General features: G+C 36.0%; 5 protein-coding genes across 5 annotated transcripts in view; 2 read left to right on the top strand and 3 right to left on the bottom strand.

Annotated features, from left to right (window-relative positions):
- Nucleotides 1-17,606: 17,606 nt before the first annotated feature.
- On the bottom strand, nucleotides 17,607-36,014 carry LOC125666761 (plasma alpha-L-fucosidase-like). The gene is made up of 8 exons (XM_048900042.2): nucleotides 35,607-36,014; nucleotides 33,251-33,357; nucleotides 32,126-32,253; nucleotides 30,934-31,067; nucleotides 28,375-28,472; nucleotides 24,162-24,294; nucleotides 22,624-22,794; nucleotides 17,607-21,796 (listed from the first exon to the last, which is right to left on the bottom strand). Exons 1-8 carry the CDS (start codon nucleotides 35,954-35,956, stop codon nucleotides 21,550-21,552), a joined length of 1,368 nt encoding a protein of 455 aa, XP_048755999.2. The 5' UTR covers nucleotides 35,957-36,014; the 3' UTR covers nucleotides 17,607-21,549.
- A 204-nt stretch (nucleotides 36,015-36,218) lies between these two features.
- On the top strand, nucleotides 36,219-45,065 carry LOC125666772 (uncharacterized). The gene is made up of 5 exons (XM_048900056.2): nucleotides 36,219-36,541; nucleotides 37,558-37,666; nucleotides 39,160-39,279; nucleotides 42,744-42,822; nucleotides 44,643-45,065. The coding sequence occupies exons 1-5, from the start codon at nucleotides 36,447-36,449 to the stop codon at nucleotides 44,732-44,734; spliced, it is 495 nt and encodes a 164-aa protein (XP_048756013.2). The 5' UTR covers nucleotides 36,219-36,446; the 3' UTR covers nucleotides 44,735-45,065.
- Nucleotides 45,066-51,854: 6,789 nt separating this feature from the next.
- Nucleotides 51,855-53,729, top strand: LOC125666766 (uncharacterized). The gene is made up of 2 exons (XM_048900048.2): nucleotides 51,855-52,059; nucleotides 52,676-53,729. The coding sequence occupies exon 2, from the start codon at nucleotides 52,809-52,811 to the stop codon at nucleotides 53,691-53,693; it is 885 nt and encodes a 294-aa protein (XP_048756005.2). The 5' UTR covers nucleotides 51,855-52,059; nucleotides 52,676-52,808; the 3' UTR covers nucleotides 53,694-53,729.
- A 1,649-nt stretch (nucleotides 53,730-55,378) lies between these two features.
- On the bottom strand, nucleotides 55,379-66,508 carry LOC125666363 (uncharacterized). The gene is made up of 5 exons (XM_048899533.1): nucleotides 66,501-66,508; nucleotides 59,727-59,829; nucleotides 59,504-59,617; nucleotides 59,254-59,332; nucleotides 55,379-55,519 (listed from the first exon to the last, which is right to left on the bottom strand). Exons 1-5 carry the CDS (start codon nucleotides 66,506-66,508, stop codon nucleotides 55,434-55,436), a joined length of 390 nt encoding a protein of 129 aa, XP_048755490.1. The 3' UTR covers nucleotides 55,379-55,433.
- Nucleotides 66,509-69,721: 3,213 nt separating this feature from the next.
- LOC125666773 (uncharacterized) overlaps nucleotides 69,722-72,089 on the bottom strand; it is a 4,349-nt gene continuing 1,981 nt past the window's right edge. Inside the window, exons 3-5 of the mRNA XM_048900057.2 lie at nucleotides 71,408-71,524; nucleotides 71,083-71,161; nucleotides 69,722-69,859 (exon numbers count right to left, since the gene is read on the bottom strand). Of these exons, the coding sequence (XP_048756014.1) occupies nucleotides 69,768-69,859; nucleotides 71,083-71,161; nucleotides 71,408-71,524 (288 nt within the window). The 3' untranslated portion in view covers nucleotides 69,722-69,767. The remainder of the gene's footprint in view (nucleotides 69,860-71,082; nucleotides 71,162-71,407; nucleotides 71,525-72,089) is intronic.

Genomic DNA, 72,089 nt, shown 5'->3' with positions numbered 1-72,089 from the left:
CATTGAGCAGGGAGGAATCTTTATCGTGGCACACTTGCTGTGACACGGGACCTCGGTTTTTACGGTCTCATCCGAAGGACCGCCTCATTTAGTCACCTCCTACGACAAGCAAAGGGGTACTGAGGACCTATTCTAACACGGATCCCCACGGGATTCAATTACAAGAAAATGATTGGTTCAATGCATTATTTCACATGTACGCGAATTATGTATTGTCGATGCACGTATTTTAGTGTCGTCCACTAATGATAAAAAAAGGAAAATTGATTTTTATTTCTTGGCACACTGATTTTGACTGCGGATAACTCCGTTTACCTGATCAGGATATGGGGCTCACGGCGGGTGTGACCGGTCAACAGGGGATGCTTACTCCTCCTAGGCACCTGATCCCACCTCTGGTGTGTCCAGGGGTCCGTGTTTTCCCAACTATCTATTTTGTATTGCTTATAGGAGTTATGAGATTGATCACTGTTCGTTATCTTCACCTTGCATTAATAAATGACACACCTATATCCTCTAACCTATTTTTTCAATGAAGAACGATAAAGAGCCAATAGTTTACCCTGCATGTATGTTAATTATGTTAATGAAAATTAGAAAAGTTGCGAGGCTACTGAGCAAGTATAAAATTACAGCAAAATTAGAGCTTATATGAAAGTTAAACAAAACCCGGTCATTGGGTAATGCAGATTTTTCCTGAATTGGGTCTGATGAGGTATCTTATAAGACAGTTCGTAGGTGGAGAAAGAAATTTTTGACTGGCACAGAGTACGTCAAAGATGCTGCAAAATCTGGCCGACCTGTGACTGTAACAGGCAATGTAAATGTCTCAAAAGTCAGGGAAATAATTGAAAGTGATGGCAGATACACGATTCGCGATATTGCCAAAGCTGCTGGCATATCGCTATCGCGGGTGCATTTCATTTTGAAGCGTATTTTGAAAGTACGAAAGATTTCTGCCATATGGACACCGCATATATTGACAGATGACCACGTGAGCATCCCCTGTGACATGATTTACAGCCTCGTAGAAGTCACGCGAGCAACAGGATTTACACCCTCCTTGGGTTTGCGTTTTCCCGTCTCTCTGAGTTGCAGAAGGTCATAGAGTATGTACATGTTTTCATATTTATTGATTGCGAGGTATATGATGATGTATTTCAAACTCAAATTAGATCTTCACTATGACAGCTTGTGACCAAAATTTGTATGTATTGTCATGGGAAATGATGACTGAATTTCTATATACATGTACATATGTATTTTTGCATACCAAGAATCACATTCCGAGACACCACATCCTAAGAATCACATCCCGAAACATCACATCACGACTCAGCACATCACGAGACATCACATCATGAGACACCACATCACGAGACACCACACCTTGAGACATCACATCATGAGACATCACATCTTGAGACATCACATCACGAGACATCACACCTTGAGACATCACATCACGAGACATCACACCTTTAGACATCACATCACGAGACATCACACCTTGAGACATCACATCAAGAGACATCACACCTTTAGACATCACATCACGAGACATCACATCATGAGACACCACATCACGAGACATCACATCATGAGACATCACATCACGAGACATTACACCTTGAGACATCACATCACGAGACACCACACCTTGAGACATCACATCATGAGACATCACTGACATCATGAGACATCACACCTTGAAACATCACATCACGAGACATCACACCTTTAGACATCACATCACGAGACATCACATCATGAGACACCACATCACGAGACATCACATCATGAGACATCACATCACGAGACATCACACCTTGAGACATCACATCACGAGACATCACACCTTGAGACATCACATCACGAGACATCACACCTTTAGACATCACATCACGAGACATCACATCATGAGACACCACATCATGATACATCACATGAGACACCACATCAGAAGACACCACACCTTGAGACATCACATCACGAGACATCAAACCTTGAGACATCACATCACGAGACATCACACCTTGAGACATCACATCACGAGACATCACATCATGAGACACCGCATCATGATACATCACATCATGAGACACCACATCATAAGACATCACATCCCGAGACATCACATCACGACACAACACATCACGAGACATCACATTGCGAGACACCACATCATAAGACATCACATTCCGAGACATCACATCACGACACAGCACATCACGAGACACCACACCTTGAGACATCACATCATGAGACACCACACCTTGAGACACCACATCATAAGACATCACATCCCGAGACATCACATCATGAGACACCACATCATGAGACATCACATCACGAGACACCACACCTTGAGACATCACATCATGAGACATCACACCTTGAGACAGCACATCATAAGACATCACATCCCAAGACATCACATCATGAGACATCACATCATGAGACAATTCACACCTTGAGACAGCACATCAATAGACACCACATCATGAGACATCACATCATGAGACATCACACCTTGAGACATCACATTGCGAGACACCACATCATAAGACATCACATCCCGAGACACACGACACAGCACATCACGAGACTACATCATAAGACATCACATCACGAGACATCACATCATGATACACCACATCCTGAGACATCACATCACGAGACATCACACCTTGAGACATCACATCATAAGACATCACATCCCGAGACATCACATCACGACACAACACATCATGAGACATCACATCACGAGACATCACATCACGAGACAAATATCACATCACGACACAGCACATCACAAGACATCACATCACGAGACATCACATCATGAGACATCACATCATGAGACATCACATCACGAGACATCACATCACGAGACATCACACCTTGAGACATCACATCACGAGACATCACATCATGAGATATCACATTACGAGACATCACATTATGATACATCACATCATGAGACACCACATCACGACACAGCACATCATGAGACAATACACCTTGAGACATCACACCTTGAGACATCCCATCACGAGACATCACACCTTGAGACATCACATCACGAGACACCACACCACGAGACACCACATCTTAAGACATCACATCCCGAGACATCACACCTTTAGACATCACATCACGAGACATCACATCATGAGACACCACATCATGATACATCACATCATGAGACATCACATCACGAGACATCACACCTTGATACATCACATTGCGAGACATCACATCATGAGACAGCAAATCACGAGACATCACATTATGAGACATCACATCACGACACAGCACATCACGAGACATCACATCACGAGATATCACATCACGAGACATCACATCACGAGACATCACATCATGAGACATCACATCACGAGACATCACACCTTGATACATCACATTGCGAGACATCACATCATGAGACAGCAAATCACGAGACATCACATTATGAGACATCACATCACGACACAGTACATCACGAGACACCACATCATGAGACAGCACATCATGAGACATCACACCTTGAGACATCACATCACGAGACACCACATCATGAGAAACCACATCACGAGACACCACATCATGAGACATCACACCTTAAGACATCACATCATGAGACACTACATCACGAGACACCACATCATGAGATATCACATCATGAGACATCACATCATAAGACATCACATCATGAGACACCACATCATGAGACACCACATCACGAGACATCACATCACGAGACATCACATCATAAGACATAACATCACGAGACACCACATCATGAGACACCACATCACGAGACACCACATCATGAGACATCACATCACAAGACATCACACCTTGAGACATCACATTGTGAGACATCACATCACGAGACATCACATGTCTGCCCATGTCCTTAACGTATCTGTGCTTCACACATTGGGCAAGAGGCTCCTGGGGGTATCACTCACATGGGCAACATGAAAGGTGAAGATAATGAACAGTGATCAATATCATAACTTCTGTAAGCAATACGAAATAGAGAGTTGAGCAAACACGAACCCCCTGGATATACCAGAGATGGGAGCAGGTGCCTAGGAGGAGTAAGCATCGACGTAACTCCCAATCCCCGTCCATTGTGCCCCTTTCATAAGCCCAGGGGTCATTAATGATGAGTAAAAATTAAATCTACACTAAAATTAGTATTTTCATAATCAATGTTCAATTACAATAAGGTACTCAAATAAAAAAAGTCAGATGTATTATGGCAACATGTAAGAAAAAGTTGTTAGGGAACATCTTATTGCTAGTTGCAACTATGCATCTGTTTGTCTACTAGGTTTTTAGGAGTAGCGATGGGGATGTTAAAATTTGCATTTGCCCCTCTGCATCAAAATATTGGTTTAGTAATATCAGAGAATTAATGAATGCTACAGAAATAACAATTATAGAAAAATATTTTGATAGCGTCAAGTACAAAATGAATTGTGTCCCGTGGAGATCCGGGTTAGAATACGTCCTCAGTACCACTTGCTTGTCGTAAGAGGCGACTAATTGGATCAGACCTAAAACACCGACGATCCGTGTCACATCAGATATGACACAATAAAGTTCCTTCCCTGCTAAGGGGCCATAAACGCCCAGCATAGGCCTAAATTTTGCAGCCCTTCACTGGAAATGGTGACGTGTCCATATGAGTGAAAGATTCGCGAGAGGGATGTTAAACAATTAATGATTGTATTGATTGATTGTATCTTGCTTAACGTCCCTCTCGAGAATTTTTCACTCATATAGAGATGTCACCGATACTGGTGAAGGGCTTCAAATTTAGGCCCATGTTCGGCGCTTACGGCCATTGAGCAGTGGGGGTTCTTAGCATGCCACACCTACTGTGACACATGACATCCGTTTTTAAGGTCAGCCCTGAGTAATCGTGACATTCACATCTGAAGTCGAGCGTTTGGCAGTGGAACTGCCACTACCTGTTTTAACGACTTAGGTCTGTCGCGCCCGGGATTCGAACCCTGACCTTTCGCATGCGGGGCGAACGCTCTACCCCTAGACCATCGCGGAATGAAGCTAATTTTGACCAATGTTATACGATATAATGTAACTTGTTGCAGCTTACTCTTTATAATGCGTGAAGCTTCATTCACTTTAGGTACTGCATTTCCATATGGATGCAATGATAATGTATATGATGTGGGAAATTTTACTAGTCCACAAAGAACTAACGTGAATGGGATGGGACTCTTTTCCAATATTCAAAGACGGAAACACAGTCATGGACATCGTTCACATAAAATACCAATATATGGTATAAATGATGTCACGTTTGATTCACTTTTACCTTACGTCAACAGACAATTGGGACTGCATCATATTTGCACAAAAGTTTGCTCTGTTCCATTAAGAGTTTTCCATAGGGTATTTGAAGAAGACACAGCTAGTCTATATTTGGATTTTTCAACACCTGAATTTAGACTGAACTCTAGAAGGTCATAGATTATGGATGTTGCCAATCACAAGCTCTTTAAACCACCACGGGTCATGGATGATGTACCTTTCAAATCATACCATCAGTTCCTTAAGCTGAAATTTACAAACATGCCGTCAACATAAACAACACTCAAAATTACCTAACACCTATCCTTCTATGTTAAGTAAACCAGAAGTGATAAAAGAATTAGATAGGTTACAAAGCTTGTAACAACAGTGTCTTTGTTTGTAAGGCTCATTATTAAAACTACCGACGCGGTGGTCTAGAGGTTAGAGTAATCTTCCCGCATGCGGAAGGCCGGGGTTCGAATCCCGGACGCGACAGACCTAAATCTTTAAAACAGATGGTGACAGATGGTACAGGGATTTCAACAGTCTCGATTGAAGTCAGCATTTCGCAAATTCTATGGTCGTTATAACGATCTAGTTCGACAATACAACCTCGCATTGGGTCAAATGCTGTCTGACGTGTTTCATACCGATTGTTAAGCCGTTCTTGGCACACTGATTTTGACTGAGGATAACCCCGTTTACCTGATCAGGATATAGGGCTCACGGCGGGTGTGACCGGTCAACAGGGGATGCTTACTCCTCCTAGGCACCTGATCCCACCTCTGGTGTGTCCAGGGGTCCGTGTTTGCCCAACTATCTATTTTGTATTGCTTGTAGGAGTTATGAGATTGATCACTGTTCGTTATCTTCACCTTACATCACCAAACGCTCGACTTCAGGCGTGGATATCACGGGTCCTCAGAGATGAACTTAAAAACGGATGTCCCGTGTCATAGTAAGTGTGGTACGCTAAAGACCCCTCACTGTTCAGTGGCCGTAGGCACCGAGCAAAGGCCTAAATTTGAAGCCCTCCACCGGTTCATATGAGTGAAAAAGTCTCGAGAAAGACGTTAATCAAGATACAATCAATCATTATTACAACTGTATTTTAAACGAACTTGCCATTAATTCCACTGTTGGTAATCGTACTTATACTCCAACTGCCCTTTCAAATAATGAAATTCTTCAAAACCACGCTTCAGTTTTAGACACATGTAATATTCCTGTCAATGGGTCGGATGATTGTGAGTTACCGTACCTATACAGGGCCTTTATTCACAAAACATATTACGACTAAGCTGAAAAAATAATTCTGTCTGATAATCAAATACTTGCCACAACGTCATAAATGTGTATTCAAGTTCTATAAACCATGGATGTACTTTACATATGAAGAAAATCTACAAGAAATGAAAAATAAGAAAATTACTATGATCATAAATTTTGATCTTAGTCGTAAAATATTTTGTGAATAAGGGCCCTGGACTTCTAAACTTCATAAAAACCCTTGCAAACAAAGATACATTGCTGGATGCAGTACATGTTTTACCGAGCCCCTATCTTTGCTTCTCACGAAAATATTAACAGCTGTGAAGGAAAAAATTCAAACATACTGTGTCACTGCATATGACAGAAGTGGTGTAAATCAAATATGGATTCTAAAGATATTCTAAAGAACTTTAGTAAACTTGAAATCGCTAAACTTTTTTCAAATCAACAACATCAAAACGTATGACTTTTCAAGACTTTACACGACCATTCCTCACGATAAATTGAAGACTAGATTTTTTTTTACATCATAGACACTTCCATCCTCAACAAAAATGGAACAAGGAAATATTCATATCTAGTGATCAGTCAATATTATCGTGGTCTTTGGTGATCAGGTCTTCCAACAGTCTCTTGGAATTCCGATGGGCACGAATCGTGTTCCTTTGTTAGCTGTCCTGTTTTTATATTCCTATGAAGCAGAATTTATTCAAGCAATTCTACGTGAGAAGAGAGAATCTCTTGCTGTGGCCTTCAATTCGACATTTAGATATATCGACGACGTATTATTTAACAATAATAATTTTTATTCAATTGTCGATTCGATATATCCCAATGAACTCGAAATAAAAGACACCACAGAGTCGTCCACTTCTGCTTCATACTTGACATTTTATTGAAAGTAGATACTGACGACAAACTTTTACAACTCAATTTTATGACAAACGGGATGATTTCAATACGCAAGAGCTTGTTCTGCATATGGTCAGTTTTTAAATTGAAGCAGGCTACTGATAAACAAGTTGAAGGTTTCAACAGTCGCGTTTACATTCTGCATGCATTTCACAAATTTTATGGTCGTTATAGCTATCTAGTTTGGCGATACAACTTATCATTGAGTCAAATGCTCTCTGACGTGTTTCATACCGATTGTTAGGCCGTTTTTAGCACACTGATTTTGACTACGGATAACTACGTTTACCTGATCAAGATATAGGGCTCACGGCGGATGTGACCGCTCAACAGGGGATGCTTACTCCTCCTAGATTCCACCTCTGGTATACATGCCCAACTCTCTATTTTGTATTGCTTATAGGAGTTATGAGATTGATTACTGTTCGTTATCTTCACCTTTCCTTATAATTTCAATGTAAAAAGACAAACCTACACTGAACAAGTCTTAGAAATAGAAATCACTTGTACAGTGTAAGCATTCACTTAGCGACAGTCTGACGAAGCGTCGACCGAGAAAATCTGGGGTATGCACTTTGTTAATCAAATTTGAAAACGCAGGGTGGTGTTTTCAACGAATCTTGATAATAGAAGATATGTATAGGCTACACATGTAGGCCCAATACAAAAACTACGTCATGACCAGAAAATGCTACATGGTTTGCGGTATTTTGACTTTATAATTATAAAGTTTTAAACTTAATCTATAATTTACCATGGCATACAGCATCGTCGTCAATTAAATCCGATAAAGTAAATTGTAAACAATTCACAGAATGCGATCCACATGTCAATCAATGTGGCGTGACGTCATTTGGTACATTTTTTAGGAGATGACGCATTTTATGCTTTAATAGGCGGATCAAGCAATCACCCAATTGAAAATGTATTTCATTATAAAACAGTAAAATGTGCAAGTACTTGATATACTATCATTTCGCACATGATATCGTTGTATCAGAGTTAGTATTGAGTTTTTACTGTTAATGTTTTGTGTACTTACAAGTAAAAAATATATGCTCCTTGTTTGACATCGAGAAAAAAGTCAAACAAAGATATTTTATTGTGCACGTTTTATTTCGTTGATTTTCAATATTTCATGGAACGCCTACAACATAACGTTGCTGCGATGTAAAATAAAACCCAAAACAAAACAGTAGTGCCGTCTTGGATTGTCAAGGGGGCGTGTCCCAATACCAAGTTGCATTAATAACATATAAACTATTTTTTCAGTGTGCTCATGCAATCAAATTTCTTGTTACAAGTAAAATTAAATCATTATACAACCAACCAATCAAACTGAATTGTCCGTTTTTGAATCCATTTATTTTTATTATTCAGTTGAACAGATAATTACCAGAACTGAGATTTGTCTCAGTTCTAAGGATGTAAAGAAGAATAGGACCATAAATGAAAAAGTAAAATAGGACAGTAATTAAAATAGGGAAAACAGGACAATAATTGAAATAGGACAGATAGGACAATAATTAAAACAGGAAAAATAAGACCCTAAATGAAATACTTAAAATAGGACAGTAATTGAGGTAGGGAAGATAAGACAGCACATGAATAGGAAAAATAGGACACTGAAGTAGATAGGAAAAAAGGAAAACATATCAAATAGGAAAAATAGGAAAGTATATAATTGAAGCTGGAAACATACGACAGTAACTGAATTAGTAAAATAGGACAGTAATTGAAATTGGGAAATTAGGACAGTAAACAAAATAGGAAAAATAGAACAGTAAATAGAATAGGGAAAATGGGACAGTAATGAAATAGGAAAGATAGGACATTAATTGAAATAGGAAAAATAAGACAGTAAATCAAATAGTAAAAATAGGATGGTAATTGAAGTAGGAGAGTAAACGAAAGAGGAAAATAAGGATAGTAAATGAAATAGGAAAAATACGACAGTAAACGAAATAAAAAAGATATGACGGTAATTGAAATAGGAAAACTAGGACAATAAATGAAATAGTAAAAGTTGGATGGTAATTGAATTAGGAAAGATAGGAGAGTAAACGAAAGAGGAAAATAAGGATAGTAAATGAAATAGAAAAAATACGACTGTAAACGAAATAAGAAAAATAGGACAGTAATTGAAGTAGAAAAGATAGGACGGTAAACGAAATAAGGAAAATAGGATAGTAATTAAAGTAGGAAAGATAGGATAGTAAATGAAATAAGAGAAATTGGACAGTAAATGAAATAGGAAAATTAGGACTGGGAAAGATAGGACAGTAATTGAAGTAGGAAAAATAGGACAGGAAACGAAATCAAAAAAAGGAAAGTAATTGAAATAGGGAAAATGGGACAATAAATGAAGTAGGAAAATAAGGATAATAAATGAAATAGGAAAAATAGGCCAGAAAATGAAATAGGGGGAAAATGGAAGAGTAAATGAAATAGGCAAAATAGAACATAAAATGAAATAGGAAAGATAAGAGAGTAATTGAAGTAAGAAAGATAGGACAGTAAATGAATTAGGAAAAATAGGACAGAATTGAAATAAGAAATGTAGGAGAGTAATTGAAATAAATACGAAATAAAGAAAATAGGATATACATTGAAGTAGGAAAAATAGGACAGTATGGAAATAGGGAAAATAGAATAATAATTGAAGTAGGAAAGATAGGACAGTAAACAAAATAGGGAAAATAGGACAGTAATTGAAATAGGAAAAGTAAATGAAATAGTTGAATTAGGACAGTAATGAAAAAGGAAAAATAGGATAGTAATGAAATAGGAAAAATAGGACAGTAAAAGAAATGGGGAAAAAGACGGTAAATGAAATAGACAAAATAAGACATAAAATAAAATAGGAAATCTAGGAGAGAAATTGAAGTAGGAAAAAATAGGACAGTAAATGAATTAAGGAAAATAGAACAGTAATTGAAATTTAAAAAAAATAGGATGGTAATTAAAGTAGGAAAGGTAGGACAGTAAATGAAATATGACAGTAAATCAAATAGGAAAACTAGGACAACAATATAAATAGCAAAAATAGGATGGTAAATGAGATGGAAAAAAAAATAAAAGAATAAATGAAATTAAAGAAAGAGGAAGTAAATGAAATAGTACAAATTAATGAACTATTATGTTAAATGAAAGATCCCGTGGAGATCCGGGTTAGAATAGATCCTCAGTATCCCTTGCTTGTTGTAAGAGGCGACTAAATGGGGCTATAATATAGTGAAAGAATTAGTACAGTAGATAAGATAATACAGGCTTAAGAGTATATAGTTAGGAACAAGAGAGTGATATATTTGTACAATGAAAATTTTCTTGGATACTAGACTTAAAAACGTGTGTGAGAACAGTTGTTTTGAGTTCCAGAATTTAAGTCTCTGTGTTTTTGAAAATTTTCAATATATGGATGTATTGTTGTAGTAAGCTAAATAAAGTAGTATAGTTTATGAGATATTATATTACATCAATCGTGGTAAGCTACTGACAAACAAGTTGATGGTACAGGGATTTCAACAGTCTCGATTGAAGTCAGCATTTCGCAAATTCTATGGTCGTTATAACGATCTAGTTCGTCAATACAACCTCGCATTGGGTCAAATGCTGTCTGACGTGTTTCGTACCGATTGTTAAGCCGTTCTTGGCACATTGATTTGACTGCGGATAACTCCGTTTACCTGATCAGGATATAGGGTTCACGGCGGGTGTGACCGGTCAACAGGGGATGCTTACTCCTCCTAAGCACCTGATCCCACCTCTGGTATGTCCAGGGGTCCGTGTTTGTCCGTGTTTGCCCAACTATCTATTTTGTATTGCTTGTGGGAGTTATGAGATTGATCACTGTTCGTTATCTTCACCTTGCAATCAACCAGTACAGTAAATAAAATAGTTAGTATAGTTTATAAAATGTTACATTACATCAAATAGGACAGTAAATAAAATAGTATTGTTCATAAGATATTGCGTTACATCAAATAGTACAGTAAATGAAATAGTATAGTTCATAAAATTTTACGTTACATTTAATAGTACAGTAAATAAAATAATAGAGTTCATTACAATAGATAGTACAGTAAATGAAATAGTATAGTTCATTAGATATTGCGTTACAAAATATAGTAGAGCAGGTGAAAATGCAATAGTTTATAAAATCTTCAGTTACATCAAATAGTAGAGAAAGTAGTATAGCTCATAAAATCTTAAGTTACATCAAATAGTAGAGAAAGTAGTATAGCTCATAAAATCTTAAGTTACATCAAATAGTAGAGAAAGTAGTATAGCTCATAAAACCTTAAGTTACATGTACATCAAATAGTAGAGAAAGTGGTATAGCTCATAAAATCGTAAGTTACATCAAATAGTAGAGAAAGTAGTATAGCTCATAAAACCTTAAGTTACATCAAATAGTAGAGAAAGCAGTATAGCTCATAAAATCTTAAGTTACATCAAATAGTAGAGAAAGTAGTATAGCTCATAAAGCCTTAAGTTACATCAAATAGTAGAGAAAATAGAGTAAATAAGTAGCATAGCTCATAAAATATTATGCTATATGAAATATTACAGTAAATAAAGTGGTATAGTTCATGAAATATTACGTTACATCAAATAGTAAAATAAATAAAGTGGTATAATTCATTAAATATTACGTTACATTAAATTGTACAATAAATAAAGTGGAATAGTAGATTAGTATAGTTCATAGGATATTACGTTACATTGTTAAGCCGTTCGTGGCACACTGATTTTGACTGCGGATAACTCCGTTTATCTGATCAGGATTTGGGGCTCACGGCGGGTGTGACCGGTCAACAGGGGATGCTTACTCCTCCTAGGCACCTGATCCCACCTCTGGTGTGTCCAGAGGTCCGTGTTTGCCTAACTATCTATTTTGTATTGCTTGTAGGAGTTATGAGATTGATCACTGTTCGTTATCTTCACCTTGCATTAAATAGTACAGTAAATAATCAGTATAGTTCATAAAATATTTCGTTACATTATATAGTACAGGAGAGAAAATAGTATAGTTTATACAATGTTATGTTATATCAAATAGTACTGTACAGTAAATAAGATATTATAGATTATATGATATCACGTTACATTGAAAGATACAGTTAAAAAAAATATCATAGTTCATAGGATCTTGCGTTACATTAAATGGTTCAGTAAATGAAATAATATACATCATAAGATATTATGTTACATTGAATACTACACAAATAAATAGCATAGTTCATTAGATTTTGTGTTACATCAAATGGTACAGTAAATAGAATAGTATAGTTGATGACATAAAAAAATTAAGTTACATCAAATAGTGAAAGTAGTATAGTTCATAAAATATTACGTTACATCAAATAATACAATAAATAAAATATTATAGTTCAAAAGATATTATTAAGCTATATCAAATAGTAAAGTAAATAAAACATTAGAGTTCGTAAAATATTACTTTCCATCAAATACCAATGTAAATGAAATAGTATAGTTCATAAGATATTACGCTACATCAAATAGTATAGTAAATTAAATAGTACATGTAGTTAAAAGAATCAGTACATTATATCAATACTTTACTCTGTTTCATTGAGAGTTTTACACACGTTATTTGAAGAAGCTATGGCTAGTCTATACTTGGATTTTTCAACACCTGAATATAGACTGAACTCTTTGATTATGGATGTTGCCCATCACAGGCTCTTTAAACCAGCACGGACCATGGACGATATATTCCTTCCAAATCATGCTGCCAGTTCCTTAAGCTCCAATTTACAAACAAAGGAATAGATGCCGTCAACATAAGCAACATTCTTCGCCATAAAAGGGTTCAGTCGTGTATTCCAACTTATTTCAAGTTCAAGTCTACACCCTGTATTTCCTACAGCTATACTTCTACTATTGCATCCAAACCTTTTAATTATAAACAAACTTTGCAGTGCCTAGATATAGACCATCTTATATGTAGTCCACCAACGTGTTCTTGTTCTTCATCTTCTTTCAACTATAGTCCAGCTGGACATGTCATTACTGGTGATGTTGATATAGTTAAAAAAATGAGGACCTCAAATCACTTATTCTAAAAGGTCCTAAATACAGAGAACCTCGGTCTTTTAATTGGCGACAGAACTTCATCTCTATTATGAATTATGTCGAAGATTATGCCAGACGATGGGCTAAATGTGAAAAAGAAGAACTTGATACATTGTCAGAATGGGTTAAAAGCATAAGAGGAATATTAAAATCTCGCATTTGACATATGAAAACAAAGGTACGTACCATCTATCCTTCTGTGTTTAGTAAACCAGAAGTGATAAAAGAATTAGACAGGTTACATGAGGAATATGTTTTGGTTCCAGCTGACAAAGCTAGTAACAACATTGTCTTTGTTTGTAAGGCTCATTATTACAACTGTATTTTCAACGAACTTGGCATTAATTCCACTTTTGGTAATCGTACTTATACCCCAACTGCCCTTTCAAACGATGAAATTCTTCAAAACCATGCTTCAGTTTTAGACACATTTAATATCCCAGTCAATGGGTCCAATGAATATGAGTTACCGTACCTATACTGGATTCCTAAACTACATAAAACCCCTTACAAACAAAGATACATTGCTGGATTCAGTAATTGCTCTACCAAGCTCCTATCTTTGCTCCTCACGAAAATATTAACAGCTGTGAAGGAGAAATTTCAAACTTACTGTGCGACTACATATGCCAGAAGTGGTGTTAATCAAATGTGGATTCTAAAAAATTCTAAAGAACTTTTAGTAAACTTGAAATCGCAGAATTTTTCCCAAATCAATAACATTAAAACCTATGACTTTTCAACACTATACACGACCATTCCTCACGATAAATTAAAGACTAGACTTTTTGATATCATAGACAGTTGCTTCTTCCACAAAAATGGAAAACGGAAATATTCATATCTAGTGATCAGTCATTCAAAAACTTGCTTTGTTAAACACCACTCTGATTCCACGCACAAGTACTCTGAAGTTGAAATAAAAAATATGCTAGAGTTCCTCATTGACAATATCTTCGTGGTCTTTGGTGATCAGATCTTCCAACAGTCTGTTGGAATTCCCATGGGCACGAATTGTGCTCCTTTGTTAGCTGACCTGTTTCTATATTCATATGAAGCAGAATTTATTCAAAAACTTCTACGTGAGAAGAAAAAATCTCTCGCTGTGGCCTTCAATTTGACACTTCGATGACGTTTTGTCTATTAACAATGATAACTTTCATTCATATGTCGATTTGATATATCCTTGTGAGCTCGAAATAAAGGACACTACAGAGTCGTTCATTTCTGCTTCATACTGAAATATTTTATTGAAAGTAAACATTAACGGCAAACTAACAACTCAACTGTATGACAAACGGGATGATTTCAGCTTCTCCATCGTCAACTTCCCATATTTATGTAGCAATATTCCATTATCACCTGCATATGGTGTTTATATATCTCAACTGATTCGATATGCAAGAGCGTGTTCTGTGTATAGTCAGTTTTTAAATCGAGGTAAGCTACTGACAAACAAGTTGATGGTACAGGGGTTTCAACAGTCTCAATTGAGGTCAGCATTTCGCAAATTGTATGGTCGTTATAACGATCTAGTTTGTCAATACAACCTATCATTGGGTCAAATGCTGTCTGACGTGTTTCATACCGATGTTAAGCCGTTCTTGGCACACTGATTTTGACTGCGGATAACTCCGTTTACCTGATCAGGATATAGGGCTCACGGCTGGTGTCACCGGTCAACAGGGGATGTTTACTCTTCCTAGGCACTTGATCCCACCTCTGGTGTGTCCAGGGGTCCGTGTTTGCCCACCTATCTATTTTTTATTGCTTATAGGAGTTATGAGATTGATTACTGTTCGTTATCTTCACCTTGCATCGTGTAGATTCAAGTTGGGCCACAAGGGGGGATAAAAGTTTTGCATAGAAATATATAGGGAAAAATCTTCTTCTCTAGAACCACTGAGCCAGAAAAGCTGATTTTTACATGAAAGCTTTCTGACATAGTGCAGATTCAAGTTTGTTCAAATTATGGCCCCTGGGGGTAGGATGGAGCCACAAGGGGGGATCAAAGTTTTACATACAAATATATAGGAAAAATCTTTTAAAATCTTCTTCTCAAGAACCATTGGGCCAAAGAAGTTCACATTTACATGAAAGCTTTCTGACATAGTGTAGATTCAAGTTTTCAAAAACCATGGCCTCCAGGGGTAGGTTGGGGCCATAATAGGGACTACGGTTTTACATGCAAATATATATGGAAAGTCTTCTGATATGGGCCAAGGTGACTCAGGTAAGCGATGTGGCTCATGGGCCTCTTGTTTCATTGGGGGTATACATACTCTGTAAGCTATAGATTTGAAATTATTAAGGAAAATGTATGGATTTTTTCCCCATAAATAACTATAACAGATGTATATCTACTAATTTAAACAGAAAAAAAATGATATTTAAACCATGCTATAAGGAAAATGTATTATTATTATTTTTTTTTAACATTTTAGAGAATAACGAGAATTTTATAATTTTGCACATATTATTCTAAAACTTGATGCGCATCTGGTGTATCAAAATTGGTACCGTATAAGTTTTACATATTGAAAATGATATGTGTTGACATGTTTCCTGATAAATAAATGCAATTTAAAAAATTTTTTTTTTTTTTTTATTAAAAAACAACAAAAAACTCTTTCCAATGGTGGTCTCTTCCCAGGTACATTGTATCTGGGTTCTCTCTTCCACCAATAAAAACTGGGCGTCACCATATAACTGAAAAATTGTTGAGTGTGGCGAAAATCAATCTTTCCAATGGATTTCATAAAAATCTACATAAGGGTACATGACATGGTAATGTCTGTAATAAAAATTGATATGGAAACCCTTTACTGTTTAGCCTTTTTTCATTACTCTAAATGCTAAATTGATTCCAAACAAAAAATGCTACCTAAACCCCCAAAATCCAGGACTAAGGACCCACCTTAGACAAGACTGTAGAAGCTCCTGCACTATCAACTTTTTTGTCAGTAGCCTGCCTTGATTGAAAAACTGATCATACGTAGAACAAGCTCTTGCGTATCGAATCCATTGAGATATATAAACACTATATGTTGGTGATAATGGAATATTGCTCCATAAATATGGGAAGTTGACAATGGAGCTGAAATCATCCCATTTGTCATAAAGTTGAGGAAAGTTAGTTTGCTGTTAATATCTACTTTCAATAAAATATCTAAGTATGAAGCAGAAGTGGACAACTGTGGTGTCTTTAATTTCGAGTTCTTAAGGATATATTGAATCTACAGATGAATGAAAATTCTTGTTAATAGATAAAACGTCGTCGACATATCTAAGGGAAGAGATTTTTTCTTCTCACGTAGAAGTTCTCAAATAAATTCTGCTTCATAAAAATATAAAAACAGGTCAGATAACAAAGGAGCACAATTCGTGCCCATGGGAATTCTAACAGGCTAATTTTCAAATACAAGAAATGTTTTGTGAGGGTTTTTGATGCACAGATTTTACTTTGGGGTAACAATAGTATAGAGCAATTATAGACCATGGCCAACAGCAAAATTTCCTCTGCTGTACAGAAATTTATACTGAATTCTAATTGATGATAGTGAAATATTGTATGCAATATTTATATCAGATTTTTTTTGGGGGGGGGGGGGGGTGCTTTGTATTGCATATTTTTAGACAATTGTAAATTATTGTGAAAATCTCGTAAATTGCATTAACTTGTTTTCGAACCTTTTGTATAATTATACATGTATATACATGTACAATAAAAATACATATTTTACATACCTCAAAGATAGTGGGAACTGTCAAAATATAAGATTATCCAGAACCTTTCGCTGCTGCATGCAAAAAAAAAAAGGATTATTGTTGTTTTGATTTTGGGGTAATTATTTTGGTTTTTCTGGTGGATGCAAGTATTTTAATAATTCATTATCTATGTGACGGATAGATGTGGCAAGTGGGTGTAGATTCGCCTACACACAGAAAAATTCCATCTTCTAAAAATAACACAAATCATCAACACATTATGAGAATACATGAGTACATTTATTTTGTTGACCACTTTCAACCGTGAGGTGGTGTTCACCAGAACAATCAGACATGAAATCTGTCTATTGAAGTAAAACATTCGGCTGACATTACCATAAACAATATAAAAATACATATTGTGGTTGTAATTTTATACAGAATGCATATCATCAGTTCACATGGTCTCTGAAGTTTTGTATATCACATAAGATACAGTATAAATAAACATTTATATTATTAATCAAATAGTCTATATATCATTCACATTGCATTCCCGCCTCAGGCAATTGAACTCCTTATCTAATTAAATCATACAATTCAAAAATAAAAACTCTTTCTGCTCACTTTCTCACATTTTGAAAAAAATTCTGATCAACCATTGCAGGTGTATCTGGTGACTTCAGGTACACAGCTTCATAAGGTTGGGGCGGGGCGGGGCTACAGTAGAAGTTGACTTGTCTAAATCTTCTTGACAGCTAAAAAAATTTTTTTTTGTCCAATCATCAAAATTCTAAATCCTGAGAGGAAGGGGGTGGGGGTGTCATCAACTTATAGCCCCTAAAATTTTAAAAAATAATAATCAGGTCCTGGTATAAAATTTCCATTTTGTCTAATTCATGTCGAAGCATACTTTTAAGCTGCATTGGTCCATATTGCTTTCATATTTCAAAGAGATCATTTGTGTTTTGGTGTGTCTAAAAAACTATTTTTTGTGTACAGTTGTCATCAAAATTCTGTTATCTATCCCTCTATGCATTTAAATCTTTTTATATTACAAAAAAACCCTCGTAATTCTGTGAAATATCATTACCTAATCATTAATTATTATACAAAGCCCTATCAGGCAATCCAAAATCTGGACATTTATACCCCTTATTAACTTCAAAAAGCAAGAAACAAATGACAAATTTGTCAATACTTTATATTATACCAAAAATATGTTATATTTTACAAGACTGAAATTTTGAAAACTGGAGTAAATGCCTTTAGTTGAATACTTTATCAGATCAAGTCATCAGGTCATTATACCCCAGTCATTTTTTTTCTTCTGTCAAATGAAAAATATTTATGCAATTTATTAATTTTTCATTTCTATAATGCTTATACAAATTGTTAATATTGAAAATATTAAGCAAAAATAAGTTTAGTTAATGCACTCCATAATTTCATATTTTATACCCCTTCTGCCCCACCCTGATTCTAGTGCCTGGACTAAACACAAAGTAATCTTTCAAGGTTGAAATTTACACCTATTATGTTGATTGATTGATTTGAACATATTTTATTGTATAAGTGCATATACAAACGGTTTGAACACAAGTTCTTTCAACTTGCAGGGTTCTCACCTATTATGTAGAGAATTACTTTGCAATAAAACCAAAAACAAAGCAATGCTCCACTAAGTATTTATCATATTTCTGCAATAAACTGAACTGAAAAGCATTTCAAATTCATGCCATGAAACAGTTGACATTTCTATCAGAAAATTCATTGAGAGGGCAGTTTGTGGTTACAGACTATTTTCTCTCTCTATCTGAAATAACGCACACACACAAAAAAAAAAAAACCAACAACAAAAAAATACATATTTTGGAAATCTTGAAGTCTGATCTTACAGGTAACAAAAAATAAAACACAAATAACATTTAGTGTAAAAATAGAAATACATGCAAAAAGAAAATGTTAAATGGATTTCTTAGGGTTTTTAGGAGATTTTCATCCATGGACGGTCACTTTATATAATACAAAATTATTTGATAGCGAGAATGATACAATAACACGATTGCATGCTATGGTATATCTCGGTTACTGTGTACTCACGCATACATACTGTATAGCGAGGTTTTTTTTTTTTTCACAGGGTGAAAATTTCGCTTATCTTAGCAGTTAGATATAGCTTTCTGCTAAAACTTCACTTGCCAAATATGTACCTAAATGCGACATCAATATTTGCAAGATAAATAACTCTTCCTTGTCTGCCAAAATTTATTCCGCTAAAATTATTAGCATACCTTCGAGGAATAAAATCGCCAAATTTTAGATCCACAGGAAAAAAAAAAAAACCCACGCTATATGGTACTACATGTACATTTCTCACACCTGAAATGCATCACAATCTGCAGTGAAACATCTGTAATGGAATGTAACAAATGATGCAAAAAAAAAAAAATAATCTCAAGATAAAAAATAGTAAATAATAAAAATAAACAAATTAGAATAAACCTTAACATAAACTTCACACAATTATTTCCACACAGAAGGGGTTCACAACACAAGTGACCAATAGTTATACTCATGAATAAGTTGCCCCCCCCCCCCCCCCCACACAAAAAAAAAATATCAAAGAACTATAGCTTTCAACATCTATATGGATAACAACAGCAAACCAATGACATTGAAGGTCAGAGGTCAAATTCAAATCTTTATCACACAAAGTCACCCACATTTGATCTACCAAACACACTTACTTTTGACAGGGATGGCAAAACAAATTTGTTAGTACATAGTCCATGAGGCATGCACATTGACAAATAATAGCCTAACCATGAGTTTTCTGAGTGGGACTTTGGTGAAAATCACCAACACATATATGTATCAGGCAAGTGTAGGTGCAAGTTTTGAGATGAAAGACTTTACTAACAATGATAAAAAAAAAATCACTTGCAATCAAATTTTCACTAATGATAAAGATTTCACTGACAATAAAGTTTTCACTAATGATAAAGATTTCACTAATGATAGATTTCAAAACCAATAAAGATTTCACAAACTGAAAACGTTGACAATAAACTTGATGCATGAATCTGGAAGTCATTTAGAAGTCTTCATCTAACTATATTGCATCAATTGATTTTTGAACTGGAAAAACTCAGAAGTAATAAAACCAAAAACATAAACATAAAAAAAAAGAAATTGATCATGTATGTACATGTATCATCAAAGGATATATAATATCTGGCCACATTTTTATGTTTTTAAAATACTGTCAATAAAACTGTTGTATTCAATATGTATGTTGTTATTTAAGTACATGTTATGGAATGTTTACGTGGGGACAAATATCATAGAACACATTGCACATGTAAATTTGATTCATACAACAATTACTGATTAAGTACATGCAATATAGATATTTCTATAACAGAAAACATATCCTGATAAAATCTCCCAACAGTATATTTACAAATAATGTGATAATTACTAGGGCTGCAACAGGTACCCAAAATAATCGAAAAACACAGGTCGAGTTCGGTTCCATTTTTCTGTATTTCAGTTTGGGTCTGGTTTTTATGATAAAATCATTATTAGAAATCCATTTAAACAAAATGGCGTCAAAATCCAAAATGTGGCTGTATTTTGATCGATTGTTAAATTATGGCATTGTGGACAAAACAATGACAGTACATGTGTGCAAGATATGTCAGACACATTTAGAATACACCACAGAATAAACATCGCAAATGACAAACCATTGAAAGCATGGAATGGAAATGAGTATAGTGACAATACTGTTTCTAGTACCATGGATGTCAAGTCTAAACCAGAGTCCTCGCTCACGAGTAATTATTATAACAGAATACAAGAAAGATTTATGAGTTTAACTTGTATGCTAGAGTTTTAAAATAGCTATATAGACCCGAACCGAAATACCCGAAACTGAATTAAAGAATCCTAAATCGACCCAAAATGAAATTTTTTTGAACCATGGCAGCCCTAATAATTACCAATCAGTTAATGACTTGCACAATGGTTGGCAGTATCCACCCTGCATAGACTCCATTCCTCTATAAAATATTTGAGGCTTTTTCTTGCCCTTGCTAAAAACACCCAAGAAGTTGTGATTGCACTATACACTATATTGGAGCTGTACTGCTCAATTTCAAAGTGAGATTCCAAATCTGCTCCTAATCTCAATGTGTATTTAAGGACTCGTCTATTTCACTATTTTCGGAATGTGATTTTCAAACTCCAGGCCCACTGACAAGGCATTTTACGGATGTTGATGGCAGGGAATAAAACCCTAAGACCTTGTGATTCCTGGAAAAAATACATCACTGCATCTGATCCCAGTAGTTCAACCGAAGAAACTTGTATACCCTTCATTGATCCCAGGAGGATTTCATTAGTTATAGGCCAGTCCAAGATCATACAGTAAATCACAGACTTGTCTGCCTTCGATGCTGTGTACCTAGATATGAAAAAGTACATATAAAGCATAATATATGCTCTAAAAATAAACGTACAGTCAAACCTCATTATCTCAAAGTACATGCATGTATAAAACATAACATTACTTTATAAATAGATTTACATGTACTCAGAACACAACTCTGCTAGTGAAACAACATGTATGTATGGCTACGTTCCATTGAGGTAAACAGAACTTTGACCTCCATAAACAGGCCTTTGACCTAAATAAATGACCTTGACCTTTCGGAGCCCAAAAGAATTTACCATGACCTTTCAGTTCATTAAGTACGAAGTACATGTACATACATTGTACAGTTTAAAATATCATTACCGAGGCTAGTTGATGGTATAAAAAGTACAAAGGTGGATATTTTGATGTGTAGAACTAATTTAGAGAGGGGAATTTTCTGAGTAAAGACAAAAAATGACAAAGTTTTTGAAAATGTCAAACGTTGTATAAAATGTCAAACTGCATCAGGTATGTGGATAAAACGAATTGTGAAAGAAAGTGTTTATCGTAATCTTGGACTTTTAAAAGAGGAAAATGGTGAGTAAGCATTACTGTCCATCCTCACTATTAAAATATCGGTTCACTGCATAATCAGCATCACTATACTAAAGAATCTGATAACTGTTCTGTGCAGCACCATTATTGTGCGATTTGATACACATTGTATCAAGATCATAATATGTGGGTCTAAAATCTCCCCGGAGCTTAGGTTTCCTTGTTGTTATGACATACCCACTTACAATAAAGCTTATCATATCTTATACGCAAAAACAGTCGTCATCAATATGAAAACTTCCTCTCCTATCCAAACTTACCAAGCTCTTAGGCTGTATGTGTCGTTCTGGTGACTCCACGGTGTCGTTTTATAAATCGCCTCTCCGTTTACCTTTAACCACGCCCCAAGTTGACGGAATCGTTCTTCATAGATTGGGGAGAAGGTGCCCCAAGATGTAGGTCCAACATTAATCAAAATGTTCCCACCGAAACTAAATATAAAATATATCAAAGTTTCATTTGATTAGATTGTAAACTTTTTGAGTTATCATCCGGAAACCAATTGTTGACGCCCAACCGCCCGCCCGCCCGCATCACCAAACCAATAGCCGAGTTCAACTTCGTTGCAACTCGGCTAAAAAAAACCCAATAATTCAAGTTCCTCTATTACAGCTGTAGTTTACATTTCTCTATTACAGCTGTAGTTTACATTTCTCTATTACAGCTGTAGTTTACATTTCTACAAGTTCCTCTATTACAGCTGTAGTTTACATTTCTCTATTACAGCTGTAGTTTACAATTTCTCTACTACAGCTGTAGTTTACATTTCTCTATTACAGCTGTAGTTTACATTTCTCTATTACAGCTGTAGTTTACATTTCTACAAGTTTCTCTATTACAGCTGTTGTTTACATTTCTCTAATTCATAATTCTTACTCTGGTGCATTTCTAGAATTCCAGACTGTTAAATCAGGGGCGGATCCAGGAATTGCAGTTAGGAGTGAGGGGTGTAATTTCATGAGGCAGAGGGTCTAGGGGGCCATCTTCAGACCCCCAGTGGATCCAGCTACTGGATTTTACAGATTTTATAGGGCTTGAAATATGTCTCCTATGTAGTCATTTTTACTATTTGTTGTCATTTGTAGTAAGGTGAAATTAATCAAATGACGCAAATTTGAAGGGATTTTGGAAAAAATGTAAAGTTCTCCCAATAAAAGTACAGTGTAATTCAATAAATCAAAATATTTTGTCATTTTTTGAGTAGAAGATATTATTGCTTCTTTTATCATTTACATTTTTCTAAACAAGAGACCATGATTCACCTTAAGGAAGTTAGCTCCTGAGCTTTTGAGTGCAATTGCGTAGGATGCTACAACTATTTAAGTATTTATTGTTCAATACTAATCCCATTGGTGCAAACATACAGTGTATGACCCTCCCTATTATGCCAGTCAAACCTTGTCATCTTGAACTCGATGGGACCAAGAAAAAACTTCCAAGATATCATTATTTGAGGATTCGAGGGTAAAATACTTAAAAGAATTAGTGGTTGGGTCTTCCAAATTGACATATCCATGGTTTTTTAGACATCAGTGCTCAAGATCCAAAAGTTCAACTGTATAAAGAATGTTTATAATCCTATCATCATGGTTAATCCGCATCACTTAAATGCTTTCTAAACTAACCGTACCTGATGGTATAAATCACTTCCTCCAGGAGATCTTCTATTGAGTAAAAGTCTGCATCACTTAAATGCTTTCTAAACTAACCGTACCTGATGGTATAAATCACTTCCTCCAGGAGATCTTCTATAGAATAAAAGTTCGCCTCACTTAAATACTTTCTAAACTAACTGTACCTGATGGTATAAATCACTTCCTCCAGGAGATCTTCTATTGAGTAAAAGTCACTCAGATCCGCATTTCTTCTAAAGCCCCAGGAACCTTTGTCTATCGTCATGGCATTCACCCATTTATGTGGCATAACATGACCTAGAACCAAGCATAAATGTACAAACTATATAAACACCCTGAGAACAGGACTAAAAAATTCCCTTCATTCAGAACCCCTTCCCGTGGGGATCCGGGTTAGAATAGGTCCTCAGTATCCCCTTGCTTGTCGTAAGAGGCGACCACCGGTAAATGGGGCGGTCCTTCGGATGAGACAGCAAAAACCAAGGTCCCGTGTCACAGTAGGTGTGGCACGATAAAGATCCCTCGCTGCTCAATGGCCATAAGCGCCGAGCATAGGCCTAAATTTTGCAGCCCTTCACCGGCAGTGGTGACGTCTCCATATGAGTGAAATATTCTCGATAGGGACGTTAAACTATATTCAATCAATCAATCAATCCATAACCCCCCTAAAGATATTTGTCCAACAGAGAGGTGTTTTCCTTTGATATTTAACAGCTGATATATTAATTAATACAGTACTGATATACTGTACATTTCTAAATATACACGAGGAATCTATTATCACGTAATTTCGCAAGAAGCGCCATACGCAAAATAAAATCACATGCTTTTATTCTTATATTGCTGAAATGCATGTTAAAAGTTTTGATCAATAGAGCATTTGCAAATTCATGATCACTCGATTTGACGTCCACAAGGCATTTTGTGATATTAAATACTCGCATAAAATAAGGAATCTACAGTATTCGTTACCACACGTGATATAATTATATAAATGCTAATGACATCCATCTTCTTTCATTTACTGAACAAAGAAAATAAGGCTGTTATAACAGAAACTTACAATGCGATGCTATCCTAAAAAGGGCAATCATTCAATATTCAAATTATCAATTCAATTCTTTTTTCAATCTGATTAAAATCAGCTCCTCGACTCGCTCCTTTATTTTCTATTTTTTTGTCGCTACACGAGGTAGTGACAAAAAAAATAAATAAAGGAGTGGATTGAGGAGCTGAATTTATAATCAGATTGTTCTTTATTGGCACTATAAAAGCACATGTAAGTATTCTTATAGTCAGGTAATATAAAATACAGTCATAAAGTCATACATAAATTTGTATATACACATATTCATATCATAATTGTAACAATTAATCCTTTGTTTCTAAGATATGAAGAGTCTCTAATATATACCCATAAACAAATTTCTTTTGTAGACACAACATTGAGAGGATTCAGTACACAGGATAATCATATGATATTTTTGAATACTTTTTTCTTATATGTTTGTATAAAGGACAATCAAGTAAAAAATGTTTTTCATCTTCGACACTGGTCTTACAATGGTTACAGAATCTGTTTTCTCCAGGAATTACAGGATTACATTATCTACCTGTTTCTGTATATAACTGATGTGCACTTATTAGTTTTGTAAGATAAGAGACTTTCCCGTAAATTGGAATTTCTTGTTTTTTTTTATCCTCATAGTTAAATAACGCACTATAAAATGAAAGTTTTCCACATTAAGTGTTATGAATATTTTCTAACTCATCAAAGGTTTTATTTAGCATGAAGTTTCAACAATTTTGATATAGCAAAATGAAGTTTAGAACCAAATAGTTTATTTGTTGTATCACAGTTAATATTCAATAGTTGTTGTAATTGTTTTATAAAGCTTTGCCAACATTTTTTATTTTTATCAGCCAATTTTGTATCTTCCAACAATGCATTTTTTAAAACAAGGTTATCATTATCATTTTGTCAGATTTTCCAATCTGGAAAAGTAATTAAATGCGAGCTGAAATATTTTAACATGCATAAGGGATTTGCCTAGTTCAATTTTTGCAGTCAAGTTAGACAGGGCTCGAAATTAACATATGCCCGTCAGTCTGTGACTGGTTAAAAGTCTGGCGGACTGACTGACATTTGTTCTAGTCAGTCTGATGGGACTGGTTAATTTTCTAAAGCATCATTTTGGAAAATATACTTATGAAATTTTATACACACATTTGGCATGCTTTGATCAGTAGATATCAGACGAATCTGATTCATAAATATAAATCCCACATTTTTGTGTTACAATATTATCTGAGATCGACATATTGAGTTTAATTTCATTTTAATAACATTAATGAAATATGTTTAATTATTTCTGGAAAACTCTGTTGGAGTGGTAAAATTTTCTGCGGACTGGTTGAAATTATACCCCATCAGTCCGACTGGACTGGTGACATAAAAAGTTAGCTTCAAGCCCTGGTTAGATGCTTTATTGTGTACACCTAGAATGTTCTTCATGATGAAATTTTGAATCTTTTTCAAATGGTGCTATATCAAAATTGTTGAAATCTATATTAAAATCGGAGATCCATGTTTCTGATGAGTACATGTATGTTAAAATTGGAACAATTTTTGATTTATATAGTTTTAACCCCAATTTGGGTGATTAGTTTCATCGTTTGATGTCTAGGAGTAAGATGAAAGACATTATAAAATTCAGTTTTCATTTTCATCCTTTTCGAAAAAGTTTGTTTGTAGCAAGTATTATTCAAACCAACTCGTCTAAGAGCATGTTCACCTCTGTCAGAATATATTTCACTGACTGCAGTAATTTGCACACCAAAATGCGCAATGCAACTAAAAGTCCTGGAAAATTCAAGCAACACCATTGGACAAGAAAGTCACATGATAACACGACCTTTCATGGGATATATTGTGTGACCATTTAACACTTGGGAGCTAACCCCCCCCCCCCCCCTCCCCCCCAGGCTTGACCTTACTTTCATTTGGTCTGAAGGGGCATAGAAATTTAGACTAAATTATCCTTGTAGGATTTTTTCTCACATATATCACGAGTTTAAAATTATAAGAATATGGTATTAACTAAGGAACCACAGGTCAAATGATAGTGTGATAATAAAGGGATTTCATAATTATAGCAATGCTGTAGCTAAACAAGATGTACTGTGAGCAATGCTCACTAAGAATACCCCCCGCTTACCCCAATCTCCCAAAGGGTGTTGTTAATAGGTATAAATTACCTCTTTCCTGAGTGTAAAAATATGGTATGCATTTGTAGAAGAAAATGGAAGATATAGTCCGAACACAAATCCATGGCATAAACCTATAATTTTGACCTTGAGATCAAAGGTCAAGGTCATAAAGAGGTCATGAATGTACATGACACATCGTCTCATGGTGATACACTCATGTGTCAAATATGGTATGCCTATGTCAAAGAACAAAGAAGTTATGGCCTGGACACGAATCCATTGTAAAAAAACCCTTTAATTTTGACCTTGAGGTCAAGGATCAAGGTCATATAGAGGTCATGAAGGTACTTGACACATCGTCTCATGGTGATACACTCATGTGTCAAATATGGTATGCCTATGTCAAAGAACAAAGAAGTTATGGCACGGACACGAATCCATTGTAAAAACCTTTACTTTTGACCTTGAGGTCAAGGTCATATGGAGGTCATGAAGGTACATGACACATCGTCTCATGGTGATACACTCATGTGTCAAATATGGTATGCCTATGTCAAAGAACAAAGAAGTTATGGCCCGGACACGAATCCATTATAAAACCTTTAATTTTGACCTTGAGGTCAAGGTCATATGGAGGTCATGAAGGTACATGACACATCGTCTCATGGTGATACATTCATGTGTCAAATATGGTATGCCTATGTCAAAGAACAAAGAAGTTATGGCCCGGACACGAATCCATTGTAAAAAACCTTTAATTTTGACCTTGAGGTCAAGGGTCAAGGTCATATGGAGGTCATGAAGGTACATGACACATCGACTCATGGTGATACACTCATGTGTCAAATATGGTATGCCTATGTCAAAGAACAAAGAAGTTATGGCCCGGACACGAATCCATTGTAAAAAACCTTTAATTTTGACCTTGAGGTCAAGGTCATATAGAGGTCATGAAGGTACTTGACACATCGTCTCATGGTGATCTACCTGTGTGCCAAATATGGTATGCCTAAGTCAAAGAACAAAGAAGTTATGGCCCGGACACGAATCTGCACAGACAGACAGACGGACGGACGGACAGACGGACAGACAGACAGACAGACAGAGTGATTCCTATATACCCCCCAGAACTTCGTTCGGGGGGTATAATAAATAATAATTTTGTACCGGGGTGAAAACGATCAGAACAGGTCCATACTCCTCCATGTTTGCAAAAACAGTCATAGCCCCATCGATCATTCACAACGATGGAATCTTTGACAGGACTGCAGAATAAGGAAAACAAAAATCAAATTACACAAGAAGATTTTAGTCACACTACACATGAAAATGTGAAGTTCAATCTCATAACTCCTACAAAGAATACAAAATTGAGAGTTGGGTAAACATGGACCCCTGGACATACATGTAACAGTGGTGGGATCAGGTGTCTAGGAGGAGTAAACATCTCCAGTTGACCAGTCACACTCACCATGAACCCTATATATTGAATATTTAGAATTATGCATGAATTAATTTTTTTGGTGTAATTTCATCTTATAACCACATTTTTGTGTACTTATTAATATTGGTATCTATAACTGAATAATTTAACAGTCATCCATTACGTTGTTGATTATAATGAAAAGGTGAAGATAATGAACAGTGATCAATCTCATAACTCCTACAAAGAATACAAATTTAGAGTAGTGCAAGCACAGACCCCTGGATATACTAGAGGTGGGATCAGGTGCCTAGGACGAGTAAGCATCTCCTGTCGACTGGTCACACCCATCATGAGTCCTATATCTTGATCAGGTAAATGGAGTAATCTGTATTCAAAATCAGTGTGTCAAGAACAGCCTAATACCTAATTGGTATGAAAAATGTCAGACAGCAATTACCCCAATGACAGGTTGTATGGCAAACTAGATCATTATAACGACCATAGAATTTGCGAAATGATGACTTTAAATGAGACTGTTGAAACCTAGATTTTGTAACATCAACTTGATTGTCAGTAGCCTGCCTTAAATTTAGAAATGGATCATATGCAGAACAAGCTTCTGCATATGGAATCAGTTGAGAGATATAAACACCATATGCTGGTGATAATGGAATATTGATACATATGGGAAGTTGGCAATGGAGAAGTTGAAATCATCCCATTTGTAATAAAGTTGAGCTGTTAGTTTGCTGTTGATATCTATTTTCAATAAAATATCTAAGTAAGAGGCAGATGTGGAAGACTTTGTGGTTTCTTTTATTTCGAGATAACTGTGATATATTGAATTGTCATATGAATGAAAATGATTATTGTTGATAAAACGTCGACATATCTAAATATTGAGTTGAAGGCCACATCAAGAAATTTTTTCTTCTCATGAGAAAGCTTTTGAATATAAAAACAGGTCAGCTGACAAAGAAGCACAATTTGTGCCCATGGGAAATGCACATATATTAAACTATATTGTCCACAAAAATTCATTTTTGCATTGAGAGGAACTCACATAATTAAGCTTCAACAAAATTTTCAAAAATAAAACATGACTTACAGTAAATGTGTGTAGGATTTACTAATTTGAACAATCAGGGGCATCATACAAACACATCATTATTTGACAAAATTATGACGAATTTGTTCGTCACAATGAATTATCTCTCTTTGCTCTCAATTGCTTATGTCCTTCATCGATATTGCTGCTCTTTCCTTCATTAATAACCCAAACGGGCTAATTCTAGTAATTAATTCGTTTATGTTATAATGTGTCACAGAGTTTCCGAAAACCAAATATTTCTATCAGTCATTCGGACTGATAACATAGTGTGTTCTACCAGTCCGAAGCAAATTCTATCAGTCCAAATAAATTCCAATCTAATTTTCACTTTAACAAATTGTTGTTCAATGTAGTATATGTTCTGTTAAGTGTTTTAAAAATAAAAAAGTGCAAAATATTCAAAGGTAATTATGAATTTATTTCAAAATTTCCGTTTTAAACTCATGGTTACGAGTTTCTTCGTACTTTTTTTTCTCAGTCTGTACCAAGGGGGCTTTTCATTTAATACCAGGCTTTGAACCTGGTACAAACTTTATTGGCCACATGGCAATATATCAGAGTATAGTAAGCGCTTAAATGAAAATGAAATTTTGCACTTTGAGATTGTGACAAAAAGAAAAAACTCTCTGGATACAAAGAAAAATTCTGGATTGTTAAGGAAACAATAATCGGTCACACGGACCGATAGTATAGCGAGTTTTATCAGACATTTCGATTTTCTATCGGTTTTTCTGGTAGGACCGATGGTTTTCGGAAACTCTGGTGTCAACCCCCTCAATTCAAACCACATGTAACACAGATTTTCACTAGTGCACCAAGACAAAAACAAATGTTTGTTTTATCTAAAAGTTTATTTAATCCAGGAAAAGTACTGAAGCTCTTTGATAAAGCGTGAAAAATTGTAACTGAATTTGGTAATTGTCAAACAAAACATACTTTAGGTATTGAGTGGACAAGATTTAGTCTACAGACCGACCAACAGGTGTAAAACAATATGCTTCCTCTTCTTCAAAGGGGAGCATAAAAAATAAATTCATGCTTGAAAAGACATGAGAGTGTGAACTGCAATACTCTATGCCGACATACTTCAGCGTTAAGGCACTTCATGAAATATGCTGATATACTGAGTGTTGCAGCAATTCATACCTTCATGCAATCTTAAAAGTGAAAATTAATTTCTTAAATATACCTCTTATTGTATAACCAGGCCAAGAATATGGTGGAGTTCCAGTACCAGCTTGGAGCGAGCCAGCAAGCATCATTCCACAGAATATCTGGTTTGTATGTGTTGATGATTTCACGTAGTTGTGGGTGGATGTAGTCCTGTTATAAATCAAAGACATGTCAACTGTTCAGCATCAATATCTGTATACAAACTAGTTCTAACATCAATATAAAACTCCAGAGGAGACATCGACTAGTCAACTGTTCAGCATCAATATCTGTATACAAACTAGTTCTAACATCAATATAAAACTCCAGAGGAGACATCGACTAGTCAACTGTTCAGCATCAATATCTGTATACAAACTAGTTCTAACATCAATATAAAACTCCAGAGGAGACATCGACTAGTCAACTGTTCAGCATCAATATCTGTATACAAACTAGTTCTAACATCAATATAAAACTCCAGAGGAGACATCGACTAGTCAACTGTTCAGCATCAATATCTGTATACAAACTAGTTCTAACATCAATATAAAACTCCAGAGGAGACATACACTACTTAGATTTTGATATATTTAGATCCAATTAAACAGATAAACAGATTAAACTACATGTAAATCTTAACGGCATGAAAATGCTTACACTTCATTATACTATTAGGATTAATCATTCTTTTTGAAGAATTTATTGAAGTGTAAACTTTGGATACTTTACTCAAAAATTGAATGAAAGTGCAAAACACTTTTAGGTTAAATTTGTGAGTAAAATATCCAGAGTTTACACATCGATAAATTCTTCTAAAAAAGACTGTTTAATTCTTATAATTCCAATTCGTTCCCTGTATTATCAATTTCAAAAATTTGAATAGTTCCCCCACACTATGTTATTTGTTTTCAGTCGCGTATGTATACATAGCGTTTTGGGATTTATTGATGTGTAAATTCTCATTTAGCTGTATTTTTGTCCAATCAAAACAACTGTAATAAATAACATTGGAATTATTGTATAGTAAAACATGGTTATAGCGAACCTCCACAGCCAGGAAAAAACAGTTCTTTATAACCAAACTTCATTATATCCAATACAATTTTCATCAATTTCCTCTCATAGCTAGAGGAATGAATATTACTTCGTAAAGAGTGTGAATTCATTATAAACATGTATGTCATAAACAATATGTTTTACTGTATAGAGCTAAACAGGTAACTTACTTTGACATATCTTTGTGTGGTGAAATTGTTCTTTTGGTCTGATAGCCATATTGGGTTGAACCACTCAATCATTGCATGATAGATCCCAAACCTGACCCCTGTTCCTTGTAGTGCTTCCTTTAAGGGACCTTAAGAAAATGTTACAAGCAACTCAGTAAATTATCTAAAAAATGTTACAAGTAACTCAGTAAATTACCTAAAATATGTTACAAGTAACTCAGTAAATTACCTAAAATATGTTACAAGTAACTCAGTAAATTACCTAAAAAATGTTACAAGTAACTCAGTAAATTACCTAAAAATGTTACAAGTAACTCGGTAAATTACCTAAATTTTTTACAAGTAACTCAGTAAATTACCTAAAGAATGTTACAAGTAACTCAGTAAATTACTTAAAATATGTTACAAGTAACTCAGTAAATTACCTAAAAAATGTTACGAGTAACTCAGTAAATCACCTAAAAATATGTTACAAGTAACTCAGTAAATCACCTAAAAATTGTTACAAGTAACTCAGTAAATCATTTAAAAAATGTTACAAGTACCTCAGTAAATTACCTAAAAAATATACAGTATATGTAACATCAATGTAATTATATAAATATAGTGTCTATTACATTATTAGCAACCTTGACCTAACTTGTTTCCTTTTGATTCTGAACTAGAATCTGTTCAACATTGTGAACACACAGGCACTCAACATTTTAAATATCTATAATAAAAAAATTGTCTTCCTGTAAACATAATTATTCATTATGTTTACAGGAAGACAATTGTTTTTATTATAGATATTTAAAACGTTGAGTGCCTGTGTGCGAACAGCATGCACAACTCTGTACATCTGTAAACCCAGGTCTTTTCTTCCGTCCTTCATGTTTATAAGTTTAAAACATAACTATATAAGATCTGTACATGCTACAGCTGTAGTTAATCCTTGTAAATAAAAATTCACGCATTGCAATTTGCATATATACATTTATGCTTAGTCATCTAAACCCTTTCATAATTTTAAGAAATATTTTTTCCGAATAAACACAACTTAACATGAAGCCTGTTGATACATCATCTGATAATCAATACATTGCATGGACTCCTTTTAACAGATTTTGATATATACATACTCACCCACAAGATCTTGTTTAGGACCAACATCTCTTGCATTCCATTGATATGTCACATTTGTTGGGTACATGCTGAAGCCATCACAATGTTTGGATGCCAAAACTACATATCTACAGAGACATGGAAATATTGCTTAATTAAAACTTTCTATATACAAAAAGTTTATCAAAATCACAGTATATTCATGATGATAAACTCGATAATGTCAGATGATTATTCCACCTTTAGAATTACACAAGAGGCCCACAGGCCATACCAGTCACCTACAGGCCTCTCCTAAAATGTTATAGATCCAGTCCTGCCCCTGACAGACTGTCACTCATTGAATGTAGATATTGTGGGGGAAATTTCATCAAGTGAAAGCAGAGAAGGGTAAACCAACTTCAAGGATTAATTATGTCAGCCCAGTGCAGAGCATGTTCGAGCAATATCACTTTATGTCAGCCCAGTGCAGAGCATGTTGGAGCAATGTCACTTTATGTCAGCCCAGTGTAGAGCATGTTGGAGCAATATCACTTTATGTCAGCCCAGTGCAGAGCATGTTGGAGCAATATCACTTTATTTCAGCCCAGTGCAGTGCATGTTGGAGCAATCACAGTGACTTTGTAGTAGACCGAGTGTTAAGTATTACTTTTCCTTGCATGAAACACTTTCTTGATGGCTTGCCTCAGTATACATGTAGTTGGAAAGTGATAGAAAATGGACATGTTCATCCTTAAGTTAGCACAAGTTTGATGGAAGAATTTCAAAATCAAATTTAAAAAATCTTTATTCAGCTGATATGGTAAAAGCCATGAAAGCTTAAGTACCTATTGCTAAAGTGATCCTTTATTATCAGATTACTGTAGCAGTCGGTCAGGTTCAATAGCCATGTGCAGTGGCCAGATAGCTCAATTGGTAGAGCACCTGACTAGAGATTCGGGGGTCCCAGGTTCAAATCCTGGTCTGGTCCATTGTATTTTCTCCCTTCCTGTTACATTTGGTGCCATAGACCAGCCCCTGGAACTGACCAGTGAAAATGCCTGCCAGGACAAAAAGATCCTGGGTTGATGTCTTAAAGTGTGAAGACATTTAAGGAGGGAGGAATGTGGCGGTCAGTCAGGTTCAATTGCCAGTGGCCAGATAGCTCAATTGGTAGAGCACCTGACTAGAGATTCAGGGGGCCCATGCAGGTTCGAATTCCGGTCTGGTCCTTTGCATTTTCCCCATTCCTGTTACATTACCATTTTGCACAGATGTTTGCATGAGGAGTTTTAGAGTGGGAAGAAACTAGAGTGCTCAGAGAAAACATGTGTCTGAGTGGATGACCACCACATCCTCTCACATAATGTATAACCACGGATCAAACCCAGGTTCATCACCACAACATCAGCGGTTCAGAGTCTGTGGGACATGAGTGGACTCAGGATCCCCAACATTGTGAGGATGTCCCACGGACACGAGTGGACTCAGGACCCCTGGCATTGTGAGGATGTCCCATGGACACGAGTGGACTCAGGACCCTTGGCATTGTGAGGATGTCCCACAGACACGAGTGGACTCAGGACCCTTGACATTGTGAAAATGATCCAGGTTGGACAGGTAAGTGCTGAGCAAGTGTGCTACATTTCATGCTGCCTGCAATTTAAAACTTAAAATGCTGTGACAAGCAAGTCATACTTAATATCCTGAGGGTCAGTTAAGTTTAGTGGTGGTGGGCACACATATTTGATCAGCGCTAAAGGGAACATTGTGTAATGGGGCCCTCAAATGAATAATAACTAATATCATATTATACATTAGGCAAAAGAAGACAAACAGAATGTCAGACTTCAATTTCTCCATCGTCAACTTCCCATATCTATGTAGCAATATTCCATTATCCCCTAGATATGGTGTTTAAATATCTCTCAACTGATTCGATATGCAAGAGCTTGTTCTGTGTGTGGTCAGTTTTTAAATCAAGACAGGCTACTGAAAAACAAAATGATGTTACAGGGGTTTCAACAGTCTCGATTAAGTCAGCATTTTATAAATTCTATAAGGTCATTATAATGATCTACTTTATCAATACAACTTATCATTGGGTCAAATACTGTTCACCATGTTTCATACAAATTGTTAGGCCATTCTTGGCACACTGATTTTGACTACGGATTGCTCCGTTTACCTGATCAAGACATAGGGCTCACGGTGGGCGTGACTGGTCAACAGGGGATGCTTACTCCTCCTAGACACCTGATCCCACCTCTGGTATATCCAGGGAAATTAGGCCTACTACAGTTTTTTAAAATTATTTCAAAGACACTCTTTAAATATATATATATATTGGTTAATCATGTTTATCAAATAGGCTGATAATAATTGGTCTTAGGCTTACTTTACACCTGAAGCAACAATTATATCTTTCCACTTCTTGGGATCAAAAAACTCAGCACGAAATTCTTTGGCGAAATCTGCATACGTCCAATTCGGTGGATAAAATTTGTTCATGAATGCTACCACGTTTGCTTGTGGCTGTCCTTTCCAGAACCACCAGAACCACTCACTGGTACAAGAGGGCACGGTGTAAACTCCCCAGTTAATGAACATGCCCACTTTGGCATCGTCGTACCAACCAGGAATTGGACGAGAGTCGATACTCTCCCATGTGGGTTTATATTTCTGACAGTCTGAACTCGTGGTAAATAATAATACAACAAAGAAAACGAAAGCCTGAGCTGAAGACATGTCTGGAGCAAACACTGTTTACATAATACTACTGATCACGTGCCTAACCTTTACGGTTGATCATATGCTTTCCGGAAATAACAAACATTCCTAATTTTTTAAAAATCCTAAACTTATATTTATTTTCTTATCAGCTTTTATTGTATAGTGAAGTATAATAAAAGAAATCAATATAAGATTTCTGGAACAAATTTTCTATTTGTCAGCTGTAACAACCATTTAGACCCTCAATGGGCCTCTGGCTACCTCATGACAGTCACATGATTATTCGGGGTGTCTCTGCCTTTTTCACAGATGTTGACGAATATACTAAAGTGAAAGTAGAATCTCGTGACAAATACATTTCGGAAATGATTTCTATCTCTCTTTACATTTGTTAATCGACAGTTCTTATCTCGTGTCGGGTTGACACCAAATATTGAGATAAGATTGTATATTAAGTTGTAGAACCTCTGCCTGTTGTCCTAGTTGGACACCGTAGTCTTGTACAATGGGACTGTGTAGTATTGTAGTATTGGTAGTACTTGGACAACTGCTGGGACTGGCCTTGTCGGGCCCTATCCACGCCTCTTGTAAAATAGACTGGTTGGTATAATTTTGTATCCTAGTTATTTCACAGCTATGCAAGCCAGAAAAAAAGAAGAGATTGCTTATTGAATTTGTAACTTCTATGCCGCAGCCTTAGGTAATTATTGAGAGAATAAACTTAGAATTAGGCCTAGTGTTCAGATACCCTCTCCTCCAATCTTCTCCGAGTAAATCACATGCATGTCTGAGAAATAGCCAACAATACAGCGTAAACATTTCTATGTATTATTTTTTAAAAAATGTTCTGTGCTAATCTCCTATCTAATTAAAATTAGATCCTATGATCTGCTCATCTACTATCGCTACACTAGCGATAGTAAATGAGCGGATCATAGGATCTAATTTTAATTAGATTGTGCTAGTCTCGAAAGATTATATGTAGCAGTTTATAATGTACATGGACATTTATAGGAAATTCTTGAGGACCGACATATGGTAAGCATTTGATAACAGAATTGGGGGTAGGATAGTCAAACTTGGTACACATACACCTTAAAGACAATGCATCCTGGATACAGCATTGTGTAGGATTTTGCATTTCTTAACTCTATATATACTAATTGTTGTACACAACCATTTACATGTATCACAATGGATATGATGCAGTACTCAGTAATTTGCCGCTATAACCATATTGACATGATAAGTATCTAGGTTAGAATAGGTCCTCAGTACATACACACACACACACCCACTCCCCCCCCTCCCCCCCCCTCCCCGGGACCTGGGTTAGAATAGGTCCTCAGTACCCTTTGCTTGTCGTAAGAAGTGACTGAATGGGGCAGTCCTTCTAATGAAACCACAAAAACCAAGGCCACGTGTCACAGCAGGTGTGGCACGATAAAGATCCCTCCCTGCTCAAAGGCGATAAGTGCTGAGCATAGGCCTAAATTTTGCAGCCCTTTCACCGGTATTGGTGACATCTCCATATGAGTGAAAGATTCTTGAAAGGGATGTTGAACAATATGCAATCAATCAATCACTGGTACATGCATGTTCTGTTCATTATTCAGGAGTTTTAGTGTTTCCTGCGACACAGTGAGCTCCAAAATTAAGGGACAGATCAACACATGGGCAACCGCAGATAACTGTGCCAAGGGAGGCGAGAAATGTCTCTACAAGGTATGTATCAGATAACTGTGCCAAGGGAGGTGAGAAATGTCTCTATAAGGTATGTATCACAAAGTGAAATTATCTTTTAAATGAAACATTTGATATGTGGAGACTGACAGGGTAAAAGGGGGGGGGGGGGAGGGCTGGGTGAGAGAAGAGGGCATTGGGAGACAGGGCATAGCGGAAGGGAGAGGACCAATTAACCCTCCTTAGTAAACAATATGTATATTGTCATTCATTAAGCCAACATTTCTTATTTGTTTCAACATCTTATCATAATAGTTATTATCTGTGAAGTCTTGACCTTATAGCCACCATGTAGATTCTAAAAATTCTAAGTACACTATTACCTAATACAACTACATATTGTGTAATTGTGTGATAACTAAATCTACTAAGTATGTGTATGACATGAAAATTCAACATGTTCAAGTTAGTAATTCACCAAGAAGTACGAAACAAAGATGAGGATGTATGAGGATAACAATTGAACATCTTTTTCCCATACTTATTAATATGTTTATTCCCTTCTCAAGAATTTATGATCTATTCAGTAAATTTAAAGGAGGAACAACACATCTTCATAATGGCTGAATTCCTTTTGAAACATGAATGAAAATATGAATATCGGGAATTACTTGACAAGCTGTATACAATGGTTTTAAATCCATGCAATCGTCTAGCTGGATAGCTTAGTAGGTTACATGTCTAGCTGGATGGCTTAGTAGGTTACATGTCTAGCTGGATAGCTTAGTAGGTTACATGTCTAGCTGGATAGCTCAGTAGGTTACATGTCTAGCTGGATAGCTTAGTAGGTTACATGTGTAGCTGGATAGCTTAGTAGGTTACATGTCTAGCTGGATAGCTTAGTAGGTTAACTTGTCGACGGCTGATCTGTAGATTGTGGGTTTGAGTCTACCAGTGGTTTGAATTTTTCTGATTAATTTCTACTAAAACTGCATTTTTTAAAAACTAAATAAAGTAAATTTTAAAATTTTCAATTTCAAAATATTATTGTACATTTCCTTCACCTTCCAACCATATCAGATTTCTATGGTGTATCATTCCTCATTAATTGTTAACTGAATTTTAAAATTGCCATGATATATCTCGTGTGTTGATCCTTGATAAAGTGATGCTGCTTTTAAGAAGGTATGCTACTCCAGAGAAATTTGATATGGATGAAAAGTGGAGGATGACTGTACAACAATATTTTGAAATCGAAAACTTTCTACTTTAGATGGTCAAAAAATGCAATTTTAGTTGAAAATAATCTGGAATTTTTTTTAAACCCTTGCTGGAATGGAGCCTGTGATCAGCAGCCGACACTTAATCATCTGAGCTACTCATTCTGGTACACAATAAATTCTATACGAAATAGACAAATATTGCTGATATATCTATTTTCATTCATTTTTAAACAGGAAGACCACCATTATGAAGATGTAGTATTGCTCCTTAATTAAAGTTCAGGTGCTGAAATATTGCTTTGAATTAAACAGTTTGTGAGCGAAGCCAGCAATCAGTTGAAGGCAAAACACGAGACTCCTGTCAAACACTATGTTGATGATCTGACCTTCACCTTTACCCCTGTTAGCTCAAGTGCAGGGTGCAATGTTCAGGTATGTGGAGTGTTTTATCAGATCAGTCTAATAAAGGTGAAATTATGGTATCTGTATTGATTTCAAGATTCATTTAAGGTGAACAGAACAATGTCAAACTAAACAGATTTGTAGTAATTGTTTATTCAAGTCAGATGACCTCTTGGCTTTCCGTACATGCATCAAGGAAAGTAATATATAAAATTGTCCACTGTGAGGTCGTGCAATGTGTGTATGTGTATCATTTTTTGTGCAACATGTACATGTTTTTTTATTATGTGTGCATTATGTACAATTAAATATCCTTTTGTTTGCATTATGTACATGTACAATGGTATTTCCAATTTGTGTGTATCATGTACATATTATATATTCATTTTGTGTGCAGCATATGCACTGTATCCATTTTGTGTGCAACATGTACATGTATATCCATTTTGTTTTCATGATGTACATTTTGTGTGCAACAAATGCAACATTTACATGCCATTTTATATTCAATTTGGCACCAAGCTTAATATTAATTTATTAATTAAAATCAATCCTTTCTTCTTGATGTTAAAAATGCCAAAAGATTATGGTAAATCTGAAAAAGCTGCACCATAATTTGGGAATGGAATAATGAAATGTAGCAAGACTTAGGCACATATATCTAGTGAATGAAAAAGTCTGTCATTATTAAAGCAGTGAATCATCACTGGTTAACAAGTGATACTATAATTAGATCATTCTCTCCACATAATTCAAAAGTTAAACTAGGCAATATAATCCTCTGAACTGTTTTTAGCTCACCTGAACCGAAGGTTCAAGTGAGCTTTTCTGATCGCTTTTTGTCCGTCGTCTGTCCATCTGTCTGTTAAACTTTTCACATTTTCTACTTCTTCTCCAGAACCACTGGGCCAATTTCAACCAAACATGGCCAAAAGCATCCTTGGGTGAAGGGCTTTCAAGTTTGTTCAAATGAAGGGCCATGTCCCTTTCAAAGGGGAGATAATCACAAAAATGCAAAAATAGGGTGGGGTCATTTAAAAATCTTCTTCTCAAGAACCACTGGGCCAGAAGAGCTTAAATTAACCTGAAATCTTCCTGACATATTGCAGATTCAAGTTTGTTCAAATCATGGCCCCCGGTGGTAGGATGGGGCCACAAGGGGGGATCAAAGTTTTACATACAAATATATAGGGAAAAATTTTAAAAATCTTCTTCTCAAGAACCACTAAGCCAGAAAAGCTGAGATTTACATGAAAGCTTCCTGACATAATACAGATTCAAGTTTGTTCAAATCATGGGCCCCTGGGGTTGGATGGGGCCACAATAGGGCATCAAAGTTTTACATACAATATATAGGAAAAATCTTTAAAAATCTTCTTCTCAAGAACCACTGAGTCAGAAAATCTGATTTTTACATGAAAACTTTCTGACATAGTGCAGATTCAAGTTTGTTCAAATCATGGCCCCCGGGGTAGGATAGGGCCACAAGGGGGGTCAAAGTTTTACATACAAATATATAGTTAAAATCTTTTTCTCAATAACCACTAAGCCAGAAAAGCTGAGATTTACATGAAAGCTTCCTGACATATAGCAGATTCAAGTTTGTTCAAATCATGGGCTCCGGGGGTTGGATGCCCGGGGCCACAGGGGGGATCAAAGTTTTACATACAAATATATAGTTAAAATCTTTTTCTCAAGAACCACTGAGCCAGAAAAGCTGATTTTTACATGAAAACTTTCTGAAATAGTGCAGATTCAAGTTTGTTCAAATCATGGCCCCCGGGGGTAGGATGGGGCCACAAGGGGGGGGGGGGGTCAAAGTTTTACATACAAATATATAGGGAAAAATTTTAAAAATCTTCTTCTCAAGAACCACTAAGCCAGAAAAGCTGAGATTTACATGACAGCTTTCTGACATAATGCAGATTCAAGTTTGTTCAAATCATGGGCTACGGGAGTTGGATGGGGCCACAATAGGGGATCAAAGTTTTACATACAAATATATAGGAAAAATCTTTAAAAATCTTCTTCTCAAGAACCACTGAGTCAGAAAATCTGATTTTTACATGAAAACTTTCTGACATAGTGCAGATTCAAGTTTGTTCAAATCATGCCCCCCCCCCCCCCCCCCCCCCCCCCCCCCCCCCCCCCGGGGTAGGATGGGGCCACAAGGGGGGTCAAAGTTTTACATACAAATATATAGTTAAAATCTTTTTCTCAATAACCACTAAGCCAGAAAAGCTGAGATTTACATGAAAGCTTCCTGACATATAGCAGATTCAAGTTTGTTCAAATCATGGGCTCCGGGGGTTGGATGCCCGGGGCCACAGGGGGGATCAAAGTTTTACATACAAATATATAGTTAAAATCTTTTTCTCAAGAACCACTGAGCCAGAAAAGCTGATTTTTACATGAAAACTTTCTGAAATAGTGCAGATTCAAGTTTGTTCAAATCATGGCCCCCGGGGGTAGGATGGGGCCACAAGGGGGGGGGGGGGGGTCAAAGTTTTACATACAAATATATAGGGAAAATTTTTAAAAATCTTCTTCTCAAGAACCACTAAGCCAGAAAAGCTGAGATTTACATGACAGCTTTCTGACATAATGCAGATTCAAGTTTGTTCAAATCATGGGCTACGGGAGTTGGATGGGGCCACAATAGGGGATCAAAGTTTTACATACAAATATATAGGAAAAATCTTCTTCTCAAGAACTACTGAGCCAGAAAAGCTGATTTATACATGAAAACTTTCTGACATAGTGCAGATTCAAGTTTGTTCAAATCATGGCCCCCCGGGGTAGGATGGGGCCACAAGGGGGGTCAAAGTTTTACATACAAATATATAGTTAAAATCTTTTTCTCAATAACCACTGAGTCAGAAAAGCTGATATTTGCAAGAAAACTTTCTGACATAGTGCAGATTCAAGTTTGTTCAAATCATGGCCCCCGGGGGGTAGGATGGGGCCACAAGTGGGGGGGGGGTCAAAGTTTTACATACAAATATAGGAAAAAGCTTTAAAAATCTTCTTCTCAAGAACCATTGGGCCAAAGAAGTTGACATTTACATGAAAGCTTTCTGACATAGTGTAGATTCAAGTTTGCAAAGGGTAGTTTGGGCCATAATAGGGACTAAGGTTTTACATGCAAATATATATGGAAAGTCTTCAGATATGGGCCAAGGTGACTCAGGTGAGCGATGTGGCCCATGGGCCTCTTGTTAAAAGATAGGGCTTTCATATATAGATTCCTTATAGCAAAACCTTACATTTCATACCAGGATTTCTTATCTTGTCACATTGTATCATGGTTATATCATGGGGCTACATGTAGGTTGAGACCACAATGCGGGGTCAAAATTTTTCATGGGAATAAAGATTGCAAAAAATCTTTTTTTAAATCACAATAGCTGAACAACAGCAGGGCAAAGGTAACTCATGTGAGTGATGTGACCCATGAGCCACTTGTTACTGATTGTACTGTTCTGTTATTGCAGGGATTTTCTACTTCTGAGACGTGGTATGCTGTGCTGGACTATGGCACAAACTACTGCAATCTTCACAACTTAATCACAGGTAAGTCTAGAACAACTGACGATCGTGGAACATGTACTTCTGTCAAACCAAAGCAGCCATGCCCGTGGAAATCCGGGTTCGAATAGGTCCTCAGTACCCCTTGCTTGTCGTAAAAGGCGACTAAATGGGGCTGTCCTTCAGATGAGACTGCAAAAACCAAGGTCCCGTGTCACAGCAGGTGTGGCACAATAAAGATCCCTCTCTGATCAAAGGCTGTAAGCGCTGAGCATAGGCCTAAATTTTGCAGCCCTTCACTGGCATTAAGGGCATCTCTGTATGAATGAAAAATTCGAGAGCGGAACGTTAAACAATATACAACCAACACAGACAATCTCAACTGTCTAACATGGGCTTATTGGCAGAACTTAACATTTCAACTTTTTGATTAATGATTAGGTATTTTTTTAGCTCACCTGAGGGGAAGGCCCCAGTGATTTTAGCCAAGGGCACATCGTTTTGTCCTATCTGTCCGTCTGTGCATCCAAAACTTTAACCTTGTTCATAACTTATGAATGGTGAGTGATGTGGCTCTCATATTTCAAATGTACATTCCTTGTGACGAGACCTAATTTTGACCAAAGTTTATAAGTTTAACCTTGCGACTTTGACCTAGGAGATTTACCTACTTTTAAGAAAGCCTATCCTATTCAATATCTTCTAAACTATTCAAGTTAGGGCATTCATCATTATACCCCCCCCCCCCCCCCCGCAACAAAGTTGCGGGGGGGGGGGGGGAATACTGGAATCAGATTGTCCGTCCATCAGTCTGTAGACCCAATGGTTTCTGGGCTCTAAAGTGTTATCCTTTCCACCTACACTCACCACATCATACACATGGACTACCCATGGAATGAAGATGTTCCCTATCTAATTTGGGGTCGAAAGGTCAAAGATCAAGTGCACTGGACATTAAAGTAGCAATATGGTTTCCAGGCTCTAAAGCGTTATCCTTTCCACATACAGTCACCATATCATACATATGGACTACCCATGGGACAAAGATTTTCCCTATCAACTTTGGGGTCAAAAGGTCAAAGGTCAAGCACACTCCTAGGGAAGAGACTACCCAAGGTTTTGTCATGCCCTTTTTCTATACTCAGGAAAGAGGTAATTTATACCTATTAACAACACCCTTTTGGAGATTGGGGTAAGTGGGGGGTTTTCTTAGTGAGCATTGATCACAGTACCTCTTGTTTGTATAGGATTCTGTATGGTAACACGATACTTCATACATGATCTGTGATCTTGTGACCTTAACCTCCAGAACAGCAAGGACATGTTAGTCATACTGGTGTTGGGGTATCCCCATTTTATGTAAATTCAAGTTCGGGTATATTGTGATCCTTTGGGGGCCAGGTTGGAACCACATAATATGGTCAAAGTTTTTCATGGGAATAAAAATTGAAAAAAAAAGAAACCTTTTTTCTTAAAATCACAACAATGAATAACTTCAGGTCCAAGGTGACTTGGGTGAGTGATGTCACCCATGGGCCTCTTGTTAAACCTCTACTGTCAAGAAAGCACCAATATTTCACTTTGATCCCAGACCAAAGACCTTGCAGCCAATCACCAACTGCCATCAAATATGAAATGTTTTGTTTAATTTTTTATCTCTTGATATTTGGTTGCCACTACATGTATCTGCAATTCAAGCCCATTACATGTATGTCAAGTTGTAGGACATTTAGATTAGGTGACCACATGCTGTTTTACTATCTGAGAACTTGATCACCGCCCAGCTTTTATGTTGGCCCGGTTTGAAATACGTCAGTGGTATTATACACTTTGCAACAAGAAATTGATGATTCTTTTTGTTACAGGGTCAGGGTTGGACAAAGCCAGTGGTTACGTGGAGAAAACCAGCGACAGTGTCTGTACACAGTATTCCTCAGCCAACTGTACTGTCTACTAACTGTCCAAACAATTACTCCAACATTTCCTGTCAATGGTGCATCAAGATCTTTCCATCATATTCATATTTATTTTGTGAGGATCAGAGAAAAGCAAAGCTATTATGTACTAACCAACCAGATTGCATTTTTAAAATTAACTCACACTGAAACGTGTTTCCTTTGTTATTTTATTAATACAGACTAATACATATATATTTTTGTAAGCCTTTTTTCCCCATATGCAATATATGATCGTGTGTTATTCTTCAAATGTCAATCATGTACACGAATTTCTACTCAGGAATTCATCTATTTTGTTTGTTGTTGAAATATTAAACGTATTACAACATTTTCTGGGGTTACTATCATCATTCCGCTTGCAAAAAGGTTGAGTAGCATATATTGGTAGAAACATGACGGTGCATTTATTATTGCATACGTGAAGATGGATATTTTATTATCAGATGCATAGGGTTCAATGTTACGTTTATGGATATGCCCAGTTGTCGAGGAGGAATTTCTGATTTGCTGTGCATATATTGAACAATTCCCTGTTTTTTAAAGGACACATCTCGTGTTTTCAAAGTATACAAAATTATATGCATTTTGTCTTCCTTATGCTTATAGAAATTAATTGTAATAGTTCGTTCGCCGAAACATTGCGATAATTAGCCACAATACGGACTTAAATCTAAGCCCCGATTTCAAAAAGCCTAGTTAATTAAGTTGGGTAGTCACGTGGTACGATGACGTCATATGCGACCTTCGTGGATAAACTTGTAAAAGTAGCGTTAGATAATTTTAAAAATGTGTTGCTATGGATCACTGTTACAAAGGCTTTCAATCTAGAATAAAAACAACATTTTCTCAAATTTATACATGCAAGGTGAAGATAACGAACAGTGATCAATCTCATAACTCCTACAAGCAATACAAATTAGATAGTTGGGCAAACACGGACCCCTGGACACACCAGAGGTGGGATCAGGTGCCTAGGAGGAGTAAGCATCCCCTGTTGACCGGTCACACCCGCCGTGAGCCCCATATCCTGATCAGGTAAACGGAGTTATCCGCAGTCAAAATCAGTGTGCCAAGAAACGGCTTAACAATCGGTATGAAACACGTCAGACAGCATTTGACCCAATGCGAGGTTGTATTGACGAACTAGATCGTTATAACGACCATAGAATTTGCGAAATGCTGACTTCAATCGAGACTGTTGAAATCCCTGTACCATCAACTTGTTTGTCAGTAGCTTACCTCGATTTAAAAACTGACCATACCCAGAACAAGCTCTTGCATATCGAATCAGTTGAGATATATAAACACCATATGCAGGTGATAATGGAATATTGCTACATAAATGTGGGAAGTAGACGATGGAGAAGCTGAAATCATCCCGTTTGTCATACAGTTGAATTGTTAGTTTGCCGTTAATGTCTACTTTCAATAAAATATCCAAGTATGAAGCAGAAGTGGACGACTCTGTGGTGTCCTTTATTTCGAGCTCACAGGGATACATCTCATCAAAAGTGATGGGGGTGTTACAACTATTTGATTTTCATTTCTGTCTGCTTTATGATACACTTAATACATCTAATTTTTGGAAGTAATGTGGGGAAAAAAAGAAAAGGAACCCCAGATGCTTGGAAATAAAAACGATGAAAGCATCAGACACTAAAAAATCAAACTTCTAAATCGTGTGGAATGGGGGCATGGTTGATTCTTCATCGATTAAAATTCACTATTCCTTTACAAATTACTACATGTACATGTATTGAAACAACAGGCCCACATGTCTTATGGTGACCTCATTATTATCATCATGACCCTACATTGGGTGCAATATAATATGAAATAACTAGAAAATATCCAGTCATTTTCAGACAATGTCCGTGGTATACTCGCTTTGTAAAGAACAAATCCTACACTTCATTACGAAACGAACGCTTTTATTCGGATGTTATCTCACACATCACGTGTTATCCTCAATGTTTAAGGTATTCAGTGTATAATGACCATATTTCATATCTAATAAATGGATGGTGGAATATTTGTAATCATGGTATCATTTTGAAGGGTTCATCAAATAAAAATAACCCACGGTAGAAATTTTCTAAATTTTGTTTACTGCTTGATATATATCACCCAGAATTTAACATTGAAGTATATGGGAAAAGCATCTTTTATTACAATATTTTAAAAACAAATTATATATTCATACTAATCTCTTGGTAGAAAGTTACATACACTTTCTTTTTATGAAAATATGAAATAAAATTAATCATTGACCTCACACATTTTTAGAAAATTAGAGTTTTCTTATTTCTACAAAGGGCAGACAATTCTTCCAAAAAATCTTAAGTGCAAAAAGGTCAGCTTCTAATCATTTACCAGTCATGTGAATTTCATCTGCTTCACTTCCATTATTATTTAACAATAAGTTTTATGTTGATCTAAATCCTTCAAAATTGTTCATTATCCTTTCATTATACATGGAATACCTTAATATCACTGTCACGACTGTGAAGGAAAACCCCAAAGTGCTTTTGATTATATTTCACACACAGCATGGTCAACTGTACATGGATGGAAAGACGATGATAATAAACCGATGGCAAGGAACTAGCTGTGCTATGCATAAGGGGTCATCGATGGAACCTCGATGACGATTTATAGACCTCAAAGTGAACCTCAAGAAATGTATTTTGCATGCCATCGACATTATCATGCGATTCACGCGCAGGTTAATGTGGACAATACTGGGCATATCCATTGCTTCGGTTCTGAGTATCCTGGTCACCAAAATGATTCCCAACAATATGCGCATTTACCACTAATTAGTAGAACGAACTTATCTTTCTTCTTGGATACAAAATTATTGTTACCTTATTGTTACGCCTTTTACAAGGTAACAATTTACTCCACAAAACCCATTAAATCAACAAAAGTACAAAAATCTCGACACGGATTGTGTCAACATATGACACATGGAAAGATCTATTGGCATATTGAAAGTTTATAGGGTTCTTTTAAATCATCTGCAGGCACCCGCGATGAATATGTTAACCCGTGTTTTTGACATTACTGCCGGCATAACAAAACATTGATAGATGTGTGAACAAATATCCCCCTCCCCTCAAATATTTGTCAGAATATGACATTAACACAATCTATCCTCCCTGTAAATTAAGCACTTCTATATTTGTCAGAATATGACATTAACACAATCTATCCTCCCTGTAAATTAAGCACTTCTATATTTGTCAGAATATGACATTAACACAATCTATCCTCCCTGTAAATTAAGCACTTCTATATTTGTCAGAATATGACATTAACACAATCTATCCTCCCTGTAAATTAAGCACTTCTATATTTGTCAGAATATGACATTAACACAATCTATCCTCCCTGTAAATTAAGCACTTCTATATTTGTCAGAATATGACATTAACACAATCTATCCTCCCTGTAAATTAAGCACTTCTATATTTGTCAGAATATGACATTAACACAATCTATCCTCCCTGTAAATTAAGCACTTCTATATTTGTCAGAATATGACATTAACACAATCTATCCTCCCTGTAAATTAAGCACTTCTATATTTGTCAGAATATGACATTAACACAATCTATCCTCCCTGTAAATTAAGCACTTCTATATTTGTCAGAATATGACATTAACACAATCTATCCTCCCTGTAAATTAAGCACTTCTATATTTGTCAGAATATGACATTAACACAATCTATCCTCCCTGTAAATTAAGCACTTCTATATTTGTCAGAATATGACATTAACACAATCTATCCTCCCTGTAAATTAAGCACTTCTATATTTGTCAGAATATGACATTAACACAATCTATCCTCCCTGTAAATTAAGCACTTCTATATTTGTCAGAATATGACATTAACACAATCTATCCTCCCTGTAAATTAAGCACTTCTATATTTGTCAGAATATGACATTAACACAATCTATCCTCCCTGTAAATTAAGCACTTCTATATTTGTCAGAATATGACATTAACACAATCTATCCTCCCTGTAAATTAAGCACTTCTATATTTGTCAGAATATGACATTAACACAATCTATCCTCCCTGTAAATTAAGCACTTCTATATTTGTCAGAATATGACATTAACACAATCTATCCTCCCTGTAAATTAAGCACTTCTATATTTGTCAGAATATGACATTAACACAATCTATCCTCCCTGTAAATTAAGCACTTCTATATTTGTCAGAATATGACATTAACACAATCTATCCTCCCTGTAAATTAAGCACTTCTATATTTGTCAGAATATGACATTAACACAATCTATCCTCCCTGTAAATTAAGCACTTCTATATTTGTCAGAATATGACATTAACACAATCTATCCTCCCTGTAAATTAAGCACTTCTATATTTGTCAGAATATGACATTAACACAATCTATCCTCCCTGTAAATTAAGCACTTCTATATTTGTCAGAATATGACATTAACACAATCTATCCTCCCTGTAAATTAAGCACTTCTATATTTGTCAGAATATGACATTAACACAATCTATCCTCCCTGTAAATTAAGCACTTCTATATTTGTCAGAATATGACATTAACACAATCTATCCTCCCTGTAAATTAAGCACTTCTATATTTGTCAGAATATGACATTAACACAATCTATCCTCCCTGTAAATTAAGCACTTCTAGTGCGCCGTACTTTATATTCCCTGAGAACGTAGTAAACGTATCGGCAGATGCCCTACACTCACACGTCATTGTAAGGAACGATAACTCTGGTAAGCGATTGCAAACAGGATGCTTACGTCATGGCAGTGGTTCGTAACGGACAGTGAATGGTTTCTCTTAATAATATTATGTCTTACAATGGACGACGAGTGTTTACGACATGTAGCGCAGTAACTCAATCACACAGGACGACGAATGCTTACGTTGCAGCAACGACTTGCAAAAGTTGTGGCAGTGATTCATAACGGACGAAGACATGCACCGTCATCAAACTCCCCCCTCGAGGCTTCATCGTACTGTCATGTCATTGTCTTCAATGTTAATGGTGACGTATCTTTACATTGTATGTCATTGGCTTCAATGTTAATGATGACGTATCGTTATGTCATTGGCTTCATTGTTAATGATGACGTGTCGTGATGTCATTGTCTTCATTGTTAATGATGACGTGTCGTGATGTCATTGGCTTCATTGTAAATGTCAAATGTTGTATCGTGTTGTCATTGGCTTCATTGTTATTGATGACGTACCTTGATGCCTTTGGCTTCATTGTTAATGAGATACAATCAATCAGTCATTGTTAATGGTGATTTATCGTGATGTCATTGGCTTCATTGTTAATGATGACGTATACCGTAATTTCATTGGCTTCACTGTTAATGATTGATCGATTGATTGATCAGGATATGGGGCTCACGGCGGGTGTGACCGGTCGACAGGGTTATGCTTACTCCCCCTAGGCACCTGATCCCACCTCTGGTGTGTCCAGGGGTCCGTGTTTGCCCAACTATCTACTTTGTATTGCTTATAGGAGTTATGAGATTGATCACTGTTCGTTATATTCACCTTTCATTTATGTTTTCCGCCACACTCAACAATTTTTCAGGTATCTTGTGGCGCCCAGTTTTTTATTGGTAGAAGAGAGAACCCAGATACAATGTACCTGGGAAGAGACCACCGACCTTCCGAAAGTAAACTGGGAAACTTTCTGTTGCTGATGACGTACCGTGATATCATTGGCTTCATTGTTAATGATGACGTGTTGTAATGCCATTGCCTTCTATCTAGATGTCATGGCCTCCTCTTTTTGAACGTCTCCACATGAGTGAAACATTCTCGGGTGGGACGTTAAACACTATACAATCAATCAATCAATCAACCTTCTCGTTTTGGTGACATTTTGCCTGGTATTATCTCTAGGTATATGCTGATAGTGCAAGGGGAAAGGACATCCTAAGTATTCCTGTTCAGCATTGCAATATTAATGTCGTTTCGGTTGAAACTTGGCACTCTCGTAGTCTTCTATGAATCGATTTAAAGAGGAAGTACGCACATGTTTCTAAGCTTTGTAACAGAAACGATTTATCAAATATGTTTAACATGCAAATATATAACTGTATAAAAATACAGACCCAGAGAACAATGCAATCAAGTACATTCCACTGTATTAATATTTAAAAAGAACCATTTTGATTGCACAATGGGGACCGATTAGCCTATTATGCACATTGACCTTTGTAAATGTGCGACACAGCGGACAAGCTTCTTTTAAATTGGAGAGTCAGACTGATCTAGGATTAAATGAATGTGTGTTAAAGCCTGAAAAACTAGAGAATCTTAACTGTATGTATGGCTTATACTAAAAGCCTTGCTTGCCATCTGGATCGATAGAAAACGGGTTCATGTATTTGTGGTAATACCTTATTTTCTCACCCCCCCCCCACCTCCCCCCGAAGTCCGGGAACATCGACTAATTGTCGTATGATACACAGGCACTTATATCGCTTGGGGCCTAATTACTCTTATATATAGTAATTAGGCCCCAAGCGATATAAGTGCCTGTGGTATGATATGCATATTGGAGTAGTATATAATATTCTCTGTAAGAGAATAGAATTGGAAGGATTGGGCCAGTTGGTGTGGCCCATGGGTTTAGGTTTTGATGCACTTTATTAATATAGCAGGACATCACTATGTATGTGTCATGGTACATATGTATATGATTGATCTTCCAATGTGTACTGTTAACTTATCTTGACTCCAGGGTAGGAAATAGCTTGACATTTAAACATTAGTGTGTACACGTGTTTTAGACCATCATACTTCAATGAAGGAATCCATTTAATTTAACAAATTAATGGGTCTTTTGTCAAACTCTGTCGATGTAATCTTATAGGGATACACAAGTAACAAGTTTGGCATTGTCATTTAACCCTCCGTGTGGACGGAATTTAATAAGTAAATGGTCTTCGATTTTCCTGCTGAATGCATCCAGGAGGCAATTAATCATTTCTCCGTTTCATACTTTGTAAGTTAAAGTCATGGCGGGGATTTAAAATTTTTATTAGCCTTCTTTTTTTTTATATTTATTATGCGACAGCCGTTTACTTTAGCCCAAGCGTATTACAGCAAATATTAAATTAGTATACGCACACCTCCAAATTATTTGTTTATCCGCGCTTTTTAAAGTGACCCCGAAACGTCGAGTGGGTACATGTATGCACCTAGAACGCGTGTGCATTTAATTAAATACGAATATGAAAGGATGGAAACAGAGTGTCCTACAGGTAACACAGCTGTATCAGTTTTGTAAAGGTAAGTCAATCAGTATTCATTATTTCTTTATTCAACACGTTGTGTATTGGCTGCCAAGAAAGAGTACCGGTGTATAAATGTTTCAATGCATTGGTTATGAGTGAATAATTCTCCATATATACATTGTATGCATCCATAGAGAAATGTGTCTATACTTTTGTGAGGAACGAAATGATTGATCGCGCGGATTGAATAAAATGCATTTTAAATTAGAAAATAATGATGGCGAAATCCAATCAAATGTTTGTTTGGTTAAAGGGGGAGGGAGGGGGTAAGGAACGTCAGCCATGTACACTGATGAAAGTAATTCGATTACTAGAAAATTTACTTTATACGCATCTTAACTTTATCAATATTCAGTCATTGCCAAAAGTTGTATTATATACATGACCTCAGGAACTTCTTGGAGGTAAATCATTTCGATTTTTGAGGTGTATAATTTGTTAATTCCTACTTGAAATCCACATTCGTCTGCAGATCTTGCATGCAACACTGTAGATGTTTACGAACTACAAATCATTCTGATCCGTTTATCGTTATATGATCGCTTTTCGATCGGTCTCCGCCCTCAAATCATCGTTTTCAAGTGTTTTAAAGCATTGTTATCGGATTTCAGGGCTAGGGGCATCATTCGTTATCTGCAGATAGAGGGACAATCCTTCACAATGTCATCAGGGAGACTTAACGTCAGCTAGATATCAAAATGAGGAAAAAGTTTCAAATGAAAAGGTTTTGAAAGAAAGAAAGAAATGAGGTCTAGAATTGACCTGTCGGATTTACATTTTAATTTCGATGAAGAGGAATCTAGCCATCTTCCGCCGATCGTTGTCCGCCATATTTCAACTTTCGAGCACAAGTTGAGTAGTGTGATTTCGGCCATTTGTCCGACGTCAGAGAACGTCGCATGGATCGCTTGTAATAGTGATGCCACAGTTGTCCACTATCAAATAGATGGACGGGAAAGGAAACGAATATCAACCGATTTTTATGTTGATGATATGAAAGTGACGAGGAATGGAAATCTGCTTGTGGCTCCGGATACCGGACATGCTATCAAATTTCTTGACGTTCAGTCTACAGATGTCATTGATTTTGCAAACGTTCACCCATTTGCAACCCGAGGTCTGCACATTTCTGATGAAAACGACATCTATGTTAGTATACGCAGTGAAACTACCGCAAAAGTTGTGAAAATGACTTCCGCTGGTGAGGTTGTACGAGAGTTACAACGAGATCGCGCCAATGTTCCTTTGTATTCCGATCCCGATAAAATTGCTGTCAACAGCCATGGTGACGTCATAGTCTTAGACTGGGCCACGAAATGTGTCACGTCTGTTGACGTTTACGGACGGTACCGCTTTAAATACAACGGTAAGATTAAAAAAGGGGTCCATTGTGAAAGTTTCGCTCCGACAGATTTGGTGTGTGATAAGTATGACAATATCTTGATCTGTGACTGTGACAACAACGCCGTTCATATGTTGAACAGACACGGACAGTTTCTTCGGTTTCTGATTTCGCAAGAGAATGGAGTGACCTGTCCGAGTGCCCTCGCTTTGGATAACGAAGGACAGTTGTGGTTAGGAGAAATGAATGGTCAAGTTCACGTCATTGAATACTACGCTAATAAATAACTTAAAGCAGCATTAAAAATATACTGTGCATCTGAATGTATTGTTTTTAGTTACTACTTAGGATCATTAATTTCGTCCTCTATTTCGATACCTTATTGAAAATAAACCGCGCCGTTTTATCGATTGTATGGAAATTGTCATCTTTCGATGAATTAGAGCGCGGCGTCATAACTGATAATGAGTACTGCTATCGGTAGTTAATGTTGTACTCTCTTCTACTGATTTAGAGGGCACCATGTAATGTTCAATTACGCAAGAGATATCGATAAAATGATATAATATTGCTCTGAAAGCAAGGGTTCAGTTAGAGATACTATGGTAGAATGAGAGAGATCGAATAATTTAAAGATTAATGAAAAAAGATTAACAAATTTGAATAGGAGCTAATAATATATTTAGACATTTTTATCAGATAACCTAAAATAATCTGAGGAAACATGGAGTTGTAAATTTTGCACTCTTCAACGGAATCAAAGAACGCTCGCATTTTATCATTGATTGAAGATATATGTATGTATGTGCCCTCGCATCTCCGATTATGGGGGCGTAAATACATGTCCCGTGGGGATCCGGGTTAGAATACGTTCTCAATACCCCTTGCTTGTCGTAAGAGGCGACTAAATGGGGCGGTCCTTCGGATGAGACCGCAAAATCCGAGGTTCCTTATCACAGCAGGTGTGGCACGATAAAGATCCCTCCCTGCTCAATGGCCATAAGCGCCGAGCATAGGCCTAAATTTTGCAGCCCTTCACCGGCAATGGTGACGTCTCCATATGAGTGAAAAATTATCGAGAGGGACGCTAAACAATATTCAACCGATCAATCATAAATACGTACATATACGTCCGACCAGCGATTTGGTATTCGATACGTGGACGTTCAATCGATGCCCTTAATCAACTGAAAAGTAAAAGAATTTATACATTTGTGTATATGGTATATATTTGGAAAAAATTCAAACTTCATTCATTCTCGAGATATGTGGATCGGAAACTGATGCCACATGCATGAAAGCTGAACATTACGAACAGTGATTCCCATAACGCGATCGTTTAAGGAAATTCAATACAAAATAGAAAGTTGGGCAAACACGGAGCCCTGGATATACCAGAGGTGGGATCAGGTGCCTAGGAGGACTAAGCATCCCCTTTCGACCGGTCACACCCGCCATGAGCCATACATCTTGATCAGGTAAACGGAGTAATCCATAGTCAAAATCAGTGCGTTAAGAACAGCCTAACAATCAGTATGAAACACGTTAGACAGCATTTGACCCACTGATAGGTTGTAATGGCAAACTAGATCATTATAACGACTATATAATTTGCAAAATGCTGACTTTAAACGAGACTGTTGAAATTCCTGTAACATCAACTTGTTTGTCAGTAGCCTGACTATATACATGTACATTATATGTACACTGCATATACAGATCTATCATAAATGTTGGCAGCGTCTTCCATATTGCCGTCTATAGTTTTGCTACTTCCTGTCTATAAAATACAGCCGGTGACAGTAATATATCTAAACGTTATATATTTCATTCTTTTTTTTTAATAGGGGTACATTATTATTTTGCCTTCAGTGAAAGTCTCATCATATGATTTTTAGAACTTTCAAAATAAATCATTCAACAACAATATTTTCAAAGAAAATCCATTTTTATCTGTTTATTGTTCGGTGTCTTTACTATGGCACATTTCTTTAAGACTAAGAAAATAAAACTGCATTCATAACTCATTAAGAGCAGTTTGCGATAGAGTACTGTGTGCATATTTTCTCTGAGGTCATCTCTTGGTATTCCGGCTCCTGATCTAAAGACGAGCCTAATAAAACATAAACGTATACAATGTACATAATTATTATTTTATTTATAAAAAAACCCAACTCAAAAAACGACCTAAATACCCCCTAAGAACCTCGTTGTTACGTGCAAGTCCATCCTAAACGTAACCTAGCTTGCGTGAGGTTAACTTGTTGACGTAGAATATTTAAAATTAAGTAATCGGTATGAGATATATATAGAATATCACACTCTAATGTTGATCTCGGACCTGGGATTGGCCCCGAGAGTTGATCTCGGCCCGAGCCCGTAGGGCGAGGGCCGAGATCAACTCTCGGGGCCAATCCCAGGTCCGAGATCAACATTAGAGTGTGATATTGTTTATATCATATACCTAAAACACAACAAGTTGATAAACATTTTTTTAAAAATTGGGGTGGGGGTTGGTTATTGACCCAAACATAAATACATGGTATACTGTACAACGATATTTGACTATTTCATTCCTTCAGTGAGTTTACTTTAATGGTTATGTTTCCAGTACTATTGGCATGGTGAAACATACTAAAGTCTGGGTTTTGTAGCTTTATTCCATTGCTGGTCACGATAATTGGATGATTAATTATGGACATCCCCTCATGTGGTCTAGAATTAACTGAACTGCTTGGCTGAGAAACTCGTCATATCTATCGCTGTGTTGTTCATGTACATGTATATCCTTTTAAGCAGCTCTTAGGGGCCTGTTAATTGATTGAGGGCGAAGCCCTCTCACGGCCCGAAGGGCCGTGAGAGCGGAGCTCTCCCTATAGGTAACACGTATATATATACATGTTTAAAAGAAAAATATAGGAAAACAATGAAAAATTAAACCATACCTATGGAACTTGAAAATTTTGGTACTAATGGCGTCGAATCGAATACTATCGCGTGGACATGTATTTCTCCATTTTGAATCTCGTCTACCCTAGTTCACGTCGTTCTGAGATGTTACAAAAATCGTAAAAGCATGTAAATCTTATTTTTTTAAATCATATATAATCACTCCACCATTAACGCCATGTTTGTTGTTGTGGTTCAGACGCTATGTTTGTAAATCTGCTAAAATACGACGCTGAATATGACGTCACAATGTACTGTTTACATCATTTGCGTTATATTTCCCGCGTTCAATATATAGGTGGATCAAATCATGCTAACTTCGGGTTGTTTTTGTTCTGTTTTGGATATAGATACTAATGCCAAATTTTTTTTGCTTCGCCCTCAAACACGGTCACGCCGTAAAACATATTACTAAAATTGGAAATAAGTGAATTATTTTTATTTATTTTTTCGGATTTACCAAACTCGCCCGTTTTCAATATTTCATGTAATTTGTAAAAGTTGTAGAACTTTGTTTACGTGGCGTCATCGTATGAACGGGAATGTTTACAGATCTGATGCTGCTATTTCTTTGCTTAGGGAATGTTACCTTATACTGAAGTACGTTTTTTTTTTTTTTACCGTTTCCCATCTGTTTAGCATCTATTAGTCGTTGAAATACGTCGGAAGATAATGGTTCTGCTTTTCTCGTTTTATTGCCAAGTCCTCGGGATTTTAGATTTCAGAAATCGTTTTAAACTTTAAAGCAGTTTTCTACATCAAAATTGCCGTAAATTAACATTTTATCTCCATTAGGACCGGAAATTTCTGAAAATGCTTCAGTATCACCCTCCATAATCCTCCTACTGTTTTCTGTCGCCTAGAACGTTGATTGCTTTTAAATGAAGTTATAACGTGTTATTGTTCTAAATAAACAATTGTTACTTGGGTTACCCCCCTTTGCTTAGATACTCGCTACAATTTAGCGCTGTTTTTGAAATTTTGTCGTGGAAGAAAGTATTATATTTGAAAAAAATTGTGTCTAACATAATTTTTTCATGTAGTTATGTTAGATTTCAAAAGATTAAAGAAGAAATAGCCATTTGAAATTTGAGGGCGAGGCAGCCCCTTGACAACGGGCCGAGACAGAGATATATCATATACCTAGTAGTGTATCAGCCCTGATACACCTATCTTGGCTAGGGTGAGACAGCTGCAAGTAGGTAGGGCTGTCTCGCCCTAAGGGCCGAGATATCTCTGTCTCGGCCCGTTGTCAAGGGGCTGTCTCGCCCTCAAATTTCAAATGGCTATTTCTTCTTTAATCTTTTGAAATCTAACATAACTACATGAAAAAATGATGTTAGACACAATTTTTTTCATATATAATACTTTCTTCCACGACAAAATTTAATTTAAGCAGAAAAATTAAATAAAAACGTTTTTGAAAACAGCGCTAAATTGTAGCGAGTATCTAAGCAAAGGGGGGTAACCCAAGTAACAATTGTTTATTTAGAACAATAACACGTTTAACTTCATTTCAAAACAATCAACGTTCTAGGTGACAGAAAACAGTAGGAGGATTATGGAGGGTGATACTGAAGCATTTTCAGAAATCCCCGGTCCTAATGGAGATAAAATGTTAATTTACAGCAATTTTGATGTAGAAAACTGTTTTAAAACGATTTCTGAAATCTAAAATCCCGAGGACTTGGCAATAAAACGAGAAAAGTAGAACCATTATCTTCCAACGTATTTCAACGACTTATAGATGCTAAACAGATGGGAAACGGTAAAAAAAAAAAACTTACTTCAGTATAAGGTAACATTCCTTAAGCAAAGAAATAGCAGCATCAGATCTGTAAACATTCCCGTTCATACGATGACGCCACGTAAACAAAGTTCTACAACTCTTACAAATTATATGAAATATTGAAAACGGGCGAGTTTGGTAAATCCGAAAAAATAAATAAAAATCAGCAATGGAATAAAGCTACAAAACCCAGACTTTAGCATGTTTCACAATGTCAATAGTACTGGAAACGTAACCATTAAAGTAAACTCTCTGAAGGAATGAAATAGTCAAATATCGTTGTACAGTATACCATGTATTTATGTTTGGGTCAATGACCCCACCCCCCCCCCCCCCCACCCCCAATTTAAAAAAAAATGTTTTTCAACTTGTTGTGTTTTAGGTATATGATATAAACAATATCACACTTTAATTAATGTTGATCTCGGACCTGGGATTGCCCCTCGAGTGATCTCGGCCCTCGCCCTACGGGCTCGGGCCGAGATCAACTCTCGGGGCCAATCCCAGGTCCGAGATCAACATTAGAGTGTGATATTCTATATATGTCGGCCCTTAGGGCGAGACAGCCCTGCCTACTTGCAGCTGTCTCACCCTAGCCAAGATAGGTGTATCAGGGCTGATACACTACTAGGTATATGATATATAGAACATACATGTATATAATCATTCTGGGATTTCATTTTGTGATTTATCTAACTTGTTGAAATGATGTACATATATTCGTTCGGCAAAGCTTCGTGAATATAAACACCATTTCAACTCGTTCGATAAAGCGCATAATCAAGAAATAATTTTGATTTTTGAAAATACATGAAAGTATGAATACAGTGCTTCTCGCTGCCATACTTCATAAAGAGTGTTAGGCATAAATTTTCAAAAAAATGAATTCATCTTTTGCTTTCATTTCTGTCGGAATTTCCGGCGGTTAAGATATACGTACTATATTTATCAAGATCAATACGTGCATTGTTCACAACTGCAGCGCATTCATGAGGAAATGACTATCATTACAATTGGTAAAGATATCAAAGACAAAATCATTGAAAATGTACACATTTTTCAATCTCAACAAGGGATAGTCCACGTGACTTCAACATAAGATGACTTACCTGTAATCAACGTGTGCATGCCACAGTAGTTGGTACTGCCATCAAAATAGGCGTAGGGATTTATAGATATAGAGAAACCCTAAAGCATTTATAAAGACACGGAATAGATCCTCCTATAGTGAATGTTCAGTGATTTTCCATTCTTGTCATGATTTCATTCATAAAGTTTATCTAGAAAGATTTTTCCTTTTAATGACCTTTCCTTTGCAAATATTTGGATCATATCAAGGCATAAGAAAGGGATACCTACATTGACATGGCAACCATTGGTGCCATTCCGAAACCTGAATATAATGGCGTTTATATAATCAAGGGACGTAACTCTGTGCTTTACTCGAACGCTATCCAGTTCATCTTCTGTAATCTACAGGATATAGCATAACTCACTGATGAAATTGTCGTGTAAAGCACATCTGAAATGTTTCTTATTAAATTGTATCGTTTTATTATGTTGTTATGGTGCATGTACGTACCTCGTAATTGCATTTGTCGTCTTGGCAATTCGTAGCTGTGGACCATTCCTGGATCTGAGATATTAGTGCTGCTTCTACTTCACTACATTGTATACCAAATATTCTACAACATTGAATGAAATATGTAAATCAAGTATTGATTAATTTTTTACTCAAATGGAGGCCTGTGGTCGGCGCTTACGGCCATTGAGCAGTGAGGGTTCGTTATCGTGCCACACCTATTGTGACACGGGACATCCGTTTGTAAGGTCATCTGCGAGGACCCGTGACATTCACACCTGATGCCGAGTGTTTGCTGTTGGAACTGTCACTACCTGTTTTACCGACTTAGGTCTTTCGCAACCGGAATTCGAACCACAACCTTCCGCTTGTGAGGTAAACGTTCTACCTTTAGACCACCGCGGCATGTAGGTTAAGGGTTGAAATGTTATCTAATAATCTAAAAAAACCTAAAACATGATTCCATAATTATAGCTCGTACAGTCAACATATAGCTCAAACATCTACAGTAAACATATACCTCAAACATCTACAGTTAACATTAACTCAAACAACTACAGTTAACATATAACTCAACTACAGTAAACATATAACTCAAACACCTACAGTTAACATATAACTCAAACATCTACAGTTAACATATAACTCAAACAACTACAGTTAACATATATAACTCAAACAACTACAGTTAACATATAACTCAAACATCTACAGTTAACATGTAACTCAAATATCTACAGTTAACATATAACTCAAACATCTACAGTTAACATATATAACTCAAACAACTACAGTTAACATGTAACTCAAACATCTACAGTTAACATATAACTCAAACATCTACAGTTAACATGTAACTCAAATATCTACAGTTAACATGTAACTCAAACAACTACAGTTAACATATAACTCAACTACAGTTAACATATAACTCAAACATCTACAGTTAACATATAACTCAAACATCTACAGTTAACATATAACTCAAACATCTACAGTTAACATATATAACTCAAACAACTACAGTTAACATATATAACTCAAACAACTACAGTTAACATATAACTCAAACATCTACAGTTAACATATAACTCAAACATCTACAGTTAACATGTAACTCAAATATCTACAGTTAACATATAACTCAAACAACTACAGTTAACATGTAACTCAAACATCTACAGTTAACATATAACTCAAACATCTACAGTTAACATGTAACTCAAATATCTACAGTTAACATATAACTCAAACATCTACAGTTAACTTATAACTCAAATATCTACAGTTAACATATAACTCAAACATCTACAGTTAACATATAACTCAACTACAGTTAACATATAACTCAAACAACTACAGTTAACATATAACTCAACTACAGGTAACATATAACTCAAACATCTACAGTTAACATATAACTCAAACAACTACAGGTAACATATAACTCAAACATCTACAGTTAACATATAACTCAAACATCTACAGTTAACATATAACTCAAACATCTACAGTTAACATATACCTTAACTACAGTTAACATATAACTCAACTACAGTTAACATATAACTCAAACAACTACAGTTAACATATAACTCAAACATCTACATTTAACATATAACTCAAACATCTACAGTTAACATATAACTCAAACAACTACAGTTAACATATAACTCAACTACAGTTAACATATAACTCAACTACAGTTAACATATAACTCAAACATCTACAGTGAACATATAACTCAAGTACAGTTAACATATAACTCAAACAACTACAGTTAACACATAACTCAAACATCTACATTTAACATATACCTTAACTACAGTTAACATATAACTCAACTACAGTTAACATATAACTCAAACAACTACAGTTAACATATACCTTAACTACAGTTAACATATAACTCAAACATCTACAGTGAACATATAACTCAACTACAGTTAACATATAACTTAAACAACTACAGTTAACATATAACTCAAACAACTACAGTTAACATATAACTCAACCACAGTTAACATATAGCTCAAACATCTACAGTTAACATGTGACTCAACTACAGTTAACATATAACTCAAACAACTACAGTTAACATATAACTCAAACATCTACAGTTAACATATAACTCAAATAACTACAGCTAACATATAACTCAACTACAGTTAACATATAACTCAAACATCTACAGTTAACATATAACTGAAACATCTACAGTTAACATGTAACTCAACTACAGTTAACATATAACTCAAACATCTACAGTTAACATATAACTCAACTACAGTTAACATATAACTCAACTACAGTTAACATATAACTTAAACAACTACAGTTAACATATAACTCAAACAACTACAGTTAACATATAACTCAACCACAGTTAACATATAACTCAAACATCTACAGTTAACATGTAACTCAACTACAGTTAACATATAACTCAAACAACTACAGTTAACATATAACTCAAACATCTACAGTTAACATATAACTCAAATAACTACAGCTAACATATAACTCAACTACAGTTAACATATAACTCAAACATCTACAGTTAACATATAACTGAAACATCTACAGTTAACATGTAACTCAACTACAGTTAACATATAACTCAAACATCTACAGTTAACATATAACTCAACTACAGTTAACATATAACTCAACTACAGTTAACACATAACTCAACTACAGTTAACACATAACTCAAACATCTACAGTTAACATATAACTCAACTACAGTTAACATATAACTCAACTACAGTTAACATATAACTCAAACAACTACAGTTAACATATAACTCAAACATCTACAGTTAACATATAACTCAACTACAGTTAACATATAACTCAAACATCTACAGTTAACATATAACTCAAACATCTACAGTTAGCATATAACTCAAACAACTACAGTTAACATATAACTCAAACAACTACAGTTAACATATAACTCAAACAACTACAGTTAACACATAACTCAACTACAGTTAACATATAACTCAAACATCTATAGTTAACATTAACTCAAACATCTACAGTTAACATATAACTCAACTACAGTTAACATATATAACTCAAACATCTACAGTTAACATATAACTCAGACATCTACAGTTAACATATATAACTCAAACATCTACAGTTAACATATAACTCAAACATCTACAGTTATCATATAACTCAAACATCTACAGTTAACATATAACTCAAACATCTACAGTTAGCATATAACTCAAACAACTACAGTTAACATATAACTCAAACAACTACAGTTAACATATAACTCAAACAACTACAGTTAACACATAACTCAACTACAGTTAACATATAACTCAAACATCTATAGTTAACATTAACTCAAACATCTACAGTTAACATATAACTCAACTACAGTTAACATATATAACTCAAACATCTACAGTTAACATATAACTCAGACATCTACAGTTAACATATATAACTCAAACATCTACAGTTAACATATAACTCAAACATCTACAGTTATCATATAACTCAAACATCTACAGTTAACATATATAACTCAAACAACTACAGTTAACATATATAACTCAAACAACTACAGTTAACATATATAACTCAAACATCTACAGTTAACATATAACTCAAACAACTACAGTTAACATATAACTCAACTACAGTTAACATATAACTCAAACATCTACAGTTAACATATAACTCAAACATCTACAGTTAACATATAACTCAAACAACTACAGTGAAGAGAAAACCTTATTACTCCATTAGCTTGCCTGATATTGATGACAAAGGTATGCAGTTAAAACATAAACCAGCCCCCCCCCCCCGCCCCCAGCATCATAACCCCGCCCCGTTAGCTTGTCAAAAATTGAGAACAAACAACAACAGTTAAAACTTTCCGTTAGCTAGCTTACCAATAACAGTTAAAACATAGCCCCGCCCATTTTCATTTACTTAACATTACAAAAAAAACGACCATATAGTCAAAACATAACCACGTCCACGTTAGCTAACCTTGTGTTGACAACGAACGACCACAGTTAAATCCTAACCTCTCTCCCACTAGTTAGGCTACCAATGATAAAAATCGACAATCATAGAGTTAGAACATAACCCCACCCCTTAGCTACACTGTAGCCTAACATTGAGATCAACCCGTACAGTTGAAACACGATCACCTCGCCCCTATCAGCTAGACTAACACTGATACATGTAACAATCGACCACAATTAAAAATAACCCTATTCCCATTAGCTAGAAGCGACTGCAGTTAAAACATAACTCCGCCCCGATCAGCTAGCCTAACACTGATAACAAATTACTACAGCTAAAACATAGCTCCACTCCTTTTAGTATAAGCCCTAATCCGTCACGTCTATCACAAACCTTAACCTTTTGTCTGTACTACACTTTGGTTTACCGTTTGAAACAAATAATGGATTTTGATATCGCTTATATTTCGCAATACATGAGTACATGAGTAAACTCAGGTGACCTATTGCAACAATCTAATCAAAATTAGATGTTAGATGCGCTCACATACTTTGTGTAGCGAGTATGTGAGCGGATCTAATATCTAATTTTAATTAGAATGCCTTTTGCAATTGGTTGTCGTCCGTCGTCATGCCTTAACAATTGAACATTTTTAACTTCTTCTTTATAACTACCAGTCCAATTCTTTTCAAATGCATGAAGTATCTTTGGGACAAGGGGGACATAAATTTAAGGACTCCAGTACCCCTGGGGCCTTAGGGGCGGGGCAAAAAATGTCCAAAATTGATCAATTTAAAAAAAAATCCTCTTCCCAAGAACCGCACATGTTTAAGAAAAACTAAATGCATGATGATGTAGAGCATGGGAAAGTTTCTACCAAAATTGTAAATTTCATGATCCACGGGGTAGGGGTTCTGACCTCAGGGCGAGGCCAAATTTACTACATAGTGTTTATGTGTAAAACACTTACATAACATCTTCTTTAGTACTATTGATACTAAATTGAAACTAAAAGGATATTTAGAAAGAGCTGGTAGTCCTTTACCAAAATTGTAAATTTGATGATCCCAGGGGTGGGGTTTTGGTATCAGGGTGGGGCCAAAATGGTCAGTTATTAAATGTGTGAACAATGGTCATTTTTAACTTCTTCTTGGTAACTACTATACCAATTCTTTTCAAATTTGGTATGAAGCATCTTAGGGACAAAGGGAACATGAATTGTAAATTTCAGGATTCCTGCACCCCTGGAACCCCAGAGACGGGGCAAAAACTGCCCAAAATTGACCAATTTTTAAAAATCTTCTCTAGAACCGCACATGTTTAAGAAAAACTAAATGCATTAAGATGTAAAGCAGGAAGGCTTCTACCAAAATTGTAAATTTCATGATCCCCGGAGTAGGGGTTTTGACTCCAAGGTGGGTTCAAGCTTAATACATGTTTATAGTGTTTATGTGTAAGTTTGCTGATGCTGTATCAAATCTAAATGCATACTAAGGAATAGCAGAAGATGTCCCCCCCCCCCCCTAAAAAAAATGGTGAATTTCACAACCCAGGGTTTTGACTCTAGGATGGGTCCAAATTAGTCATATCTTTTAATGTTAATACACCTATCATATTATGTGAAGCCTTTCACCAGTGTATGCACTTATGAGGGCATTGAAGTTGTAAGAACACATCTTGTACTATACTTTTGCTGAATGTTAAAATTTAGCTTAGATATTCAGAACAGGAATTTGTGTCTAGATTTCATAGCCCTTGGGAGTAGTGATAATTTTTCACTAGTACTCAGGTGACCGATAAGGCCTGTGGGCCTCTTGTTGCAATATTGCGGAATAAACGTTTAGACACATTTTTCGCCAAGAATCAATTGTTTTATATAATAATAACAACATTTATCTAAGTACTAAGATAACATATACACAATTAGTTGACATCGCTACCCCCCCCCCCCCCCCCAAAAATCCAGGACCTTCAAGCAGTGCAAAATTATTAATAACCATTAATGCATGCATCCGCAAAATTAGAGGCTTAAGAGAATTAGATAAATGTACTTTACCATTTACTTTACAATTCTAAATAGATAAGTGTTCATTACCAATCTATCAGGATGCATGACGAGGTCTGTCGTTAGTCAAAAACAAACCCTGCGTCCCTAGGGAAAGTAGGCTAAATGTGAAAAAGTAATAGGCCATCCTTGATAATAGTTAGCATCGCCGAAGATTTGTTGACTGATCATACCGATAAGACTGACCTTATAAAAGTACTTGTATCTGACATAATTACAGAATGTCATATGTCGGAAGGTTAGTGGCTTCTTATCGAAATTCTAAATTTCTACACCAAAGCATTGGTGCAGAACGTGATCGAAACTGGTGTGTTCAGTTTTCATTAAAGTTTTCCTCGATGTAAAAATGTTTAACTAATGGTAACATATCACTGGTATGTAATAACAATTTATCTTATACAAGTGGTGTATATTGCAAGTGAGATAAAGCCTAGCTTTATCACACGCCCATTTGATAACGCACTTCCGGTCCGAACTACTTTTGACACTGTCCCCGCTTGGATGACCTATTGTCTGTGTTTATGCGTATCGACGCATGAAATAAAGCGTATAACTTGTTATTTTGTATTTCTTTAGAATTTCTTTTAACGATCAATAACTACGTTAAACTAGGCCTAATCAAAAATTACAACCAGAAAACAAAGAGATGTCCACACTATTATCATCAACAAGGAATCGACCGCCTACTGGACAGGCCTAATCGAAAGTACCTCGACATGCTGCGGTACCAAGCATTTACAAGCACAATCTCTTTTCTTTAGAGCCATATTGAAAGTAATAATCTCAACAGCTTTTAGCCTTTACTTTCTCAGGATTTCCTCTCACCCTCAGATCCAAAGAAACCACGTGAATAAAATCCAAAATACACGAACACTTCTACTTTTCATTGTAAACTGTTGAACATTCTAATATTATTAAATATCATTTTTATTGATCGTTGTTACACACGTTTATTTCAAAAAGACGGCGACATCAAACTTTTATCAAAAGGTCAGGCCTACGTCAAAAAATAAATACTCAGTCAATAGTTGTTATTTTGTTGGAATGGCAAAACCATTATTAATTATACACTATGGGCGCACTTGTTTCATCATCCGGGTCAAGCCGGTTGATACTTCCGGAAGCGGGTAAGTACAGAGTGTAACTTGTTTCGAGTATTTTTAAGCCGCCGGTCGACCGAAAAGTAGCCCGGATCTCCCGATAAATTTAGAGCGGGCACATGGAAAACAATATGGCGGAAAATAGAGATAAACATTTTCTTGCTCGTTATTTATCCATTTTTCATTCATTAAAAGAGTTTAAATTTCAATAAGCATAAAGTAGTGAGGTAAGAGTTAAGTTTTTTGACATTTTTGTTTCCGAATGTTCGATGATACGATCAACACTGCTTCTATGTGGAAGTCTCAGCTCAGTCTGCAGTGTTTGTGAACAAAATGTTTGAATAGAAAACTGATTATCAATTATGATTTTTAAAACTTAAATGGGTAACATTTTATGAAATCTGTTTTGCAGATATTCTTTGAAAAATAAATAATTTTTGTTTTTACATTTTGATATATATTCGGCCGATTTCCCACTCCTTTCGCAAGACAAACCGGGTCAAAAAGTCACGTGATAAAAGTGAACCAGGTCGTCGTCGCCCGGATTTCTGAAACAAGTGCGCCCATTTAATCCCTTCTACAACAATTTTCATCTATTGTTTCTTTTACAAAAATGCCCTTTGTAATATACATGAATCGATTATAAGCGCACTGTTTTTTCCCGCGTAAGGAAGATTAATAAGTACAACGCCTGGGCCACGGATTCAAACACATTCAATCAGCTGTTTCTACCATACTGCGGATCATCTCAAAATTAAGCGAAAAGAAGACGTATGAGATAAATAGAACATCTGTAATTGCGTATTCTGATATTTTCGTTTATCCAACTCGTCGATATGGTGTATTTATTCGCTCGGCAAGAGTCGCGAATAAATAAACCATATCAACTCGTTGGATAAACCAATTAAATATCAAAACATGCAATATAGATATCCTCTATATATCTGACCAGGACCCGGTATCATTACGATTATTGTGAGATAATTTATGATTCAATGCAGAGTCCCTACATTATTTTATCATTATGGGAATAGTATGTGTGGAGGGTAATTTACAGTTTGAGAGCTCTGTATAGCTCATGTTATTTGTTGTTACTTGTACACAGTGCCGACTTTAAATAAAATTTACTTACTTACGGAAATTTTGCAATCGAGAATTTAGTGTAAATTACCCCCCCCCCCCCCTTGTGTAAATTTCCACGTTTACAGTAGACAGTGCAGTGTTCCTTCTCTCCGAACTCGCGCGTTCCATCAGTGGAATAAAGGGAACTAACTCGTGAAATTAATAGTGGGACTGAGTCAAACCTCCATGACATCGTACAGGGATATCAGGTCATTCTGGCACGCTGAAATGCTGGCTTTTTCGGCGGATGAGGAAAATTCGACAAAAATGAAAATTTCTATTTAGCTACACTTGTTAAATGAAATTGCTCCAAAAGCTAAAAAAATTAAATTACTTTCTGCGAAAAATTCGCTGAAGATTTCCGATGCCGAAATTCCCCCGATATACGGTATGGTAATCTTTGGAAATTTTCTTCTTGACTCCTGGGCCCAGTTGCACGAAGATGAGTTTAACTGACAGTTAACGTTTAGTTAACGCAATATAAATGTAAGAGTTAATCGAAAATTAACTGTCCCTTAAAGTTAACTAACAGTAGCCTTACTGGATCCTGGGCATCAAACCAAGTAATATCGAGTAATGAATAATATAAAAAATGTGAAAACCATGACCCCTGGGTCAAGTATCCAGGTACTTCAACGGCTTCTATTGCTTAATTTAAAAAATGCATATCTTAAAAAAAAATCTTCGATTCCTGGACCCAGTTTCACAAATGTTCGTTAAGTTTATCTGACAGTTAACTTCACGTTAACAATATATAAATGTAAGAGTTAATGACAAGTTAACTGTTAGTTAAAGTTAACTAACTTTCGTGCAACTGACCTTTCTTGTTTATGTTAAACTTTCCATTGTTTTGTGACCTTTTAACTCTTTGTACTTGTAAATCTTTTGATTCAGAAGTAGATTCCCCCATCACGTGATTTCATCAAACCATGGTTTTTAAACCAAGTGAATACGCAACATGAGATGTCACAGTCATCACTGGTTAGATATTTTGACTATAGAACGGAACTCTGGTTTATACATTGAAAATGCATTCCTTCTCATCCAGTCCGGGGCATCAGCCAATAAAATTGAGAGCATAGTAAAATGATCTGATTTGATTAGAACATATTTTATTGTATAAATATACAAAGGGATTGGTTAAAAGTTCTAGCAACTTTGAAAAATAAATTGACTGGCTACCTAACATGGCTATACGTTAACAAACGGATTTTCGAGTCGCATGGGGCTTTAATGAATATTTGAAGGCAAGTTTGGACACATGTTAGTGGGAAAACGTGTAAGGAATTTTTATGTTAACATTTTGAGACGGCAATATAAGAATTTTAGTGATACATGGACTCATCCGTGCTCAGATTTGTTTGCTCCGTGAATTGCAAGATTTTATAAGGGGTGGCTCTGTAACTCTCTGGTACATTGTATGTCAAATGTTACAATATGACACATGAGTTCAAACTCCCTCCGTTCGATTAAAATTTAAACTCGGATAGCCCGGGTTCGTCCTCGGGTATAAACCGAAGTCGCCCTTAGACATTCAAAGAACCACTAAATGCACCTCCTATACAGAAGAGCTGTTATCTCAAAAGGGGCGTATTTAAACCCTGCACCTTTTTCTTCAGTTGTCTCTCCTTTTAAAAACTCGATCAAGGAGGAAATTGTAGCAGCGGGTATAGGCATATATACTGTAATACAATATCTGAACACCGGTCTTTCTGGTATATATGATTTATTCAAAACATTAGGACATTGTACATATTAGTATTTTTCACAGTTGGCGCTGGAGAATTGAGTACAGATCTTGTCTGAGGTAGTCTCGGCGAATCCTGACACCTGGTGCAAGGCAGAACCTGTAATGTATGGAAAATAGCGTTACTTGCTATCTGGATTTTGTATGTTTTGGGATTTGACCAATGCTAATGATCTGACAGACAGATAGACCGAGCAAACCAATGTTGCCATCAATGTTCGATCTCGCGAGAAAAATGATTTTTATGAAAGTCTTTCAATTGTAGGCTACACACTATTCAGTATGAACAATATCATATTCAGGATGGATTCTTGTTATCATTCAGACAAATTAGTTGATATGTGTGTATTTTGTGTGGGTCATAGAGCCACACACTGAAGTTGACTGAACACTAAAAATGGGGTCTAAGGAACTTGAATTATAAGGGACAATATTTTCAGTCGTGAGTGGAATCAATGACTTAGTAAAAATATCACTTTATTCTCTCATTTGACTAATTTCAAAGTACCGACTTTTGTATCTAGTAAAACCAAATCGCAATCTGAACCAAATCGAAGACAGGAACTATTTTCAAAACTATGGGAAGAAGTTATAACTGATAAAAGTAACGGGGCATAGTAAATTTGTCGGATATCTTGAACTTGTTATCCCTATGGAGCTATTTTATATGCCATACTTATAACATTTTCTTGAGGAAATTTGTTTTAGAAAATAATTTTTCTGTGTCATACATTATCCACTACCTCTACCCTATTTTGTTAATTATACATCTTATCACACCAGTGTTATTGTATAAACTTCCAAAGAATTCCTAGTAATGGAAGTGCGATGTATAACAGAAATAACGATCAATGCGCAGAAGTAAAAAAATTATCAGAGGAAATTCGATTTACTTTATATCTTATTGAGTTTATCAAATGCTTATGAGTTTTGTTAAACAAACAGACATAAATCTGGTCATCATAAGTGATTATGCTGCAAATTAAGACAAAATTTGACATAGATTACAAGTTTATATTTGTTATATATTGGAATTGCAAGATTCTTTGGTATAAAAAAGAGCGTGACATTGAAATAACCTTGACCCCCCAAAAAGCGGCCACACCCACTTTTCTGCATCTCAAAAGAATGTACAGTACATGGCATGCATACAAAATATAATAACTCAAGCAATCAATTTATGATTATTACACAAGGTAAGGGAAAATCTCACAAGAGGAAAATATTTGCGATTCCATGTGTGTATCATCGTTTAACTTGGCGATAATAAAAGCATCGGAAGTATAACCGGATATTACGTCATTAATCAGCTTGGTTACTTACCTGTGATAAGGTTGCGGAGATTACAGTAATTTGTGCTGGAGTCGAGGTGAGCGTACCAGGTCTCCGAAGTAGAATATCCCTGAAACAAATTTAGTACACCCATTAAACTGACTCATCCTGATACACATATATTTTATTTCTCGTACGAAATTACAAAAGAAGTTAAAATAATAAATTTCTCTCTCTCTCTCTCTCTCTCTCTCTCTCTCTCTCTCTCTCTCTCTGTGTCTGTCTCTCTGTCTGTCTCTCTCTCTCTCCATTGCTGTGGAAGCAAGACTTATGAAAAAAATTGTTAATTGATGATATTTCCTTGCTTCAAACTTACATGAACTTTGCAAGAAGAAGCGTCGGTGGGAGTAAAGGTGAAGGTCAGGTCATCCACGTAATGGTGGACGGGGGTGGTGTGGGTGGCAGTCAGAGTGTTGCTGTTATCGCTTTTGAACTGAAATATCAAGAAAACAATAAACAACATTAACAGTGTCAATATATTCTCAGCACAAAACAGTTCAAAGTAAAGCAGAAATACAAACAGAAAAATGTATCCAACTTCATAAAACGTGCTAAGATTAGAAATACGTAGAAAAGTGAGGAAAACGAACAGTGATCAATTTCATAACTCCTGTTAGGAATACAAAATAGAGAGTTGGGGCAAACACGGACCCCTGAATATACCAGAGGTGGGATCAGGTGCCTATGAATAGTAAGCATTCCCTGTTGACCGGCCACATCCGCCGTGAGTCCTCTATCTTGATCAGGTAAACGGAGTAATTAGAATCAGTATGTAAAGAAATATAGCGAGTAATTATATAATTCTATGTCCCTCTTGCTTAAATAGTGGAAGACCCAGGCCTATTTCTTTATAAAGAGGTTAGTCCGCTCGGACAGATGTCATGTGTGGCCTAATGAAAAAAAAAATCGTAACACTAACAACTCATACAGGTGCCCCCTTTCACGTACTAGTTGAAGTATTTTACATGATAGTGGGTGTAGTTGTAATTTGCCTTCAC

The sequence above is a fragment of the Ostrea edulis genome, chromosome 10 (genome assembly GCF_947568905.1).
Source record: "Ostrea edulis chromosome 10, xbOstEdul1.1, whole genome shotgun sequence".
Lineage (NCBI taxonomy): Eukaryota > Metazoa > Mollusca > Bivalvia > Ostreida > Ostreidae > Ostrea > Ostrea edulis.
Note: the sequence above shows the minus strand (reverse complement) of the source record. Positions and strands in the feature narration are given on the sequence as shown.

Excerpts from the sequence above, each read along its gene's own strand:
- LOC125666363 (XM_048899533.1), bottom strand. Across the intron at positions 59,618-59,726 it reads ACGACAAATGCAATTACGAG|ATTACAGAAGATGAACTGGA; the intron begins GTACGTACATGC and ends TATATCCTGTAG. Across the intron at positions 55,520-59,253 it reads CATGCACACGTTGATTACAG|GCTCGTCTTTAGATCAGGAG; the intron begins GTAAGTCATCTT and ends ATGTTTTATTAG.
- LOC125666772 (XM_048900056.2), top strand. The coding sequence starts at position 36,447 with ATGGGACTGTGTAGTATTGTAGTATTGGTAGTACTTGGACAACTGCTG. Across the intron at positions 36,542-37,557 it reads GCCTCTTGTAAAATAGACTG|GAGTTTTAGTGTTTCCTGCG; the intron begins GTTGGTATAATT and ends TTCATTATTCAG. Across the intron at positions 42,823-44,642 it reads TCTTCACAACTTAATCACAG|GGTCAGGGTTGGACAAAGCC; the intron begins GTAAGTCTAGAA and ends TTTTTGTTACAG.
- LOC125666766 (XM_048900048.2), top strand. The coding sequence starts at position 52,809 with ATGAGGTCTAGAATTGACCTGTCGGATTTACATTTTAATTTCGATGAA.
- LOC125666761 (XM_048900042.2), bottom strand. The coding sequence starts at position 35,956 with ATGTCTTCAGCTCAGGCTTTCGTTTTCTTTGTTGTATTATTATTTACC. Across the intron at positions 24,295-28,374 it reads TTCTGATCGTTTTCACCCCG|GTCATGTTATGCCACATAAA; the intron begins GTACAAAATTAT and ends GCTTGGTTCTAG. Across the intron at positions 22,795-24,161 it reads GAAGTGATTTATACCATCAG|TTTCGGTGGGAACATTTTGA; the intron begins GTACAGTTAGTT and ends TTTTATATTTAG.